The sequence below is a fragment of the Ixodes scapularis genome, unplaced genomic scaffold (genome assembly GCF_016920785.2).
Source record: "Ixodes scapularis isolate PalLabHiFi unplaced genomic scaffold, ASM1692078v2 PGA_scaffold5__190_contigs__length_132052651, whole genome shotgun sequence".
Classification (NCBI taxonomy): domain Eukaryota; kingdom Metazoa; phylum Arthropoda; class Arachnida; order Ixodida; family Ixodidae; genus Ixodes; species Ixodes scapularis.
The window spans coordinates 128,416,366-128,488,139 of NW_024609880.1; the positions used below are offsets into that span (position 1 = coordinate 128,416,366).

The window sequence follows — 71,774 nt, forward strand, 5'->3', positions numbered from 1 at the left end:
GTTTGCTATGACCGGCTGGCGCACAGTGAATGCGATCACGCGCTCTTTTTCTGCTTGGTTCCGCCGCTTTTACCGCTCATTCACACTGGAAGCGGATCCGCGTTCGCAAAGTGGTTGCGAACGCGGTTGTATAAAGATCCAGTACAGTTGCACGCGCACTTGATGTCATCGAGTGCGCGTGCAATTGTACTGGATCTTTATACAACCGCGTTCGCAACCGCTTTGCGAACGCGGATCCGCTTTTAGTGTGAATGAGCGGTAAGACCGACACTCGGAGCGGCTCTGTTTACCAACACGGCCGGAAGGCCGAACACGCGCGGCAACTATGTGGGCAAAAGCGACCCGGCTCTCCCTGTTTTCGCCATTCCGTTGTCTGGCGTGCGCTCGTTGTTGATGTTGTAGGGACGCTTCTAGCTTTATTTGTGAGTCGTATTTCCTGGCAACGTATGTCGCTTGCTATGCCCGACTCTTCGAGCTCGCTACCCGAGCCTGAACGGCGGCGGTATTAAAACAAACTGTGCGTGGACGGCGTTGCCTACGGGAATCCGTACGCCGTGAACAAGGCCTGCTGGATTTCTGACGTGAACTTGCTGCCACCGAAGTCGACGGCTCACGTCGTCGTTTATTTAGTTTTTTCGCCAAGCCAGTTCACGGCCGACACGGAGCAGGCGTACAAGTCTCTCGAGGCGTACGATTACTTCGAGTCGGCTTCCGCACTGCCGGCGGAATTAGCAGAATGTGGGTCTGCGGAAGTGTTTGTATTCATTAATTGATTAAATACACACAGCGTCTTCGAGTCAAGGTATGATATTTTCCCTGCCCTCATGACCACAAGGCATGACAAGCAGTAACGCTTTGTCCGTTCTGCAGTCTTGGCGGTAACAGGTTACAAGTAACGGCGTTACTATTGTTATTACTAAAAAGTAACCTACTCGTTACTTTTTTAACACAGGAACGGGTAACGTGCTTACGTTACTATTTCAAGTAACCTAGTTACGTTACTCGTTACTACAATTACACTTCAATTTTTCCATCTTCGGGCGTCAAGCCATGCTTTCTTTGCGTTTTTTCTCGTATTAAGGTGAAACCGTAAAAAGAGATAAAGTTTCAGTTCAGTTCTGCATGAACATGATGTTTCTTGATATATGAGCTTTTGGATACCTGTATTGTCAAAACCGCAAAACGTGTTAAACCATAATTTAAAAAGAAACTCAGAAGTAACGTGCGTTATTTTTTATCGGTAGCGGTAACGCGTTACGGACGAGTAAAAGAAACAAATAACACGGAGCGCTCGTCCGTTAGTTTTAGCGGTTTTACCCTCACAAACATGGATCACCAACTAAATCAAGTGCATATCCTTCTGTAGCGAGCCTCCAACGAGCGCTTGGCCGGTGCTTTCTGCGCGAACACCGTGGGAACAAAATCCGGGTGGTCTCGATCAGACGACGGTTTCCCTGCACATAAGCAAGCCTCAGGAAGGAGATTGAAATGGAAGCCGCACTTGCCTCCAAGAAAGTGCTTGCCGCACAAACGGTCGTTCGCGCGAGGCGACCATAAGTTTCGATCCACGGATATTATCCACCTTCTATGCCTTCCGGAGTCTGCCGGGAACTTGTAGAAGCTCACTCCGCTACTTTTCTTCTACATTTCGGTGAGATTAACGGCAACACAGCTTCGCGGCATGCTGAAATGCTATGACGCCCATGCGAAAACGTGCGCCGTTTTTCCCACACCCCCCGGCTCCGGCGCGTTCGCAGCGCCGCCGCAGCACCATGACGTCAAGCCCGCGTGTCGGTCTATAACGAATCCGACGAGCGCAGTGGCGAGGTACCTTCGACGCTGCTCGACTGGCTCCATCGGAAGCACCGGTAAGAAATTATCGTGGCTTGTAAACAGCCCCCACGTGATGTCATCGCACCCGGGTGGCTGAACTGGCGTAAACTAAAAGGACGACACAGCGTCGACCAATCAGCGGACAGCGACGTGGCAACATTGAAACATTTAAAGCGTGAAATAGAAGCGTTCAATCTCGGCGTCTCGGTGACAGTTTGCTCTCACCTCAGAACAGCGTCTGAGCTGAGACTGGCTGAAAGAAAACAGTGTAAAGGCTGGAGCGCGCGAGCTAGCGTCTTGAGACGCTTATTGAGTCCCGCTCAGCTCGTGCGCTGGCTTTAGCGGAGCTTTCTTTGCCCCAGTCTCAGCTGAGACGTTGTTTCTAGCAAGTCGGCCCTAGTTTGGAGCACACGTTTGTTCATTCTGCCGTTGAATATAGACGTGACTTAAACCTCACATGCGCCATGTTTTCAGTCACCAAGAGTTACACATTTTTACTCTAGCGACGCTAAAACGGCTTAAATTAGTCCTGTCACATATTTAAAGGACACGACCTCCGCTAGGGGCTGTTTCGAGGCCGGTGGCTGTAGGTGGCTGAACCCAAGATGTTCGCCTATACAAACCAATGTATGGCCAAACTCTCCCAATAAACGTATCTGTCACTGGCGCCCATGCCAGATTGTTTACGTTTGAAGCCGCGTACATCGATGGCATTTCTTACCTCGAAGGGCCCACTGCGATGTAGCCAACATTTCACCGCACAAACAATAATATGATGTTTTTAGAGCGCAGCTCTTAGGGGCCCGTTCCCGGCTTGAGCGGCGTCGGCGTCGGCGTCGCCGTCGGCGTAACCGCAACCCTCGTAACCCTCGTGAGGGTTACGAAGGTTACGAGGGTTAATCTCACGAGGGTTACCCTCACGAGGATTACTTACCCTCGTAACCCTCACGAGGGTTACGAGGGTTAGTTACCCTCAAAAGGGTTACCTTCACGAGGGTTACCCTCACGAGGGTTACTAACCCTCGTGAGGGTTATGAGGGTTAGTAACCCTCAAAAGGGTTACCTTCACGAGGGTTACCCTCACGAGGATCACGAGGGTTATGAGAGTTACCCTCACGAGGGTCACGAGAGTTACCCTCACGAGGGTTACTAGGGTTACCCTCACGAGGGTTACTAGGGTTACCCTCACGAGGGTCACGATGCTTACCCAGGTCACGTGACCCCCCGTTGACGTCATAGGCACTGATGACGTCATCAGTGACGTCACTGATGACGTCACCGGCATCCGCATCGTCATCGTCATCATCACTGATGACGTCATCGGCATCGTCACGTGGCCCCAGGTCACGTGACCCCCCTGACGTCACGTGACGCCCCAAGGTCACGTGACTCCCACAAGGTCACGTGTCCCCCAAGGTCACGTGACCCCCGGCCCCCCGAGGTCACTTGACCCACCCCCCCCCAGTACCCTTCCCCCCTCCTCAAGAGCTGCGCTCTAATTCGGCGTTACAGGGAGTTGTAAACGGCTTTCATTTTTTTTTTTTTTTGTTTTAAATTCATTATTGCACTCTTACCGACGCCATCTTTAAATGTTTTCTCGCAGGTGCCCTACGCTCCCAGAACCATCAGAACCAGACCCAAACTGCGAATACCATAGCCCAAATATCGGCGACTACCCCCAGTGCTGCTTAAGTGAAGGGATCTGCAATTTTCCAAAGTCCGCTGAGAGTGGGAATGACACTATGTCTACAAATGACTTTGAATAAACTCTTTAGTAGAGGTTCGCTTGGATTACGTGTCAAACGGAATGACTACGCGATGGTTCTTTTCCCTAGAGCCACTGTGAATGGCAGCTTCAGCCAGAGATGCCAAATATACGCGGGCACTGTAGGTTTACAGCGGAGCAGTTAAGGGATAGTTTCCCAAGCTCCATGTCCGTGGACAAATCTCTCTCGACACAACCCTCTTGACAGCTACCACCCTCTATGAGCGACGGCAGCACATAGTACAGCTCCGCTGCTGTGACTGGAGTTTTAAGCCAGATCCGGATGTGCAATGGCAAGGTTATGTGGAAGGCTATTGGAGAGGAGATCCAACCGTAGTGGTCCTGGTGGCCTTGTTGAAACTAGACACATAAAGAAAACAAACGCAGTTCACTTTTTTTCGTTTTTTTTTTTTTTAGATACAGGATACTGCAAGCCAATATTGTGGCCCAAAAGGAAGTGGATTTAATGTTTATACAAAAAAAAAAATACAAAAATACTACTATACATGAATGTTTACATCCATAGCTGAGTGATTTCAGATAAGATTGACCAAAGGGTTGCTGGTCCTCATTTTTATGTGAATTCATGTTTTTATATTCCATTGTATAGTGTCTAGTATAAACTAACCCACATTTAGTTTTGATCAGAAAAAATTTGGCGACAGGAAAAGTCGTAAGGCATGAAGAGGTGCACAGTTGCCTGAACGCGCACTGATGGAGGGGGCGCGCTTTGAATGCCCGTTCATACTCTTGCAACCGAGTACGACCGAGAGAGACGAGACCTGTTGAAATCTCTTAAAAGTTCTTAGGACGAGAGGACACACTGGCACGCTGGCGCCATCTATGCGGTGACCCTGGAACTGCATTTCACAAGAGCGAAGGTTTTGAGGGATTTCCGAGGTCAAATGTGCGTAATATCTATAAGAAAGGCTCGTTTATAACGTCGACAAACGCTTTTTCGAGCAAAGAAAGAAAGGATAATGCGCGAGAAAAATAGAATATATGCCGGACCGCTAAGTTTACACTGATACCCAATAGATGGCGCCAGTGTGTCCTTTCGTTGTAAGATATATTAAGAGGTTTTAAGGCACCCGGTTCTAAGAGGTCGTAAGTGTGTGAACAAAACCTTAAAGTGAATAACTAAAAGGGTAAAATTATGAAAACTTTAATACTTTTTAGAAACAAACTATGGGTACAACTTGCTTGTAATATACAGTAATATTGTTTATTTACATTATATTTCTTTTTCTAAAAATTGCCAAACATGCCTGCTCGAACTACAAATGGCAAAATTTGGAGGCCTGTATCTCATGAAATAATTTAGTCACCATCATTTACTTTTCAGACAGTATTTTTCTTATATATAGCTATTATTTAATATATGTACTAGATAGATCAGTGATACAGTAGTCGTGTATGTTTAGGAAAACATGGGGAAAAATCAAAGAACGAAAAATATCGATGCGAAAAAAAAAAAAACACCACCACCTTCGATTTTTTTTTTTTCATTTGGGTACCCTGTCATACTTTATTTCGGCATTCATTTCTATTAAACATGTTGTATTATTTGATTGAGAAAGAAGACATAACTCCCCAAAGTACGGACCTTTTTCAAAGCCTACACTTAGCGGTGCCCTATACGAGAAGTGACTCTGAGTTCCAGTTTCCTAAAACTAACACACATCTTTCATATATTTTTATTCAGATGAGGCCATTGATAACTAGAGCAATCGGTCACACAGTAAAAGTGAGGAGAAACTATATACAGCATGTTACGTACAGCGTACAAAGAGGTATCATATTAGAGATTAGTGATTCGAGAAAAGAAGATGCAGTGTAAAGTTTTACTTTCCGGTATATTTTACATTTAAAATAAAAGAAATAACTTTACTTCCACTCACAAAAATAAAAATAGAATACTAAAATTGCTTAGGCTCGCTATGTACTTCCAGGTACAAACGATCTCAGGTGAGGGGTGCCACCGGGCCTGACTGTAGCAGCTTCGATACTGTGTACGAAAGGATCGTGGCAAGCATAGGTATTTTATCCCGCGCGAGGATAACGTTTCGTGATTTTCGTATGGTGACCAGTTAAAGATTATAAGGGATCACCAAGTAAAACAGTGATAAATAAGATATTCCGACATTCAAAATGAGCAGTCCTTAGGGAATCAAATTCGGCACTTTACGCTAAGGTTTTCCTCGCTGAACCCATTTAAAAAATTTCTTCAAAACAGATCCGACTGTCCGTGCGACATATATGACACAGGTCTCTTCTGTTGATGACTTGCACAGCCGCCACGAATGCCAAGACTGAATGCCAGCAAAGGCACACACCGTCAGCCACTATTCTTTTTTTTTTTTTTACGATACCGATTATTTTTTGTTTCGCCAAAATACACAAAAAGGCATAGCGCCTGTCCTGTTTACTTCTTGTCCTTGTTTCTGTTGCGCTATTTTATATGTTTTACTAAGATGAACCAACTAGCCCAACAACGTGCCTTACTAAACAAAAAGGCAAGCCTTCACGTTTCTCGGATAGAAGGCTCATTATTGTCCTGGCCGTCTGAATCGCGTTTAGTGAACATTCTCTCAGGTTGTTCAGCGTGGCTTGGTGCTTCACGAGTCCACCAAGCATGCATTTTCCCATGTCAAAATGCAGAAAACAACCACCGGGCTTGTGGGCAATCGTTCAGTGCAAACTGGTGAAGCTGAGCATAGTTGTAACCCGAGACTGGGGATACGGACAAGGGACAAAACACAGAACGACAGGGACGAAGTCTCATTGCTTCATTGGTGAAGCTGGTAGCAATTCTTAAAATGACTGGCGGCCCCGTCACTTACATACGTCACGTGCGAGTATACCGCAACGTTGTCTTCAACCAACTCTCACTTTTTCTAGAGCCCAGCACGTGTGATCGGCGTCGTCACACAGGTCCTCACTGATGATAGCAAAGATGTTCGTAGATTTTCTTGCCGTCACTACACATGTAAATATCGTAATTTTTTTTTTTTCAGTGGTATGTTTGAATTTTGTCCGGAAATGCGATGGTCCAGTTTTCAGCAAAGTCAAAATGAAAGACAATGCTCCTGCGTTGCGTGCACTGCTTTTCATCGTAGATCGCTTTACCTTGGGTTTGTCGGATATGGTTGTGAAATATGTAACTTTCAAGCGTTACGTGAACGACTTTTAGGAAAGTCTAAAAATCTAGTGGTTTTTTTTTTTTTTTTGACAGTCGCCGGACTCTTATCTTGTAAGCATAATCTCTTCATCCTTTGGGATATGAAATTCCTCGAGTGTAAGAAACTGGCCTTTTGGGCAGTGATCACAGCCTCCTTAAAGACAGACCTGCTAGGGGGTCGCACAGAAATGCTGAGTTCATTTCACCAGTGTTAAAACTTGAGCTTGTAACGTTCTCTAGAGCGGCAATACAAAGGTAATAATTGGCGCAGCGCACAGAAACGCACACTTCCTGGTGTAGAATACATTTGACCCATCTAGGGCGCAAGGAATAAAATTTCGTTAGTCCAACACCGGAATCAGGATAAGTAACGAAATACGTTACTTATTACTTTCAAGTAAAAGTTACCGGGTACCAACCTACGTTGGTTACGGTAACTTTTTTAATTATGAACTAACACGTTTTACTGTTTTGATGTTGCAGGTAGCTATAAGCGCCATATTCAAGCAACATTATGTCTATGCACACACTGAACATAATTAATTCATTATTTTTACGGTTTCATATAAATATTTACCCGAAAAAAACCCAAGAAAAACGAAAAACCTCAATAATTCACATGGCTTGGCGCCTAAAGTAGAAAACAAATTCAAGTGTAACATTTTTTTTTTAAAGTTTCGGAAAGAAAAAGTAACGAGTAACGTAACTCTGTTACTCGAAATAAGTAACGTCAGTACGTTACCCGTTACTGTCGAAAAAGTAACGAGTACGTTAAACGTTACCCCCAACAGTAACACGTTACCTGTAACGCCGTTACTTGTAACGCGTAACCGCCAACACTAGAAGTTTGTGAACACGAAAGGCCTCTCGGATTGAGCGTGCCAGGAAGCGCATTGGAACGAGCGTTTTCTCCCCGTCGAGTATGACAGGGATCACGTCCGTCTGGTTGGGACCTTGGCGCGAACATTGTGTCTTTCGTGAAGAATTCTTTAGCGCACTAGACACGTTCTCAGGGCTCACCTTGCACCTCGTGTAAGGATCCGGCTCATACCACACGCCACGGCCTACGCGTCCACACTCGCGCGGAAAGCGCCCAGCAGTTGAAAAGATTGACAACGGGTGTGGCAAGAAGGGACACTTTACGTCAATCCGCTTCTCAGCGACAAGGAACCCCTCAGGTACACAAAGCCATGTTGCACTCGAGGAGGTCTACTTGAGATAAGTAACGCACCAGCCTCGAGCTGAATCACGTAGATACCGATCACAAGCATCTCATACCACCTTTGTTGTCAAAGTGAGCTGAGTACACGTTTACAATGTTTGCGAATGAGACTGCTTAAGTTTGACATCACAATCCCCTACATCCTCGAAAACGAGCTTCACACAGCGGATGTACATTCACGGAAGCCGCAAGAAGAAACGAACAGCAGCAGGCCAAGAAGCCTCGACACGCACATAAAAGAGCATCGGTTGCCCAAAAATAGAACTTCCATCTGCCTCAGCCAACAGGCTGCAACGGATCAAAGGCGTAATAAAAATATCAAAATATTGAAAGAGTCAAGAACTACTTTAAGACACATTGGCCCACAGATTTCTCATCGCTTCTGGCAGTACAGCAACATGCCGAAGTTTCCCATGACTTCTCCTCAAGAAAATATCGAAAAGTAATCTTACCAAGGCAGAGAGAGGTGCTGGAAAGCCTGCACCTAGGCAACCAGGGCTTAGGCAGATGCAAAACTTGAGTCCGCCTGTCTGTTTGGTAGCCAGAAATCGACCAGCACATTGAAGACTATGGATCAAGACGTCCAGCGTGCAAAGAACACCAAAGGCCATGCACAGAGGCCCCACTACGCACGTCACTCCCGAACCATTCATGGAAGTGGTTGGAATGGACCTCTTGAACAAAGCCAACAAGAACTCCCTCATAGTATTGAACTATTTATCAAGGATCGTCTAACTTCCGAAACTTTAGAGGACAACCCAAAACATCGCGCGAACATCCAGTTAAATATTTGCTAGCTTCGAAGCACTTGCTCCCATCCGGTTAGAAATGGGTCTTGATTGGCTTCTGCACAAATCAAGTCGTTTGAGGAGGAGTGGGGCCGCCCAATGTAACAAGTATCTCTTACCACTAAAAGATTAATGATGCCGGAGAAAAACCTGTACAGAGCGCGAAGCGGCTCCTCAAGAGACAGCCTAACATCCACAAAACACTGTTAGCTTACCGCGACAGCCCTGCAACTGCAGGTACTCCTCAGCGGAACTCCTCAGGGGACAAAGGACACGATCCAACGTACCAACCGTTTCCAGAATGTTTCAATCAAGGTGGAACAGCCGGCTTTGCTGGAAAAGAAGCCTGGCATTCAAGGGCAAGCAGTGTGCACACTATGACAGTCGCCATAAGGTCAAGGAATGTGACCCCCTAGTTCCACACACTCCAGTGCGAATTTTCTCCGGTCTCTCCACAAGTGGGACACAAATGGGACACAAGTGAGACAACGTTATGTGCATTAACTCGAGCCTAACCCGACAGAAAACGTGTGTGCTCCATACAGCATGAGATAAACAATACAATATGAAAGAAAGTGCAACACATACACTTAGTCTATACACGATATGCGCTAAACTGAGGTACAACAATATGCAGTCTCAGTAAAATTGAAGCTGAGATAATAGTTCAGCCAACATATTACCCAGACCGTTCTTTCATTAACAGCACGCAACTTCATACAGAGAAAACTCATGTCTGAAAATAGTAATGGTGTTGCAGCGTCCACAAGCAATGAACGCCCCTCACTTTGGCTTTCATGGAACTTCATGTCGATGGTTTTGCAATTCCGACTAGTAGAAAGCTGCCTTCAACCAAGTGCTGTCCCGCTCTTACCGTCATACTTCTGGTCTGTTGAGCATCAATGAGCTCAAGGACAAGGTAGTGAAAAGAACTACTTTAGCTTGAGCACAGGAACCTCCCAGAAATGTGCTTCTCGCGATTATATCGAAATATATTTTCAGTTGTATTTTCGGTATCGTTTACGTTCAAGGGTCGAGGTATTTCGCTGCAATTTTCAACAAATCATGACCCTCTAGACAAAAATTCAAGCTAACGTTTCTCGATATTTTTTTTTCTTGTGAGAGATGGAGGATGCAGTGAAGGAGATGTTAATGCTTCGTTATTGTGCACACTAAGGTTCCTTTTGGACGTTTAGTGTTTGGTCATACGTGACAGCCTGTTCTGTTCTCCAAAGGTAAGAAATGTTTCCCACTACTTCAAGGTCGACTATCATCGTAGATTCCAAACTTTTAAGGCTCTGCCGACAAAGGCAATCTAAAGTCCCTTGACAAAGTTCGCGCTTTCAAGTACCGCCACTGTTGTGGAAAAGCGCAAGACACGCACCAGGAGCAGTGCTCCAATGCCATTCGCTTCCAGGGTCCGCTCCTTTTAGTGCTGCACAGCCATCCCCTTCCAAGCGCCGATCGAGACGCGGGCCTCAAGGAGTGGCGCATTTGATGCTACTTGCCAGGCAAACGCAAACACATCGAGGGACCTTAGTCGATACAGATAGGATAGCACCGGTTTATTCCACCGTGACATAGTAAGATCAGTTTTAGAAGAGGTGTTCTTAACGGTCAAGAGCATAGTGAACTATGAAGGTTATTTATAAGACACTGAACTGATTTAGAGATTCATGTGATTTTGCCTAAAACTTACAAAGGTAAAGAAAAAAAGAAACCTACGCTTCACTTTTGGTAGAAAGGTATTTTCTACCTATTGAAGGACTGCTTGGTTCTCTTACCAATCCGCAAAACGCAGTGTTAAATTTACGAAAGACATTTTTCGGGCACCAAAACGCAAGCGTCAAATTCAATTTGCATCTTTCAGTAAGCACTTGTTTGTTGATTGAGAAAATATCCAGTAAATGTTTTTTCCCTCATATCCAATAGCCACCACACCAGGTATTTGGAGAATGAGCAGTATCAACTAATGATTCATAAAAAAAACATGTATTTCGGAATACGTATTTTAGCCATCTTTGCAATGCATTTAACTAATTTTTTTTTTAATTTCCAAATACAAAGTAGGGTGTTTTCGTTCAGCCCTGCACCATCTTAGAAAGCCATGCTTGGAGTGTATACAAGCGTTTGTCCACACAAAAAATAGAATCAACAAAACTCCCGGTTGCAGAGTCTTGTCAGGCTTTTCGCTAGGAGCCTGCTGAAGTGGAGCTACACGTGCAACACGTGCTGATGTCTGCAGCCTTATAACTGTTTGAAAGCAAAAATCTATTTTGCTTTAAAACAATTCTATCTTGGGGTGAAAAAGTGAAAGTCGTTTACAACTCCCTGGAACGCCGAATTAGAGCGCAGCTCTTGAAGAGGAAGGAAGGGTACTGACCGGGGGGGGGGTCACGTGACCTTGAGGGTCACGTGACGATGACAATGCCGATAACGTCATCAGTGACGTCACTGATGACGTCATTAGTGACGATGACGATGCTGATACCGATGACGTCATTAGTGATGTCACTGATGACGTCACCAGTGATGATGACGATGACGACGCGGATGTCGGTGACGTCATCAGGACGTCACTGATGACATCATCAGTGATAATGACGATGCTGATACCGGTGACGGCATCAGTGACGCCACTGATGACGTCATCAGTTATGATGACGATGCGGATGCCGGTGACGTCAATAGTGACGTCACTGATGACGTCATCAGTGATGATGACGATGACGATGCGGATGCCGGTGACGTCACCAGTGACGATGACGTCATCGGGGGTCACGGGACCCTCGGGAGAAGTCACGTGGCCTCAGGGGAGTCACGTGACTTCGGGGGGTACGTGACCTCGGGGGGGGGGGAGTCACGTGCCCCGCCCCCCCCCCCCCCCCGAGGTCACGTGACCCCGGGGGGGGGGGGCTCGCGCGGTGCATTATGGGACATTTCCCATAATGCACCGCGCGGTTACGTCGACGCCGACGCCGCTTAAGCCGGAAACGGGCGCCTAAGAGCTGCGCTCTACAAATGAAAGCCGTTTACAACTCCCAGTAACGCCGAATTAGAGCGCAGCTCTTGAGGAGGAGGACGAGGGAAGGGCACTGAAGGTAAGGTATGCCCTTCCTCCCTCCTCCTCCCCTCGTGATCCTGCCTGCTACTATTCCCCTCCTCCCTCGTCCTCCTCCTCCTCCTCCTCCACCCCCTCCTCTTCTTCACTTCCTCCTCCTCCCCTGATCCTTCAACCTTGTCCCCTCGTCTCCTCCTCCTCCCTCCACGTGACCGTGGGGGGAGGAGTCACGTGACCTCGGGGGGGAGGGGGGTCACGTGACTTGGGGAGTCGCGTGACCTGGGGGACCTGGGGGTCACGTGACCGCGCAGTTACGGCGACGCCGCTCAAGCCGGAAACGGGCCCTTAAGAGCTGCGCTCTAAAACAGCGCTAAACGCAAGGAACTGAATTTCTCTTCTCTGTCTCCGTGCGTTTCGCTCTGTTTTTCACCATGAACGCTTCCCAACCAGCCCAACTGCCCATTCTTTTAAGTGCTATCTTATTTTGATTATTCACTTCTAATTGTTACGTCTTAGCTGCCATCCGCCGTTCGGCCAGGCGCGACGCGAGTATGACACGCTCCGGTGGTAGCCAGTATGGGACAACGCCCCCTTTATTGCTTCGAACACAGATATATAGGGAACGCCACGACTAGTGAAGTCAACTGGGAAACTGCTATCGGCTTGATAACAGCGAATAGACAGGATGTAAACAATGACAACGCAACATTTCTTTTTCTCTTAATATTGCAAACGATCGATCGGTTTCCGTGTCCGCGTTGAGCGTCGTAAGGCTGGTTGGTCTTGACCGTCGGGGGCTGGCACGTCTTGCTCGCTCGGTGGCCCCTGGCTGTCCGGCTGTCCTAGTGTCACTGGCGGCCCGACGTTGTCCGAACCGTTTTTAGGGCCACCCAGACTTTCAGTCGGACCTTGTCTGCCGCGGACCTGGTCCATGTGTCGACGGACTGTTCCCTCCGGAGTCTCGATGACCAGCATCCTTGACCCGAGCTTGTTCTGGACGGTCCCCGGTGACCATCTTTCACCTTGGCCGAAGTTGCGGACCCACACCGGTGCTCCAAGGTCCCAGGAGTCTCCTTGAACCTGCACATCGTCGGACAATAACGCAGGCCGGAACGGTACACTCATGTCCAGGCGCGAACGAATGCGGTACCCGAGAAGTATTTCCCCTGGGGACTTGCCACACGCTAGAGGCGTCCGACGATAATTTATCAGAAGCTGCGCCAGCCTTTTTCCCAAATCTCCCCCAGTTAACTTAGCGAGGCCGAACTTGATCGTCCTGACTGCCCGTTCAGCCAACCCGTTAGACTGAGGATGATAGGGCGCACAGCGGAGGTGACACACATTGTTTCTTTTCACAAAGTTTTCAAAATGCTGACTAATGAACTGAGGTCCATTATCAGAAACGATTGTTCTGGGCAGACCGAACCTGCTGAACAGTTCTCGGAGTTGATTCACAGTCGCCTCTGCCGTTGTTGATCGCATGATGCAAGCTTCAATCCATTTGGAATGGGAATCGACGACTATCAGCAACATCCTTCCCTCAACTGGTCCTGCAAAATCGATGTGCACTCACGACCATCTTTCTTTTGTTTCTGGCCAATGCACCGGTGAGCACGCAGACGGCATTGGGGCGGCTAGTACGCACTCGTTACAATTTCCGCTCAGTTGTTCCACCTCCCGGTCCAGTCCCGGCCACCAAAACAACGACCGCGCATTTCTCTTCATGGCTGATACCCCCTGGTGAGATTCGTGCAGCAGCTTCAGGATGTCCGGGCGGGCCCGTGTCGGAATCACGAGGCGCCGGCCCCAGTAAAGTAACCCACGGCACGTAGACAGCTCGAGCTTCCGGGAAAAATAAGGCTGTACCTCTGTCTGGTTCTTCAGAAGGCTAGCAGGCCAGCCGTTCTGCACGTACTTGATGACCTGCAACAACGTATCGTCTGTTTTCATCAAGTCTTCTAGCCGCTGCGCGGACATAAATGCTTCGTCTACGCGGTGCAACGTCAGCACAAATTCCGGGAGGTCCTCTTCCACTGGTGGTCCTTGCCGTGGAAGTGGCAATCCACTCAGCGCGTCAGCGTTTCCGTTTTGTTTGCCGGGTCGAAATTCTATTTTGTACCGAAAATCGCTGAGTAGCAGAGCCCACCTTTGAATCCGTCCAGACGCCAGTAGCGGGACAGGCCGGTCTTCTCGAAGCAGACCCACAAGTGGTTGATGGTCCGTGACTAATACGAATTCGCGTCCCAGTAAATAATCACGGAACTTGATTACGCCAAAGATCAACGCAAGTGCCTCCTTTTCTAGTTGCGAATAGTTCTTTTCGGCGGAGGTCAATGTTCTTGACCGAAAAGCTATCGGTGTATCGACACCCCGGATCTTGTGCGATAGGACGGCGCCCATTCCTGTTGGGGACGCGTCACATTCCAGTCGCAGTGGCTTCTCAGGGTCAAAAAATGTCAGGACCGGTGATGTCAGCAGCGCGGCCTTGGCCTGTTTGGCGGCCCTATCTTGCCTTGGTCCCCAATTCCACCTTTGATCCTTGCCGAGCAGCTCGTATAACGGTGCTAGCAGCGTCGACATATTGGGCAAGAATCGGTGATAATACGTCAAAAGCCCAAGGAAGGAGCGAAGTTCGCTTACATTTGACGGCGTCGGTGCATCTCGGATGGCCTCCAAGTTTTTCTCGATTGGATGTAGTCCTTCCTTGTCGATCTGGTGGCCCAGGTAAGTGATGTCCGGCTTCCTAAATTGGCATTTTGATCGCCGAAGCTTGACACCCATGTCCCGGAAGCGTTGCAACACCCTGCTCAGGTTGTCGGTTCCCGGTTGTTCCGCTACCAGGACGTCGTCCAGGTACACTTGCACGCCCTCCAGATCTGCGAGCATGCTCTCCATCTTCCTCTGAAAAATCGCCGGCGCGGAAGCAACTTCAAACGGAAGGCGATTGAAGCTGTAAAGGCCACGATGGGTGTTGATGACTGTTAATTCCTTCGACTCTTCATCCAATGCCACCTGGCTGTAAGCATCCCTAAGGTCTAAGGTGCTAAATAAAGAACCGCCCCGCAACGACGCAAAACATATCAGCTATGTTAGGTAGCGGATACTGCTCTGTGTTGCACGCCATGTTCGCTGTCAACTTAAAATCGCCGCACAGGCGTATTGAGCCGTTCTTTTTCTGCACCGGTACAATCGGTGCTGCCCACTCCGAATGGCTGACAGGTGAGATAACTCCGGCCTCTACCAACCGATCCAGCTCCTCTGACACTTTGTCGCGAAGCGCGTATGGAACAGGTCGTGCCTTCATAAACTTCGGCACCGCTCCCTCCCTCAAATGAAACCGTACCGGTGGCCCCTTGATGGTTCCCAGGCCTGGCTCGAACAGGTCCTGAAACTGCAACAGCAGGTCCTCCAGCTCTCTCGTTGAGCCTGCAACCACGCTTGACACCAGAGGGTCCAACGTGGGAAAAAGGCTGGCGCAGCTTCTGATAAATTATCGTCGGACGCCTTTAGCGTGTGGCAAGTCCCCAGGGGAAATGCTTCTCGGGTACCGCATTCGTTCGCGCCTGGGCATGAGTGTACCGTTCCGGCCTGCGTTATTGTCCGACGATGTGCAGGTTCAAGGAGACTCCTGGGACCTTGGAGCACCGGTGTGGGTCCGCAACTTCGGCCAAGGTGAAAGATGGTCACCGGGACCGTCCAGTAAGTTCAGTTTGCCGATTACGTCTCGACCACACAGGCTTGGTCCGGGGCAGTTCACAACCACGAGCGAAGCCGGCACCGTGACGTCATGGACGGTCGCCCTCATGTGTAGCTCCCCGAGGATGGGCAGCTGTCCCAACTAGCATCGGAGACTCAGCTTGGTTGCCGACAGCGCCGGCCAATGGCCCTTGTGCTCATTGTACACTTCACGGGGAATAACACAAACAGGAGAGCCCGTGTCGACTTCCATGGTCAGTCGTACTCCCCCCCAGGAGATCTGCCTTCGGACCGGCGGTTCGAAACTTGCCCGTGTTCGAGGTTGTACCGTGTACACTGATGCCAAGTCCAGGTCCTCTCCCTCTGACGCCGTCGCAGCTCCAATCGTCGAGATTGGTCGTCCTGGAGTTGCAACGTCATTATGCGCCCCACATTTCTTCGCGAAATGGCCTTGTCTGCCGCATCGGAAACATCTGGCGAATCTGTGCCGACACGCGTCCCGTGCATGTGAACTGCTTCCGCATCGCTCGCATTCTTCTTTTCTTGTATTGTACCTCCTTCCCAGGTCTGGCTGTTTTCGGGACTTTCCGGCTATTCTGTGTAGCTCCGCTTCATTTTTCACCTCCTGGCTTTCCATGTTCTTTACCTGCTTTGTGGCTACCTCTGCCGCGGTAGCTAAATCTTCTGCCTCTGCCAAAGTCAGGTCTCGCCTTGCCAGTAGTTGACGTTGGACTGTCTGGTTTCGCACTCCGCAAACAATGCGATCCCGCAGCATGCGGTCCAAGCTGTCTCCGAAATTGCAATTTTCCGCAATTTTCCTCAGTTCCACGATGAAGTCTTGCACCGACTCGCCTTCCCGCTGTGGCCGATTGAAGAACTTGTAGCTTTCAGCTATTTCGTTAGGCTTGGGCGCGTAGTGTCGACCCAGGATGCCGACAACTTCCTTGTACGTCAGTTCGTTGACCCTTCGAGGCGCGCATATTCCGCACAGTATTCCAATCGGCCTGGAGCCGAGCGCGGCTACCAACAGTGCGCGCTTCCTCTTATCTTCGGTAATAGCATTTCCTTCAAAGTAGGCTTCAACTCGAACAACATAAGTTTCCCACTTATCTTCTGCGTCGTGGAAGAAGGGAACTTGAAACGCCGTGGCCGCAGTTGCCATTCTTGGGCTGTCCTTGCTTGTCGTGCCCGTTGAGTGAGTTCAGCTCGTCGCCACTGTTACGTCTTAGCTGCCATCCGCCGTTCGGCCAGGCGCGACGCGAGTATGACACGCTCCGGTGGTAGCCAGTATTGGACAACGCCCCCTTTATTGCTTCGAACACAGATATATAGGGAACGCCACGACTAGTGACGTCAACAGGGAAACTGCTATCGGCTTGATAACAGCGAATAGACAGGATGTAAACAATGACAACGCAACACTAATGACTTATACAGAAGAGATGAACGCGTAAGCTGCGTGCGCCTAATCTTTTTGAGGAGATCGTGTTTTTTGGCCCATGTAAATAAATTGGGCACGGCGCTTCTGCCGTGAGAGCATCAGCTGACATGCCAACTGCAATTCTTGTCCAGGTGCTGGTGCTTCTGTTTAGCATCGCGCGGCCGACGACTCCGGAACCATCGCAGACAGAATTACTTCTGTCAACAAGCAACGTACCCCTGCCGTTCCGCATCGGCGATCTTGGCCACGTGCTGGAAGATTCAGCAACGACTGGGACCAATCACCGACAAAGAGCGTCTTCGGTGCTGCATAAAAGCTGGATTCTGTCTCCAACAGACTTTAGTGGGCACGGCGCTTCTGCCGTGAGAGCATCAGCTGACATGCCAACTGCAATTCTTGTCCAGGTGCTGGTGCTTCTGTTTAGCATCGCGCGGCCGACGACTCCGGAACCATCGCAGACAGAATTACTTCTGTCAACAAGCAACGTCACCCTGCCGTTCCGCACCGGCGATCTTGGCCACGTGCTGGAAGATTCAGCAACGACTGGGACCAATCACCGACAAAGAGCGTCTTCGGTGCTGCATAAAAGTTGGATGCTGTCTCCAACAGACTTTAGTGGGCACAGCGCTTCTGCCGTGAGAGCATCAGCTGACAGGCCAACTGCAATTCTTGTCCAGGTCAGTAACGATAAGGGCTATCGTAGCAATTGTGTAGGATTGATTGTCCTGCCGTGCCCACGAGTGTTTTTGCAATGCGTATGTGAATGCTTCGCTGTTAGTAGACTGCTTTTGGGACTTTCTGGTGATATCGAATTAAACCCGGGCCCCGATAAGGAGACTATGGGAATGCTACCGGATATATTGAAAAAACAGACTGAAATAGCCAATGACATTAAGGAGCTTAAAAGTGACAACCTTAATGTAAACAAGACACTCAAGAGCATTGAAGATAGGCTGAGCGGGGTTCTAAGTACAGTCACCGAAAATGGAAACAAAATTCGTGAATTGGAAAGCGAAGTACAGTTGTTGAAGAACACTATTGTACACCAACACGGAAGGCTTGTTGAATTTGAAGATAGATCCCGCCGGAACAACCTTATAGTTTTCGGCATTCACGAGGAACCTGGAGAAACAAGGAGGAGTCTGGAACAAAAGGTGCTTGATGACGTCTTTAACAGGCAACTGGGTGTGTCCTTAACATCAGTCGAAAGAATTCACAGAATAGGGCGGATCACCCAAGGCAAAAATAGACCTGTAGTTCTAAGGGTATTCAACTATAATGAAAAAGTGTCTGTGTTTAAAAACTGTAAGAAACTAAAAGGAACTGCAGTGTCAATCTCCGATGACTTTTCAAAAGAAACGTTGCAGACGAGGAAGAAACTGTGGGAGTCAGCACACGACGAAAAACTGGGAGGAGTAAGGGTTAAACTTGTTAATGACAGACTTTACGTTGATGACGTGGCATACGTTTGGGATTCTGAAAAAGAACGGAGGGTAAAGTTAAACACATCACACACGGCCAGTTCCACGTCTGCATCGGAAAAAGAATGACATCAGGAGATTTCAAGATTGATAATAGTCACGCTAAATGCGCAAAGTGTTATGAATAAAACTGACCAACTGGAAGCTGTTTTAATCGATCATGACCCGCATCTTGTAGTGATAACGGAAGCATGGTTGCGTCACGACGTATCAGATTTCCAAGTATTCCCTCCCGGTTACGATATTTTGCGGCGCGACAGAGACACTAGACGTGGGGGTGTTGCCTTGCTTATAAAGCGTTCCTTGAGGTATCAGGCTGTAAAGCATATCCCAGACCATGAGAGTGTATGGTGCAAGATATTCTTAAAACATTGTAACATTCTGGTCGGCGGAGTATATAGACCGCCATCCTCGGCCATCAGTTTTATTGAAAAAATTGATGATTTTTTTAAACTCAATGTTAATGAACGCACTAAATTAATAGTTCTTGGAGATTTTAATTTCCCCCTCATTAATTGGAACGACAAAATTGTCGAAGAGTCAGGTGGGAAACAAGATGATTACATGCTAGAAATATTGTTAAAACCCGGCCTCGATCAAATAGTCCGGGAACCCACAAGAACGTGTGGGCCACGAAATTCCATTTTAGATCTCTGCTTTCTTTCGACGTGCTTTCGTGAGTACGAGGTGTCTGTTGTAGACGGGATTTCAGATCATAAGCTGGTGCGTGTGACGGTAACACAAAATAGCCCCCCTCAAAAACAGAAAAAGAATACAGCACTCGTTTACAACTTTGAAAAAGCTGAGGACACAACTGTCTTAGATTATTTGGATTATTCTCTCGATTCTTTTCGCCAGGACGCTAACGTTGAAAGCCTCTGGAATCACTTTAAGGAAGCAGTAAACTACTGTCTAAAAGCGTATGTTCCTCGGAGAATAAAAAAGATTAATAAGACAAATCCTTGGGTCACACGTGAGATCATCCACTTAAAGCGCAGATTAAAACGTAAGAGACTGTGTAAGCACCGGAACTTATTAGCAATTAGTTCTTTAAGCCGTGATGTGAAAAAGAAACTCAAAGATTCCAAAACTAGCTACTTTGCTAATACGATGAATACGATTTTAAAAACGTCGCCTCATAAGTTTTGGCAGCATCTGTCCCCTAAGCAGAAAGTTATAAAAGAAGTTTATGTAGACGGTGCTATATGCGATAATCCGCTTACCGTAGCAAACGAATTCAATAGCTACTTTCACTCGGTTTTTTCAGCGGGCACATCTGTAAATGACCTGACTGACAATGAACCCAGTCTGCAAACACAGCCTATTCAAATTACTTACGAGGGAGTGAGGGCCTTACTACTAAATATTGACAAAAAAAAAATCACCGGGACCAGATAAAATCCTAAATGAATTCCTGAGGCGTTACTGCGAACCGGTTTCACGTTTTTTGACCATTATCTTTCAACAGTCGCTAAATACATGTTGCTTACCAAAGGATTGGTTAATTGCCAAAGTTGTACCCATTCACAAATCTATCTTGAAGTTAAAAACTACCGGCCAATATCGTTGACATCAACAAGCTGCAAAATGCTCGAACACATCATTTCTAAACATCTCGTTGATTTTCTAGAAGACAGAAACCTTTTTTATGATAAACAACACGGTTTTCGCAGGAAGCTATCGACTATCACCCAGTTGTTTGAATCAACTCATCAGTTTGGAAAAGTGCTGAATGTACGTGGCCAAGTAGATGTTGTATCTATTGACTTATCTAAAGCATTTGACAGAGTCACGCATTCAAAGTTACTTGAAAAGTTATTGCTTCTTGGTGTTGATAAGAACTTGGTTCTCTGGATTAAATCATACTTATCTGATAGGACACAGTACGTTGAAATTGACGGTCATGCGTCATCTGTTTTACCGGTCACGTCTGGCGTACCCCAAGGCTCTGTTTTGGGGCCAGTTTTGTTTTTGGTTTATGTTAACGATATCGCTCAAGATATCGACCCAGCTGTAGAAGTGCGTTTGTTTGCTGATGATTGTTTGGTTTACATCCCCGTAGTAACTGTAGATGATCAAGAATTATTGAATGACTCCTTGACGACTATATTTCACTGGTGTGAAAAATGGGATATGCGAATTAATTTTGATAAAACTACTGTCTTAAGCATAACCCAAAAGAAGTCTCCGTTGATGTTTTTGTATGAAATAAATGGTGTAGTCTTGCAACGTTCTAACACTATTAAGTATCTTGGTATTACTATCTCGGGTGATCTCAGCTGGAATACGCACGTTAAAAATGTATGTAATTCAGCATATAGGACACTTTGTTTTATGAGGCGATCTCTAAGAGGGACGAACTCCGATATCCGTACCAACGTTTATAAAACTCTAGTGCGCCCGACATTGGAATATGCATCGATAATATGGGACCCCTACGCACAAACTCAAATAGATAAAGTGGAGCGCATTCAAAGGCTAGCAGCCAGGTTTATCTTTTCTAAATACGATAGACATGAGTCTGTTTCGGCATTGTTGAGGGAAGCCCAATTATCGTCCTTAGCGTCAAGACGAAGAATTGCGCGGCTGAAGTTTTTTTATTTGTTGTATTTTAAATATCTTCGTATTGACACGCAAACTTATATCAGATCTCCTGGAAGACGGTCTCGACGACTAAACAATGAATGGTCAGTTGACCCATTTATGCCCAATATTGACATTTTTAAATATTCGTTTCTTGTGAAAACAATAGAAGAATGGAACCGATTACCCCCAGTGTTTTTTCGGACGTCACGTCTGTTGAAGAATTTGAAGAAAAGTTGATGAACTGGTTTGCTGACGAGTAGTTGCACCTGTGAGAATGATTGTTCTATGTATAATTTCTTGTGTCACCTGTATTTTGTTTGATATATTACTGTATCCACTCCTGCTATAACCCGCAAGGGTTGGCAGTATTTCAAATAAATAAATAAATAAATAAATTACGCAAAGCGGGAAGCTGAAACGCTTTGGGAGTGTGACGCTAGCAGTTGGAATAGAACGCGAAAATCTGAAAGCATAACTTCAACAGGATCAAAGGATAAGAAAATAAAGAAATTCCTCTATGAACGACGTCTATGTCAAAAAAGAGCTTACGTTGTGGACACCTTCCGGATTTATTTCAATCAAAAACAAACTCTCAGCAAAAAATTAAACGAGTTTTTTTTCTTGCTCCCAAGTGTGTTTCACTTATAAGGATTTCGCATACGTCCACAGCGTTAGTTCTTGTTTTGACGATATTAGACTTAGGTGGACGTCGGCTTATCCCCTGCACGATGGCGGAACCACCGACATTGCGGAACGTGGGGGTTTGAGACTTTCGGTGATAATCAGAAACGCTGCGAGCACAACTTGTACCTTTGGCTCGTGCTCCCGCTGCACGAGTCCTGTTGCAGCCGAAGTGCGATCGAACACACCCTTTCCGAAATTCAGTGCCATCTGGTAGATCGTATAGCAGTTTAGGTTTTGCCATACTAATGGCGGTAATAAGCTTGTATTTCATTGGGCACCATCACTTTCGCAAGTCAACGCAACGCGAGGAATTGCTCAATGTGAGTTCTTTCTCGACTACTTTCAGTTCGATCACGACCAAGAACCTGCAGTGAGAACAAAGCTCCAACCCATACAGATGCCTCGATAAATTTCTCTACACTAAAGGGGTTTAAAGCCGGTTGTGTGCCGCCCACAAATTGACTGAATCTAAGTTAGAAATGAACGCTTACGTAGCTCTTGAGTTCCATAAACTCTCAGCACCCACCATTCCTACGTCGCGTCGTACTAACCCCCGAATGTGCAGGCCTCGCATCATGCGCTTAGTGACATCTTCAACGTCTTTCTTTATCAGTCACTACAAGGCCGCCATTGGTACAGCACCGATGCCGTTCCACAAATGATGATAGTGATCAAAGTTGCCAGACTGAATTTCGGAAAGGGTCTAAGAGGTCAAACTTTCGAAAGCGTGTGTAGGGCTTCCCATCAGCACTCTTCGTGCTTGAGCGTCCTCGAGTGCTTTGATCACGGCCGAATGTTCCAATTGTATAAAAATTCAAAAGCGCAAACACCAAGGAAAAGAAGAGGGGAGAGGGGAGAATCAAAATTAACTAGCCCAACAGTTAATTTTGATTCGAATGTTCCAATGTTTCGAAAGCTTTATAGAGGTCGACCGGTCAGCCCGGGTACTCTGTTGGTACCGCGGCACTTCTTGCCCACCATGTTGGACACCATGAGCAAACGAAATGCCGAAATATGCAGAGCATCGTCATGGCCAGGTATGATTCTGATGAATTTAGTTTTTTTAGCCGCCAATCACGCACAGACGCAGTCATCGCAGGTGTTCGCTTACCTCAAAGAGCTCCCGGTTGTTTTATCACATGGGCATGACGTCACAAAACATTTAGTTTCGAGTGTCGTCGTTCTGACGGTCTCACGCAATGAACAGTGCGAGATTTATTTGTGGTTCAGTCCTTAAACTCGTCATGGCTCACTTTTCTTTTTTTTTAACATGTCGTCTTTGATGAATGGTTGAATCAAGCGTGCGGCGACCCTAGCCTAAATATAATTTTAATTCCGTGTACTTTCAACAACGCTAACTCGCGCTACAGGCCCCGGCTGCGCAAACAAATATTCGCGTGCGTGGACGTGCCAGACGCATTGACTGAAGTTCCACTGGAATTTCAGCGTCGTCGCAAGAATATTCCTCCGAACGAACGAACTTCTCGAACTGAAATCGTGCGATTTGCCGTGATATAAATCTGTCGACCGGCAACAGGTCCATTTTTGCAAAATATAATCGGCGCGCTCTGATCAGAGCAGGTAGTTTTCGTTTGGAGCGTCCGGAAGGCTGACTCTCTACTCTTCGACCACCATGTCTGGAAACTTGGGACTCCTGTTTGCTTTGCTCTTTTCCTTGACCGCCGTGTTGCTTTTTATCGATGAAACGTCAGCCGACGCAAGAGCGGAACGCGTCACTGTGCGTCGGGGTGAGACCTTGCTCTCCCGGGAGCCTTTGAGTGTAGTCTGTACTAGAGTGCACTCGGAACACCAAGCACTAATCTTCCTTCAATTGCCTGAGAATCTAGATGGTTGGGGTGCGATGCCGCTCGCCTTTCTCATTGGCTGAAGGAATTGAAGGAAGACCATGCGACGGAGTGCACGTTCGTCTGCTTTTGCTCAAGGGTTGCAGTGACGTCAGAACGCTGAGCTTTGATTGGCTCTGACTGGAAGGATAGTGGGTATAGACCCCAAGGCAGCTAGCATTCAGGTCTACCCACTACACACTACGAAATGCCTGCGGGTCTATATACCCCCAAAACTCTTAACGAGCCAATCTCAGCGATTTACAAAATCAGCTCAGCAAATGAAGAGGCCTAAACAGAAGTTCCATCTGTTTAGACCTCAAAATTAAGTCTGCGCTGTGGCATTACGCAATGCAAGCATGACGCTTTGCATTGTGTAATGTCAAAGCGCAGACTTCATGTTTAGATATAAGCGGATGTTCCGCCTCATCATTCGCTGAGCTGATTTCGTAGATTGCAGAGATTGGCTCTTCGAGTGTTTTGCGGATAAGTACAAGCGCAGGCATTTCTTAGAGTGCGTTTGTCATGTTACTTCCTACTTCAATTCATTACGCGCGTAACTTGCTTAATTTTTCAAGTAATGAATTCAGATGTCATTGCTACAGACGGGGGACTGCGAGAGTTCTCTTAAAGACACCAAATGACAAATGCACAAAGTTACCGTTCAATATAAGTGTTTTCCTTTTTTATTTTAGATTGCAGTAACCATTCCTCTGGTGTTTTCACACGACTTAGCGTGTTCTCTACGGAGCGGAATAAACGTCTTAAGGTTTTGAGGACACGTGGTAACGTGTTTGGCAATCCCTATGTCGGCGGAAAGGCGCGAAGAGTCTGTGGCCGACTCGCAGAATATCCGCAGTGTCCTGAGTGCGGTGGTTATTCTGCAGATGGACCTGAACTATTTCCCCCCTTTCAGGGAAGATACGAGGGTGGCCTTTCTTTCCTTTCCTTTTTAGACATTTTGTTTGTTTTGTTTTGTTTTATGAATTGCTTCCTCCTTCTCACGGTCTTTTCTGCCTGCAGCTGTATTGTATTTATTTATTTAGTTATTTATTTATACCCAAGGTAGAAGGTACATTATAAAGGGGAGTGAACAATTAAGAAAATAATATGGCAATTAAATCAACTAAGGGTGCAGTTAGTAAGAATTTGTTTAAAACTTGATATATATGTAATTGATGCTATTGAAGCCGGAAGGTGATTATAGTCTTTTGATGAGCGAGGTAGAAATGATACGCTGAAAGTGTATCAAACTGGGTGTACCAAGGGGTGGCCAGGCTCTCGTAAATCTACCACAAAATTCGGCGTTGTTTCGAGAGCACCCCGCCACACGCCCACTTTCTATTGGTCAGGCAAATGTTGCCTGACCAGTAGGAAATGTTGCCTGACCACCGATTCAGTGGACGCCGCCATAAAAATATGGTGAAAAAAAAAAAAACGCGTTGCCACGCCAATGCCATGGCAACGCGGATGTTTGCTCCCTATTTTTATGGCGGCGTCCACTGAGTTCCCTAACCATGATGAAAATTACCCGAGACTGTGGTAAAAGATGGGAAACAGTAGAAAAATAAAGAGAGACTGAGAGGACATTTTGTGGCCAGGCCTACTTCCGTTACACTCGGCTCCATGTATGGAGCATCGGACGCCGCTAGAACAAGTCAGTTGGGAAACTGACAAAGAGCTTGCTCTGAAAAAACGGCACCGATCTGCACTCGAAGTCAGTCAGTCAGTCAGTCAGTCAGTCAGCAACTTTATTGAACCTTAATAAATGGGCTTATGCCCAAAATGAGGGTTCGTTAGGGAGGGGAATAGGGGAGGGATCTTCTTTCCGACAATCGGGTCTTTAACCGATGCTCTATTTCTAGTGTCCTTAGAATCACTGCCAACTGTGTTTCGTAGTCCTCTGAGGCCAGGAGCACACACCAGGGAAGATCTTCGTCTTGATCGTCCAGTCTGCTTTGGAGCGTGGCTGGTACCGGGTTGCTCGGGCACATCCAATACGTGTGCGCCCAGCCACCGTCAACACTACCACATTCCTCGCACTTGTCGCTGAAGAGATCCGGCCAGATTCTGCTCAGCATGCGGGGAGTTAGGGTGTTATGTAGCTGAAGTCTTCTCCACGTCGATTCTTGGGTTCGCGAGAGTCGCTTATGAGGGGCACCCATGAACTTGCGCTGCATTCGGATACTTCTTAGAATATCGTTGTACGCTCGAGGGCCTCTGTCGTATGGCGCGGCCCCGTAGCAGTGGTCTCCGTCCGTTGTGGCTCGGCAGCTCGTCGCCCGGATTTGTTGTGCACGGGTTACGAGTGCGTGGGCCTCTTCGTTTCCCGAGTGTCCAGAGTGTCCGGGCACCCAGGTTAACGAGAATCTGGATCCTGTCTGCGGTGTCTTCTTCTGAAGGATCATGCGGGCTGCCTTGCCAACCTTTCCATCACCAAAGTTCGAGATGGCCGTTCTCGAGTCTGAGGTGATTGTGGCTTGTTTGGTTCTGGATGCCGCCATGGTTAAGGCCAAGGCGACGGCTACTTCTTCTGCCTCGTCAATATTCTCCACACAGACAGAGGCCGTAGTCTTGTCGTTGGTGCTGCAGACTGCTATCACGTACTTGTTCCATGTTCCTGGGCACGGGCCTGCGTCTGCGTGGTAAACATGTTCCCGGTCGCCGTGGAGCTTGTCCAGTGCTTTGGCTCTGGCTTCTCTCCTGTCCTTATTTCTCTCGGTGTCCATGTTTTTCGGTAGGGGCGGAACTCGTACCGAATCTTTCCATTCGTGGGATATTGCATTTCTGCTTGTGAGGACGTGTTGTTCACATTCCTTGATTCTCTGGAGAGTCCTGCGTCCCGTTTCCGTTCTAGAGAGCCGTAGCACTTGCGACTGCTTCTGTGCAGATCTCATTTCCTCGAAGCTGTTGTATATTCCTAGTTGTTCCATCGCTTCTGTAGACGTGGATACTGGTATGCTCAGTGCTATCTTGAAAGCTTTCCTCACAATTAAGTTGAGTTGCTTGATCGAAGCCTTGGTCAGATCCATGTACGGCGCCGCGTACATTATCCTGCTGAGGACGAAGGCTTGGACTAGTCGGCATGTTCCATTCTCCTTCAATCCGTAGCTCTTTCGTGATACTCTTCTCACGAGTCTCGCTACGTTGTCGGCGTTTCTCTTGATGTCAGCGATGAGACTGCTCTGCTCCCTCTTGATGGTTACCATCATGCCGAGAATTCGAACTTTTTCGGCTCTCGGTACGTCGATTTTTTGCAGCTTGAGGTAGAATTCCATCTCTTCTCTTAGAGCTCTCTGCGACGGTGGTCTGACTAGGAGCGCCGATTTTTCAGTTGCAAGCTCCAGACCCATCTTTGCAGCTTCTTCTTTGACAATTTCTACGCCGGCTTTCATCACTTTCCCCATGTATGGTGAGTGGTGCGCTGTCCAAATCGTGATGTCGTCAGCGTAGATTGCGTGCTGCAGCCCCGCGACTTGCTCAAGTTTCCGCGACATTGGCAGCATGGCAATGTTGAAGAGGAGCGGAGATATTACTGCTCCTTGAGGAGTTCCGCTGCCAACATTTACTGGGAAGGTTTCGGACGTGTCTCCTTCTAGCTGAATGTGTGCCGTCCTATCTGATAGGAACGAGCGAACATAGTTGTACGTTCGCTTCCCTAGTCCTAGCTCCGAGATTTGCCTGAGTATAGCCGCGTGTGATATGCGATCAAAGGCTTTCTTCAGATCGAGTGCAGCTAGGGCGGTCCATTTCTTATTGTCTTCTTCCTCTCTGAGTTGTATAAACACGTCCTGCGTCGACAGGTGTCTTCGAAATCCGAACATCTGGTGCGTAAACAGGTTGTTCTCCTCCATGTACTCTTGAACACGTACTTGAATAATGCGTTCAAGTAGCTTGCCCACGCAAGATGTGAGGGAAATCGGGCGCAAGTTCTCCAACATGAGTGGCTTGCCCGGTTTCGGTATAAAGCAGACCGTGGCGTGTCGGAAACTGCTTGGAAGGTTTCCGCTAGTCCATAGCTCGTTAAAGTATTCCGTGATTCGCTCCACAGAATTGCCGTCAAGGTTTCGTAGCATGCGGTTCGTAATCTTGTCTTAGCCTGGTGCGGAAGTTGTTTTGACTCCAGCCATGGCCTTTCTGACTTCGCTTTCGGTGATGGGCGCGTCCAGCTTGTCGTTTATGGCCCCTTCGTATTCCGTTGGAATCTCGGTAGTAGATGGCGGAGATTCTAAGTATTGCGTCCTGAGTTTGTTATAGATTTCGTCATCCTTGAGGTCTCTGACGAGTTTCGCTAGGAGTTTGCGCTTCTCGAGTTTGGTATCTTCCGGCGCCAAAATGCGCCTGAATAGGGTCCATGGACTCTTGGTGTGAAGCCATCCCTGCAGTTCGTCACATATTTGCTGACACTGTTGTTGATTTAATTTCTGAACGTGTTCTTCAATCTGCTTACTGAGCTTGGCCGCTTTTTTCCTCAATTTACGGTACCGCTTTCCGGTGTTCCTCCATCGTCTGTATATGGAGCGGTAAGCTTCTAGCATATGCTGGAGTTTACTATCCATAGTCCGGGCTTGGGTAGGATTTTCTACTTCGGTCGTAACAGACTCGTGATCTTCGACTAGCTGTGCGCACCATTCTTCGATCGTGTGCAACGGCCTGTCTTTCCGCTTCTGCCTGAACTTGTCCCAGTCCGTGCATTCCTGCGTTGGGAATTTTGCGCTCTTGTATCCGGGCAGGGGGACCCTCGTCTCGATGACGTAGTGATCGCTGCCGAGATTTTCACGCGTGTTCAGCCACGTGTAGTCATCGATGTTGATACCAAATGTGAGGTCCGGGTTCGTGTCTTTCTGAGCACTGTTTGCGATCCTGGTGTAGTCCGCAACTTCGTTGAGGAGAAAAGCTTCGTGCAACTCGGCTTGGTTGGCGATTTCCCTCCCCTTGGGTGTGTCTCTGCCGTAGCCCCATATGGTGTTGTGCGCATTGAAATCGCCCAGCACCAGTGTCGGATTTTCACCCGCTACGCGGCTCGTCTCCGCAAAGACCTTGGCGCATGCGCTCGTGGTGTCTTTGGGGTTCGAGTAAACGTTACAGATGAATAAGCTTTTGTGCTTCTTTTTCTTCGGTATAATTTCCGTGACTATTGCTTTCACCGATTCATCCAGGTCAACTTCGTGTTGCTTGACTGGGAGATGTCGTCTGACGAAAGTATGAATCGTTTTTCCGGTTGGCTGAACTTCTGCATCGAATCTTGCGTACCCTGGCAGGTTACATTTGTCTCCCGCTATAATGTCCGGAGGAGTTTCCGTATCCATGATCAACATCTTGAGCGAGTTGATCCGGGCGCAAAGTCCTCCGCTATTCCACTGCCACACGACGATGTTATTACTGTTGTCCATTGGCGCGCTGTTCGAGCCGCTCGAGCCGTTCGAATACGTTCTGGAATGCCTTGTCGTGGTTGTCCATTCTCTGTTTCATTTCGTTGAGCATAGCCTCAAGCCTAGCTAGTCCCGCCAGGATGGCGTTCTGGTTGGGCTCTTCTTTTCTTCTAACCTTCCCGGGCCTGCTGGTCTTGGTTTCGTCACTTGTCCGTACAGAATTGACGGTGCTCTCTGAGTCTGTGCGCTTACGCGGACGTACACTGGGCAGAGACGGAGGCGGTGCCATTTCCACTTCTTGTACTGTCGTCTGTTCATTAGGCGGTTCCGTAACCAGTGGGTTTGAGCCGTGCCTCTCCTTCTGTAGCTCCCGTAGGAGTTGCTGGTTGAGTCTTCTGAGCTCTTCCTGTTTTCGCAGGCTCTCCTCGTGCTTGCGTACGAGGTCTTCGTATTTCTTTTCGAGCTCCTTAATTCTAGGATTGGAGTCTTGCTTCTTCTTGCTTGCGCCTTTCTTCTTGCGGAGGGTTTGAGCGTAGCTCAGCTCCTCTTCCGAGCCTTCTCCCGCTGTAGTGACGTTACTCAGTTCTGGAAAATTCTTCTTTCCCATGTCTATTTTCACCGTCTCCCGATCTTGTTCTGGAGTGCTCTTTTTCGGAGACCTCGGCTCGGGCAAAGGCTTGTATCTGTCCTTACATTCCTTTCCTCCGGTGTAGTGGCTGCCGCCGCAGATGACGCATCTGGGTTTGCACGTATACTCCGTGCGCATGCCTGGAATTTTCCTGGGGAAGTCGTGCTCCTCGCCGCAGTTGGGACAAATTTGGCTGAGTCCGTACGGGCAGGAGTCTGCTCGGTGTCCCATCTCTCGGCACGATGTGCACGGTTGCTTTTTCTCTTGGTATAGGTGGTACCTATTGGCACAGCAGTAGAATACTATAAATCCAGGAAGTTCCGTGGTGTCGAGGGTGACGAGGTGGTCCGCCCCATCTTCTTCGCGTCGGATATAGGTATCTTGGGGTTCTCCAGTTTGAGTTGCTCGTAGATCTCCTGGTCCGTGAACGGGATAGAAATTGGGAAGCATTTGGGGACCACTATTCTTACAGACTCCTTTCGGTTGGCCGTGTACGCTTGGGTTTCTACTTCTGCTCCCTGGTACTTGAGTGTGGTGATACCCAGGTACTTCTGCGCCCTTTGCTTGTCGTTTGTCCTGATGGTGATCGTGTTGTTCATGTTGTTCTTCGTCACGAGGTCCGTACCGATCATGTCTCGAGGCGATACTCCGGTCGCGGTGGCGATCGCGGTCGTGATTTCACCGATGACGATAGTCTTGAGGTCCAGTCCTTTCGTACGAATGATGATTCCGTATGCTCTGTCCTCGTCATTTATGGTGGTCCGGAACTTCCTCGACAATTTGACTCGAAGCTTCTTTCCACCCACAGTCCTCCATTGCGACTTCTCTCTCGCCGCGTCTGTTTCCGGTGAGCTGGCTTGCTTCTCCTTTTCTTCACCGCGCTTGATGTAGTTCATGAGTGTGGCTAAGTTCCGCTGCTCCCTCGTTGCGACCGCCATGGCGCCTCGTGAGGGACGGAGCGTTAGGCCTAGCGCTAGGCCTAGCCGCCTGACTTGAAATTTCGTCCGAAATAGGCCTTTCTTGCGGAAGTTTCGTGTAAAACGACGATTCCGTGGCTTCGCTATGTCGTCCGCTAATCGAAAAGAGTTACGACTCACCCCCAAGGGCCCAGGTTCCGCGGCGAAACGCCGAAAATCCAGGAGCGCAAGGGAGACGCGTCCGCACTGCTCGACGTCTCGAGAAAGTTCTCTCTGCACTCGAAGCAAAACTAACTGCGATCGCAACGCCACCATTCCTCCCGCAGCGGCCGCTCGGATAACTGCACGACCGCGTGTGTTTGTTTGGGGCTATCGATTTTTGACAGCGTGTGACTGTTCTGCTTTGGCTTTAATCGGCTATTTTGGCGCCGAAACATATACGGTAGAAGAGGTGTTTCAGGGGTGCAAACCCCCGTCTCCCAGGCGGACGCGCCGCGAATTGCCACCGAAGCTAGGACGCACCCAGGTCGGGACGTGCTACCTGAAGTCACCGGTGAGGCATGACTGTATAAAAACAATTTTAATTGTGCCGCAAAACCCTATAAGCTAAAAGTGTATGCAAACATCACGCTCTTGTCATTTTGTACTAATCTCCATTAAAGGTTTCTACAAAAAGAGCTTTTTCCCGTTTGTTTTGACGCAAAAACGTGCTTTGCAGAAGTCATTTTAAAGAGTGTAGGGTCCTTAGGGGTCTGCAAAGAAGCCATACAATGTTTATATCGGTGTCCGCGTCTCGGACCACTGATGGGGATGGGGGGACAGTGGTTCGAATTGAACGGCACTAAGTGACTCATCAATTTTACATTACAAAGAAAGCCATGGTATAGAAGCTCTTTGCACTGTCGAAGCTATATACATGATGCAGCGCTTTTTGACTGAAGCATTATTCGTCCACACCTCATCAGTGTTAAGCATGTCCGAGTTCAGCGTGGAACGTGATTGAACCTGGCGGACCCTGGCTTCGGCTTTTAGTCCATCGCTATGGTACGGAAGTTAGCTGTTCTGTAGATATTTGTGTATATAGTCTAATATATAAAAAAAAAAAGAATTCATATACACGTACAATATTTGAATGTTGCATAGTATCAGTATTACCGTGTTTCGATTTCTTTGTCCAGAAACGACCGATGGTCAAAAATGTAGCATAAATTGAATGAATTTATTACACATACAACAAATGCGCTTTTTTCAATTTTTTTTCTTAGTTAATCCAGAATTAAAAAGGGGAACTTGTGTTATGAGCTTTTTATTCCTGGGGCCAATGGACCTTTTTTTCAATCGCCAGCGCCTTCCGTTAGCGCTCTATGGAATTATATAACTGCGAGGGTGTCGCGTCCTTTAGCCGAGCCCCCTAGTCGAGTTTTTGGATGCTAGGTAGCGCACGCTCGCCCGAACTGCAGCACCATTCTTAATCCATTCATGCATCCAGGCGAGCTAACGGTCTTCGAACGTTGTTGGGACCAGCTGCGTTGTAGTAGTAGTTGCTGTTGTTCTTTATTGGCGAAGACAAATAAAATGTACCAACTAGGCTCAACTAATTCCCGTAGCAAAAAAAACAAAAACAAAAAACACTGGAATGCGTGAGTGATACCTCGCTATTTTGGTACGCGGCCCACTCAATGGCCCATTAAAAAGAAGAAAGGTGGCCCATCCAAAAAAGGGCCGTGGACAGACGTGCTGCGTGCCGGTGTGCGACCATAACATCCTGAAAGATTGTCACCTGTCATGGCACGTGTTTCCGAAGGACGAGAAGCGCTGCACAGAGCGCTGCAAATCGTTTTCTGCCGTACGCAGGATTCCAACGCGAACGTAGACAACGTGGCTCTCGCAGGCGGCGCGACGGTCGCAGCCAAGTAGCAGCAGACGACGGAGCAGCGACCCTGACTGTTCCCATAATGCCTCACGCGCGCCGCTTGAGGGCGCGTGCTACTTTCCAGAAATGTCCATTGGCAGCCATGGCAATCGCACGAAAGCAGTCAAAATGGGTTAATTAGTTGAATAAATAACTTAAGAATTTAAACTAGGTTATTTTTATATTTCTTTCTAGGGGCCTAGTAAATTTCTAGATTTGACACTCCACCACGGTAACGTCTAACTGCGTTGTAAAATTTTGATTGAAAAAAAAAACGTTGTAGCGGGCGCTGCAAGCGAGAGAAATCTTACTTCTGTGCACGGCTTCAAACGCAAACTAAGCGGACACAAAGCACCAAGCTGGCTTCTCTTGCAGAGCCGACAGAGGGCGGATGTGGACATCACTGGCGCTCATGCCAGACTGTTTACGTACACGGATGGCGTTTCTCGCCTCGTAGTGCCCACTGCGATGTAGCCAACATTTCACCGCACAAACAATAATATTTTTTTTTGTTTTAAATTCATTATCGCACTCTTACCGACATGATGTTCAAACGTTTTCTCGCAGGTGCGCTCCGCTCCCAAAACCAACGAACCTAGGCTGCAAATACCATCGCCTTAATATCGGCGACTTCCCCAAATGCTGCTTGGCGGATGCGGTCTGCCGTTTTCCAAAGTCCGCTGAGAGTGGGAATGACACTATGTCTACAAATGACTATGAATAAACTCTTTAGTAGAGCTTCGCTTGGTTTACGTGTCAAATGGAAAGACTACGCGAGGTTTTTTTTTCCTAAAAAGCGACTGTGAATGGCAGAGATGCCATATATACGAGGGCACCGTAGTTTCTTCAATAGTCAGATCCGGATTAGCAATGCCAAGGTAGCAACTCTTCTCATTGGCCAACAGATTGATTGAAAGTTTGGATCTTGGTTTTTAATCCTTTGTGATATGACGTAATTGCCTTTTCAGCGGCATATTTTTACCTTTAAAGAACAAACCATGTGATGGGAGTTATTATTCTTTACAAAATGTTTACAAGACGGGCACTTTTGTTTGGATTCATACCATAACAAACAAAGGCTTCGCCATTCTTTTAATGGCCGCCGAAGTCTCTGCTCCCACCTGTCTCGCCTACCTCGACTGGCCGTTTCGCAAAGTGATGAGTGTTTCGTGTTGAACCAGGTGCTTGAGTGAGGCTTCCTAAAGTGAAGTAGTGTGTGTTTATCAGCTGTCGCGTGTGTTAGTAATAGGAAGAGACGCTGAGGTTTGGCTTTCATAGCGCGGTTTGTAACTTTCGTTTTCCTCTTTGTCTTCTCAGCGCGCTTTTATTTATTTATTTATTTATTTTTTGCTTGCGCGTGCAAACGCCGTTTTTTTTAGAGATGTCAGCTCCTTTAATGCGGCACCGTTGCTCTGTAAACTGCTGCCAGATGTGTGATCGCGACAGCGAGTCTTCCGGCATGCAGCCATGTCGCCCCGAAAGATGGCAAGCTGAATGCTATTTGGCTGGAGGCAATCGGGCGTTCGCGTAGCGACAAACGTGTCCAGGTATGTACTCGTCATTTCGCTCCGGAGGTCCTCGAGATCCGCCGCGGGTGCACCGACCGTCCGCGACTGAGACACAGCTGTTACGTAAAAAACCTGGCACAGCCAGGTTATTACGTAACAGCTGTCTTCAGAAGCCTTTGGACGTTCGATTTCTGTGGGGAGGCACTCACTTGATCGAATGACGTTTTAGCGAACGCCCACGTTTCATCGAACGACACTTTAGCGAATAGTCGGACGCCGCGAAGCGGCGTTTTCGGGTGGGCCAAATGAGTTAATATTTTTGTAATGAGTTGCCGCAGAGTGTCGCCGCGAAGCGGCGTAAAGCGCAGTGCGACGGATGGGTTAACGCGCGCCCCCGTTATTCGCTAAAACGACCATTCGCTCAAATGTCGCCGTTCGCTAAAATGTCATTCGCTCTTGTGATATGGACCCATTTCTGTGATAGCCGACAAATTTGTTTTCTTGGCTTCCCAACCATCTTACGTAAATTTGTTTGAATTTAATCTGTAGTGTAGCGGTCCCTTCCTATCTGTAAGGTGCCAATCCCCCACGACGAGTGATATTCTCTCTAGAGCCTGCGACGTCCAACATTTTTTTTTTTTTCATTGAGTTACGGTGCCAAACAAAATTTCCACCTTTTTTTCCTATGCCAACTTTGGTTGGTGTAACAAGTTTCTTGTCAAGTTACGGTGGTGGCCTAGTACCTGTGTGCCCAAAAGGAGCACCTCGCACAGCCGCGGTATTACAAAACAGCTAACCCCCCAAAAAAAGCGAAATTCCTATTGAGTGAAGCACGCGATTCTATTTTAGTTGATAACTAAATATTTAAACCAGGTGTCTCCAATTAAACTCGCCACACTCTTTTCGTGAGCTATGTTCTGACTGACCTAGTCAATATAATCGTCCAAGCAGTCTTAGTTTCCAAAGGACAAGCAAGAAACAAGAATTAGCTGATGGCTGTCATTGAGTGAAGCCGCCGATTTCATTTTTGTCATTAAAACAAGTTTCACACCGGCTCCATGTGGTTTAGCTCCATCGCCCTCACCCGGTAGACGATCTGGAGCACGACTGGGTTTAGGATGCCAACGAAAAAGTCGGCGTGATCCGTGATGCAGCAGCCACCAACCTTGGAGGCGACCTCCGGAACCTCCAGGGAGCAGGCGAACTCGCGGGCCGTCGGCATTAGCTGGTAGCGGCCGCAGCGGCTCCTGGTTGCATGTAATCTCCGTATCCTAAGAGCCAATAGCGACAACACTAACTTTTTTCCTTCAGTCTTGACAAACCGAGGCAGTTGGGTAACACCCGAGCCATTCAGTGGCCAATTCGTCGAAGCATGCGGCGTCCCGCACGAGAAGGTAGCAGTGACGCAGTCCTTTGTCCCGCCTAGAGCCACTCGATATGGCAGCGTAGCTGCCAGAGTAGCGCCACGCTTTTCCCTGTGCCGCCTCTCACCGCGATTGGTCACACGCGGTACCATAGCAACGAGCTGAGCTGGCTCGGTTTCCGTAGCAACCGAGAGACGACTCGTCACGTGACCTCTCAAGAGCCGTGATGTCATCGGTAAGATGGCAGCGCCCAGAGCTGGTGGATGCGAGTTTGTTTGTTCGGTGCGCGGAGTCGTGATGTGCCGCAGCTTGCCGACGATTTAGGGCTTCTTTGTGCTTTCTGACGTAGGTGTAACGTGAAGATCTGAAATATTGATACTTTATACCCTTTCTGTGCAAGATCGCTCTGGATATTAGCACCTGTGCGACAGCATCAGTAATATCGCCTCAGCGGCGATTTTGGTTTCCGGATGTGTTTGAGGATCGATAAGACATTTAGCAGGCAATTTTCGCATTCTCTTAGCTTTATTTGAACGTTGGAGTGTCTGAGAATCGATGCGAAATCTATGGGTCGCATGTTGAGCCTAGGGGAATTTGTTTTTGCCCAGGGTAACCGCATGATCACAAACTTTTAGCGAGGAAGCTCCTGCGATGTTCACGTTTTGTACTAGTCAATCAGGGAACCTGGGTTCCATCACCACCCCTGCCCGTTTCGATCTGGATGAGCATCGTACCAGCCTGCGGTTGTGTATTATTACTGCGTGGTGCACGTTAAAGACCTATAGACCCCAGGCTAACGGTTATACTGCATTGGCTAAATTTCTCATCTACAGCGAGTGACTCGTCCCAACTTTGAAATGGCTGACCAGCTACACGCTGGATAAACATTCACACAACTCCCAAGCATACTAATTAACGATTTTACGATATACGCAGCGCAAGTTCGTCTGCTTCTTTTAGTAGGGGTTGAGGTGACGTCAGAACGCCGAGCTCTGATTGGTTCTGAATAAAGAATAGTGGGTAAGCCTCAAGGCAGCTTGCTTTTAGTTCTACCCGCTCTCCTTCAATCGGAGTCACTCAGATCTCGGCGTTCTGACGTCACCACAACCCCTGCAAAAAGAAGCAGACGAACTTGCGCTCCACATAGCTTTTCGGATAAAATTTTCGCATTTTTCTAGCTTCCTTTGAAAGTCTTAATTTCTGAGAATCACAACGAAAGGTATACGGCGCGTGTAGGGCCTAGGGGAAATTGTTTCAGCCCTGGGTCACCGAATAATCACAGCATCTTTTAGCGAGGAAGCTTCTGCGATCTTTAACCTTTTTTACTAATCGCCAATTTTACGAATTGGCAGTTCTGAAGATTTGATATAACTTGCTTTCGTTGCAATAGCTTGCATTTGATCGCAGTGTTTTTGGTTTGTTTTTCAAGTGAAAAACTGGCGTTTGCTCAAGTGACGCATATGAAATGTCCTGCTATATAACAATCCATCAACACATGCTATTAAACTTAGATGCTCAGAGGTGTGTTCGTCTTTGTAATTAACATGTTACAGACGTGTTTATTTCTTACGAGTGTAATATTTATTTTCTGTAGCTGGGGCCGTTTTGTGCTCCTTAATGTCAGTGTGCTTAGTTCCAAATATCCTCTTTACAATGCCTACAAAGGCCAAAATGACGTCAGCCGACCCCAACTCACGCATTGGACACGAAAACTGCGTCGCTCGGATGTATGCGCTCGAGAGCAATCAATTCGTCTATAGATATTTGTATTCGCTTTCCTAGCCAATGAGTGTCCTGACAAAACGTATCATCACTTGCGAATGCCAAGCTCTACGGTGTGCTTAAAAAGCACGGTGAAAGCTTGGGGTCATCGTACCGGTGCCCTATCATGTCACAACTGCGTGATTTCACAGTTCTCTTTTGTGTTGAGGATTACAGGTAAGGAAGAAGAAGTTTAAAAATAATTTCGTGGCCCCTTTAACACGGATATGTGTGCTACACCAGATAGAAATATTGACTTTTTGAATGCCGGTAAACTTCCGAACGACCATTTGGCCTGTTGCCAAGAACACCTCATATCCGGCGTCCGTCTCTTTTGATGGCGTCAACGATTCCCTAGAGACCACCATGCCGTCCTTGGTTGAACCCCGTCGACGTCGCTCCTCAGCAGTCGGTGAGAAAATCTCATCTTGAAGGGATGATCGGGTCTTGAAGAAGTATGATGCTAAACATATACTCGCTCACTATGGGGCAGTCGAGCAGCAGTCATGTCCCGAGCCAATCGTCCTGTTGTGGCCGGCGTAATCGGATTTTGTTCCATCGGAGCGAAGTCCGAAAGTACTAGGACGGTACGTTCGTCCCACGAAGCGGCCGCCATCCCGGCGGCGCCGAAAACCACTCGCCTTGTCCGTGCACGTACGATACTATAGCAGCTCTTGTCGCCCGACAGTCCCCGGGTTGCAAATCGTCTCACTTTTCAGAAAAAACAGGCACCATTCCTCCAGAGGTTCGTGCCGTACCGCGATGCCAAGCGTCTTATACCACTTTTCAATGAACGAATGGAGATATTAACTAGACTACAAAGGTTGCCGCCCGGCGTCGCTAGAAGCTCGGTTACCATGGCAACCTCCCAGGCCCAAAATGGAGATCCCTATTAGCGCTTCTGACGTCGTGCATCTAGATAATTTTGCTTCGTGTCGCTACTCTGGCAGCTACGCTGCCATATAGAGTGGCTCTAGTCCCGCCTAACGAAGGACAGCGGGAGTTCCAATACCAGCGGGTGTCGTCCAGCCGCGCCCAAGGCTCGGGAGGTTCAGACGGTGCGCTGTCTTCGTGCCTGGCAACCGTCCTCAATGTGTCCACGTGGTATCTTCGATAAGACGCACCGGAAGTCGAGACGCTGCGTAGTACGTACGTCGTTCAACTCCGCAGCAAAGTCAATCCAACAGCAAATCCAAAGTTGAGGGGCGGGACGTACTTCTACTCCGCTCAGGTCGAAAGAGCGAGAATTCCAAATATGGAGAGGTTGGGACTCCGGCTAAATTACGTCCTCTAACGTAAATATTACTAAAAAAAGAAAAAAACATTTTAAGCGGAACATTTGTTTTGTCACATGCTTGTCCCAATTAGGCTTTAAAAAAAACACACACTTTTTTTTCTTTGCAGTTACCCTTTAAAGACCCCAGGCTAGCGGTTGTACCGCACTGGCAAAATTTCTCATCTAAAGCTGAGACACCAGACACCCACTGAGGCAGACTAACTCCCGGCTGTATAAACACACACAAAACAATTTTCTTGGGGAACCTGGACGTCTGCGCGAAACTTTTGCTGCGCAGGGGACCCGAAACACTTGTTCGCTCGGGAGAAGTGTGTTTGGGCTTCTCGCCGCAGCGGGGCGCCAGTCACGTGGCTCTCCTCTCATCCGTTGTCTGCCGCTCCCCTTTTTCCATATCGGCGGCCGTTTCTCGTGGCGATCTGCCAGGCTTTGTCAGTATATAGTGGCTATGATCATTGATAAGAGCTCATGCCGGGAAACACTTTTTCACGCGCTTCTGCGCGAAAAATAAAGTAAAAACAAAACAAGTTTTATTTATCTGGCCGGCAACGATCTCCAGAAGAGAGTCATAAAGCTCTCATTTATTAGTGAACCAACTTGGGGCAGTAACCTTCACAACACCAACCGGCGCAAAAAAAAAAAAAAACGAACCGACACTTACATTTAAATGAAGTGCTCCGCTAGAAACTGAAATTATTTTTATTTATAATATTAATATTATTATCTAGATATATGCGAGTAAAGTGAAAACATATAGAACTTTTTTTAAAGTTTTGTCTCATTAACAAAAGAAATAAAGAATCCGATGCATTAAAAAAAAAAAAACTTCTTACAAAAGCTACATGACGGTGACTAGTGCCACTAAACAAGCTACACTTCAGAAAAACGACACTTGTTCATATCGTGGCTTAAAATCATGGGTGCCAGTTATCTGAAGCTTTATCTGAAATCACAGGGAACGGTTTTCCGTCCTCCACAAATCTTTAAACAGTTCGCGACAAAGCAAAGCAATGTTACATGAGCTTCCTAACCCCGAATATAATGCTGAGGAAGTCGCACATTTGAATCATGACTATTGGCAATTGCGTCTGCACTGCACAAGCACCAAAATGGCGACGCCCACAACAATGTTAGAGAACAGAGTGCCGATACTCTCAGCGCAGCTAATTTGGTGGCTCAAGTGACGCGCGGTATTTCCGTAGTAGGGTATTTCCGTTCAGCCCTGCACGATCTTAGGTTGCTCACGAACCACGCTTGTAGCGTTTGCAAGCGTTTGTCCACAAGCGCTAACCTAGCACACAAAAATAGAATCAACAAAACTCCCGTTTGCAAAGTCTTATCAGGCTTTTCGCTAGGAGCCTGCCGAAGTCCAGTTACACGTGCAACGCGTGCTAATGTTTGCAGCCTTATAACTGTATGAAAGCAAAAATTGATCCTGCTTTAAAACAGTTCGATCTTATTTTGATTATTCAGTCTAATTACTTATATACGCGTAAGGTGCCTAATGTTATTGAGAAGCTCGTGTTTTTTGGCTCGTGTAAATAAATTACGCAAAACAGAAAGCTAAAACTCTTTGAAAATGTGCTTTGAAAATGTGACGCCAACAGTTGGAAATGAACGCAAACGTTTGAGAGCATGACGTAAACAGGATAAAAAGATAAAAAAAAAACATAGAAGAAATTGCTCTATGAACGACGTCCACCTGAGCCTAACACTGTCAAAAAAGAACTTACGTTGTGGACACCCTAAGGAAACCTGTCAACAAAAAAATAAACTAGTATTTTTCGTGCTCCCAAGTGTATTTCACTTGTATAGATTTCACATACGCCCACAACGTTAGTTCTTGTTTTGACGATATTAGACTTAGGTGGACGTCTGCTGAAACTTTTGAAACTTAGGGTGATAATCAGAAATGCTGCGAGCGCAAGCTTCTACCTTTGGCCCGAGCTCCCGCTGCACGAGTACTGTTGCAGCTGAAGTACAATCGAACACAAAGAGCTGACGTTCGTATCCCTAATTGTGCAGGGATTCCACACCTTGCAACTGAGGTCAGACTTTCCAAAGGGTCTATTGAGCTTTCCATAAGCACTCTTCGTAGCTTGAGCGTCACATGCGACTCCTGTTTTATGTTTCGCACTTCCGTACCCTGAAGGAATATTTTTTCCAGACGTCCACTTCGGCTGCCAAGTAAGATGTCATGACCAACCCTTAGGAGAAGCACAAAGATTACTCCCAGTGGAAGAGGGAGAAGGGACACAAAATGGCTGTTATTTATTATGCCCCCTATAAAGCGACAAATAGAAATAATCGACACCGATAAGCCTCAAGCAAATGAGGCAATATATCCCCGCCCCTGCCCGTTTCGATCTGGATTAGCATCGTATTGACGTGTGGTCGTGTATCACTACTGCGTGGTGCACGTTAAAGACCCCAGGCTAGTGTACTGCCTGGGGTTAAGTCCTGTACTGCCTGGGGTTAGGGCTTGTACTGCACTGGCTATATTGCTAATCTGCAGCTGAGAGATAAGTCGCATGTTGAGGCAGACTAATTTCAGATTGTTTAAACTTACACACAGAGACAAATGGAGCACGCACGCAAAGGTATCTTTGACAGGCTTGCTGTCTCTCAGTGCTTCCGAAGTAATCACGAGCGATTTCAAGCCTGCCAAAGATACATTCACGTGCGTGCTTGAGGCTTGAGGTGTTGGTTGTCTCTATTGGCCACTCTCGTTGGACTTGGGCATGAGCGTAGCGGTCCCGCAACCGCCCAGAGCGGCAGTGCAACCGGGAGCTCGCGCTGTTACTTTGAAGCATGCTCTTCAGCGCGCACCAGGAGCAGGGGTGCTATGTTGCGCTTTTTGCACTCCCAGGAGACTTGGAAGAGGGAAGTGACGTCAACGACACAGCAAACGCAGATTGGATGTTGACAGAAGGAAACGAAATCAACATCCAATCTTCGTTTGCTGTGTCGTTGACGTCACTTCCCTCTCCCTAGTCTCCTGGGAGTGCAAAAAGCGCAACATAGCACCCCAGGACACCCTGGCTGCGGTAGCCAGAGGTCACGCTCTTCTAAAGGCCCATAAACACAGTTGCGTTTTAGAGCGTTTAGGTGTGTTTGACAGCGTGGCGGCTGCGAAAAGCCAAGGAATCCCGGCTTCGTATGTCGCGTGCCAAACTACACCTTGAATGGAATTCCAACGTTTATACGAAGCATAGATGTGCCGGTGACTCGCTCTCGTTTCTCGGCGCAGTGCAGTCAAACGCACTAAAACGCAACTGTGTGCATGGACATTTAAAACCCTATTAGGCATGTCACTTATTCTTACCCTTCGCAAACATCGATATTTTCCCTGTGTCATCAAGGAACACGATCGCTTTCACTGAAGCAACGTATAAAACCAAATTTTCGTTTCTAGGTATACGTATGTATTCATTTGTGCTCGTAAAGAGCAGGCGCCACAGAGCGGAATTTAGCCCGTACAATGAATGCCTCCGTGGCCCGTCTAAGGGTTGATAATGATAGTAGTGCGACATATTGTTGGGCAGTGATAGTCCACAGCGAGGCATCACGAAGGATTGGCCTAAGTTGATCGCAGGTGTGTGGCAGCTTCGCGACAAAGTTGCAGAACTTCTGGCTAGTCGCTAATGGGCATATTAGTTATTCTTTTTTGCAACGTTTCAAAAGTACCGACCACTGGAGCCATGAATTGTAATTCTGTTGTGTGCATGTTTAAACAGAGGGAGTTATTCAGCCCTGAACGCGTCTGGTGCCTTCGTTAGAGAAGAAAGCCAGTGCGGTATACCGTTGGCAGTCTTAACGTCTTTAACGTTCATCACGCAGTAGTGATGCGCGACTGCACTCCGGTACGATGCTCATCCAGATAGAAACGGGAAGGTGCGGAGTTCCTTCACAATCTTGCGTATGACGAGGTTGGACAATGTCGGCGAGAGGATGACGCTTTGGGGAACTAATCAAACAGGGGGATACGTGCGAGGTTGTTTGGCACCGGAGCTAATTTCGAAGGTACCGTTTTAAGGAAACCTTTGACGGCGTTGACGATGCGGGTTCCCGCCCCGCATTCCTCGAGTGCTTTGATCACTGCCGAATGGTTCAATGTGTCGAAAGCTTTATAGAGGTCGACTGTCACTAGGAACCCCGGTACTTTGTTGGTACCGCGGCGCTACTTGTTTACCATGTTGGCAACCATGAGCAAACGAATGCCGAAATATGCAGAGCATCGCCATGGCCAGGTATGATTCTGATGAATTTAGTTTTCTAAGCTGCCAATCACGCACAGACGCAATCATCGCAGGTGTTCGCTCACCTCAAAGAGCTCCCGGTTGTTTTATCACAAGGGCATGACGTCATAAAACATTTAGTTTCGAGTATCGTCGTTCTGACGGTCTCACGCAATTAAAAGTGGAAGATTTATTTGTGGTTCAGTCGTTAAACACGTCATGGCTTACTTTTTTTGTTTAACATATTGTCTTTGATGAATGGTCGAATCAAGCGTGCGACGGCCCAAGCCTACACTTAATTTTAATTCCGCGTACTTTCTACGAAGTTACCTCGCGCTACAGGCCCCGGCTCGGCAAAAGCTATTCGCGTGTGCGGACGTGCCAAACGCACTGACTGAAGTTCCACTGGCATTTCAGCGTCGTCGCAATCACATTTCTCCGAACGAACAAACTTCTCGAACTGAACTCGTGCGACCTGCCGTGACGTAAATCTGTCAACCGCGGCAGGAGGTCCATTTCTGCAAAATATAATCGGCGCGCTCTGAACAGAGCACATAGTTTTCGTTTGGAGCGTCCGGAAGGCTGACTCTCTACTCTTCGACCACCATGTCTGGAAACCTGGGACATCTGTTGGCTTTGCTCTTTTCCTTGGCCGCGGTGTTGCTTTTTATCGATGAAACGTCAGCCGACGTAAGACTGGAACGCGTCACAGTGCGTCGGGGTGAGACCTTGCTCTCTCAGGAGCCTTTGAGTGTAGTCTGTACTAGAGTGCACTCGGAACACCAACCAGTAATCTTTCTTCAATCGCCCGAGAATCTGGATGCTTGGGGTGCGATGCCGCTCGCCTTTCTCATTGGCTAAAGAGATTGGAGGAAGACCACGCCGAGTCCACGTTCATCTGCTTTTGCGCAAGGGTTGCAGTGACGTCAGAACGCTGAGCTCTGATTGGTTCTGACTGGAAGGATAGTGGGTAGACCTCAAGGCAGCTAGCATTCAGGTCTACCCACTACGCTCTAAGAAATGTCTGCGCGTCTACATACCCGCCAAAAACACTCAACGAGCCAATCACTGCGATCTACGAAATAAGTCCAGGGAAGGATGAGGCGGAACATCTGTTTAGACCTCAAAATTAAGTCTGCGCTGTGGCATTACGCAATGCAAGCATGACGCTTCGCATTGCGTAATGCCACAGAGCAGACTTCATTTTTAAGTCTAAACGGATGTTCCGCCTCATCATTCGCTGGACTGGTCTCCTAGACAACAGAGATTGGCTCTTTGAGTGTTTTGGGAGTAAGTAGACGCGCTGGCATTTCTATCCTTTAATCAGAACCAATGAGAGCTCGACGTTCCGATGTCATTGCAACCCAAGAAGCAGACGAACTAGCGCTCGGCATTGATTGGTGTTCCGAGTTCACCTCAGAAAAGTGTGTATTCAGGATTGCAGTGCGGAGACGCTGGTAAGATTAAAGCCCCTTTATACGGAAAAGTAGCGACATCCTTTGAGGAATGACGTCTGCTATCTTGGGCCAAACCAGACGGCGCTACCGTCGAGGCGCGGGTGTAAAAAATCAAAACATAAAGATAAAAGGAGTGCGCGTTAGACAAGGAGAAAGAAGGAATGCCTACGTTGTCGGAGTGCAGTGCATGCTATGAGCTCATGTCGCTAATGAAATATCGCTGACTGTGCAACGTCACGGCTTTCATCGTCTTTCTTTGAGCACATCCGTCGAGGCTGGTAGACCGAGACAGTGCACTTTTAGCCTGTGTGTATGTATTCGTGTGTCTTTCAGCCTTTGACTGCGCTCTGACTCAAGTATAGACCTTTTCCACAAGGGCGCCGCCATCTTGAATTGTCGTCACTTCCAGTATGGGCGAAAACATTGTTTTGCCATCGCCACGCCAATAGAAGACATTGAGGATATAAACCTAACCGTCACACATTCTCGTTTTGGCTCCCCTCTATTTTTTTTTGCTAGTTACATTTTGAAACGTTTTATTATTTTGTCGTCGCCCATACTGGAAGTGACGACAATTCAAGATGGCGGCGCCCCGTCTGCTATGTTGGGCCAAACCAGGCGGTGTTACAGTCGACGCGCGGGTGTAAGAAAGCAAAACATAAAGATAAAATGCGTTCGCGTCGGAGGAGGAGGGAGAAGATGTCACTATCTTTTTTTTTTTTTATTCGGGGCATTAGGTAAGATGGGTGTTGTCCCAAACCTAAAAGACGAAGCCTGTGAATGACGTCAGCGTTAGTGCATCTTCGAACCACCCCAAGCGGCAAACATGCTGAAGCTCGACGAGCGCCTCAAAATCGGCAGACGCGTGCAGCTTTGCGTCGCCGCTTGGTGGCGTCGCGCTCGCGCACTGCGTCGATCCACTAGTGATGATGACATTCGTGTGTGTGTTTGTGTGTGATTGGGGGTGGGGGGGGGGGGGGGGGGGTCTAACGCAGACTGCTTTTAATGCGGAATCGCTAGAACTTAAACGTGTCTAGTGGCGATCAGTCGAGGTTTATTTTCGATGGAGTCTCGTCCTTCGCTAATCCGGTCTGGTTAATCACAATCATTGTGGATCACACGACGAGTAGCACGATTCCTGGTTATTCCCTGTGTTTGCTAATCCCAGATGTCGGCGGAAAGAGGTGCAAAGTCGGGCGGGCTACCTCCGCCCAAATTGCGTCGAGGCAAACAGTTATAAAAAAGATGCATGTCCAAAATAAGCCCTTTAAAAAAAATGTATTTGTTCATTTCAGTGTCCTCTAAAAAACAAAACAAGAAGTTGGTATTCAGTGTTTCTTTAAAGGTGCCTTTAGGAGGTTTCTGAGATCGCCTAAATATGGCGATAACTCACTCTGCGGGCTCTAAGCTCCCTAGAAATCCATAAATCATAAAGATGTGCGGCTGAATTTCTTATTAAGAAAGCAATCAAAGATCGAACCCACCGAGGTTATCTCCGTCGATGGGAGGAGCGTTGATCCGGCAGCCAGCACGACATGTGACCAATGAAAACGCCACATTGCGTTGAGATTGCAAACGCTGTTAGTACAAAATGCTCTTGTAGATGACTAAGGCAAACAAAAGTTGTCGAAAAATGTAAATTTAACATAATACTGCAATAATCGTCTCAAAAACAACGCAATGTACTATTTTTTTTCTTCTTTTTTGTCCTTTTCGGGAGTGACGTGTCCGGTCGTCAGTTCTCGAGCGCGCGCTCGCTGGGTTGTCCGGGTACAGTATGCTGGAAGACTCGAGACCGGAGCAGCTCGCGTGAGGCGTGTTCACGGTGTAAGATACACTCTTTAGGTGAGGACACGGCAGGGCTGAATGCGCGGCGCGAGCAATCAGATAGCGTTCGTTCGACGGGCATCCGAAAGGCTGCATCATTCCGCGGCCACCGTGCCCGCGGCTGACAGTGTCACCGGCGGCCAAACGGCGAAACTGTGTGAGAGCGAAAAAAATTATCTCGTTGCCATGACAGCCCGGTACAGCGTGGTCTTCCTGCCCGTGCGACAATTTTGCTGGAGCTCTGCGCGTGTGGAGCATGAGGCTGCACGAGCCGTCTTTGCCGTGCCCACGGGTCGACGAGTCATCTGCCGGCGCCGCTCGAAACCATAGTGAGAAAGAGAGTGAAAAGCGAATTTTATCTGCACTGCGCGAGGAGCGCGCTGTCCTCACCTGAAGAGTATTATCTTACACCGTGCGTGTGATGTAGATCGCGATAAGTGTCGACACAGGCGCATCGGCAGTAGGGTCAGTATGGTTACAGTCTTCTAGAAAGTTGTAGTGGCAAGAGCGGCGGCCGCCCCGTAAAGATTTTGCATAGAGTAATATACATAAGGTAAAGAGCGGACACTGCCATAGGCCCCAGCGGCCCAGATAGACCAGTGACAGGTAGCGCTCCTAGCGGGCGGTATTAAGTATAATCTGATTCCGTTTCCGGTCAAATTAGTTTCGGTTTCGGTTTGGGCGTTTTTGCTCCGGTTCTCCGGTACCCTTATCTCTCTCTTTCCTCCCCGCCTCGCTCGGCTCTCGGGAGCTTCTTGAATCTCAAGGCGCTGTTCTTTTTTTTTTTTTTTTTTTAATATCGACGCACTTTTGCTTTATTTTTTACGATATAGGCCGTGCAAAATGTGTCAAACTATATTTCAACTTACTTCACAAAGCAGAAGTATATATATTTATTGTTCTTTTTCTATTGTACAACATTGAAGTTACACAATTGCCGCATTGACTGCTGGCTGGTGGAGCATTTTGGGGTCAACAACAGTGAGTGGTTCGAACACATTTTATTGGAGCATATTCGTATATACAGGGTGTCACAAATGAAAATTTACACGGTCTTTTTTACCGCAAAAATAAACTAGGCATCGCCGAACGCTCATTTTCCGCCCAAAGGTAGAGCTAGAGGTCACAACCAGATGCCAAAGTTTCAGCCCGATCCGATTACTGAATCAAAAGTTATAACTGATTTTCTGAAAATTTCAATGGGAAAATGGAGCCCATTTTTGCTCGTTTTCGGTTTCTGGTGCCATAGAGCCCCATGTGTTTGAAAACTCCGTCGGCCACAATTTTCCCATTGAAATTTTCAGAAAATCATTTATAACTTTTGATTAAGTTATCGGATCGGGTTGAAACTTTGGCATCTGGTTGTGACCTCCAGCTCTACCTTTGGGCGGAGAATGAGCGTTCGGCGATGCCTAGTTTATTTTTGCGGTAAAAAAGACCGTGTAAATTTTCTTTTGTGACACCCTGTACATTATTTACTTCAGAAGCTCTGTATGTTTTATCCGAAAGAGATCGATACCCACAAAAATAAATGAATATAAAGGACTTCAGCATTTCATACACTTCGTAATAGATTCTTAGCGGAAACAAGTTAACAAAACCTTTCCATGGAGAACATGCTGTATGATACATTCACTTTCACGCTGACTCGGGTGCGGGAAGTAAGTACAAAAATAAATAAAACATCGGAATCATTACCAGTCATAAGAGTATAATAACAGTGCGAAGCATACGCCGGATAGTACAAATTCCCGATTTCCGGCAAATATAAAAAACACCAATTTGCATAGCCTCAAACTCACTGCGGGCGAGCCATTACCAAACAATGAAAGCTCTATTCGAAATCTGAAAAGATTGAACGTCCCTAAACATTCCCCGAAATCGTTCAGAAAAGAAATATGGCTTCAGAAAAAAGCGGCTAAAAAACTATGGACAGTGGATACAAAAGTGCATACATTTTCTTTCAAATATTTTTAGCCTCTATACACTATTTTCTATCGAAATTTTGTAGAAAGTGGACAAATATTTTTGTTAGCTCGGAGCCGTGATACACATTCGCTGGAAAAAGGGGAAACAAAAATTTGGAGAGCAAGCTGCACCGCCCACTTAATAAGCACTTTTTGTTTTTGGTTTGGCAACCGCCTCTGTTAATACACTGCTAACAGTTAAACCTGTCTCGTTCTTACTAGCCACTGAAGAGTGCAACCGAACTTTGTCCAAAATCCGGTTAAGAAATCAAACACGTCAACACAAGCGTATTCTGCAAAACAATTTTAAAAACCCTTTGTGGTACTCCTCTGGGCAAAGGCTAAAACCACCCAGACCTCAAAGTGTGCTATACAAGGCGGAACACACTCCTCGAACATGTGTCACACTCTCTATTATAGAAAAAAAAGTGATTTTCTAGTTGCTGAATGAAATAAAAGGCAGCCTGTGATGGTACTACTAAGTTCCCGAAGAATTTTCTATGCACTTGGTATGCTTTAGGAACAAGACAGTACTGGTGAGGCCTGGTCAAGTTATTAGACTCATCCGATAGCAGCTGTGAACAGCCACAGCTGTAAGTTGTCTGTTCAAGCAAAAGCTTGATCAAATAGCCCCAAGCGTAATAAAAAAGTGGACGAGTCATCATTTATGTTAGACCTGGTGTCTGATGCCAGCTCAGAAATATCCTCTAGTGGCAGGAAGTTATCAATTGGAAGACGTTCTACAATGTCTGAAATTAAACTTTCATGGTGCGAAGATATTTGCAACTCCTTTAGGAGGTGAGCCTTGTCATCCTCTACGTTTTCATTGTCCGACAGTTTGAACACTTTCTTTATGCAGTTGTGTTTTAGTCCTGAGGTGAACTGATGCACATTTTGAGTTTGTCTTGCAGCCCAGCATTTGTCGTATATAGCTCCAAAAACGTTCTCAAGTGTGTCTTGCTGCAGGCGTCGTGTGAGTAAGGACTTAAGGTCATGGCTGCTTGAAGGCTCATCCCCGAACATGAGGACACTTTTTATAGTAACTTGCCACCCAATGATGGCTTATGGCTGCCTCCTACTTTGGAACTGCCATGCTGAAATCCGTCCGAGTTACTGGTGGAGAAAATCAAGTATTTCAGATTCTCCCTTCAGAATGGCATGACGCAACTTCTGCCCTGTCTTCTTGAATTTTTCTAGCTATTTAGACATTCAAAACGTATGCACATCCTATCACAGAAATAGGCTGTAGCCATGGCTGTCCCAGGAAGTTCCTTGGCATGAACAAGGGATATGATTGCAAGAAAGAGTGAGGCACTCAGTACGTGTGGGGAACAATTTTCTTCTATGTTAGAAAAAGGTTCTTGAAAAAATGTGTCTCTCAGTAAGTTTCGGAGCCAACTGCAAGCTCATCTCATGGATAGAACAATAAAGTTCAACAATAGAAGACCACTCAATGACCTCATTTCCAATGCAAAGTTTGTGGGCTTGGAGACTGCTCTTGGTTGTTCTGGGATGGTGCGGAACATCAAAGACAAAGTAAACGGGCTCGTTGTCAAGTTCAAAAAATGGCTTATCACCACACACACCAAGCTTACGTTTGAAGCCCCTAACCACAGAGCACAGCCTTTACTGTGAAGCCAACAGTCTTAAGCTCCGAATGAGAGAAATGAGGAGACTGCGTTAAAGAGAAGACGTTGTTGGAGTGTGCACAACAGTGTATGCAAGGGGCTAAACGCATCTCCTGGAAATTTCAGACAGCATAACAACCAATGCTCTATCTACAGTGTTAAAGGTTCGTTAAACGCCGTCATCAGTAAACCCATGGACGACGTCGTGTGCAGGGTCGAAAGTTAAATTCTTTTTTTTAAAACAATCTCATCGAAAATCAACATGCACACACGTTCAAGTGCAGCCAGACAGCCCGGCCGAAGCAACAGCGCGAGAAGCTCGAACCGATCGGAGCATGCGAGCACGCGGGCGGTCATGCGTCACCTTGATTGATGCAAAGTCGACCGAACATGATGCAGCAGAAAGCACAGATGGACGGCACGCACGGTACAGACGAACGACGCAGGGACGAGTAGAGGCCATGCAGAATGATGCAGAGGCGACGGCGTGCAGGCAGGTAGGCCATGGCAGGCGCCATTCATCACGTGGTTTTTGTGACGTATTTGATTTAAACTATTTAGTCGTTTTAAGTACTTTAAACAATTTTAAAGCATTGCCATTTAAAAAATAAATACTTTTCACAGAAAGAGTTTAAATTAATTTTAACCAAATTGCAGAAAAGCGCCACGAAGCGGAGGGTATGAAACGCACTATCTGGGCCGCGAATCGGCTCCTGTGTCCTCTCCTTACGTTTACTATATTACTCTATGGATTTTGCGCGTAGACGACATCGTGGCGCTGCTGTTCTGAGCCCTAGGAACGCGCCTCCGTCAGGCTCGTCGGCGGCGCTGCTCGGCGTGCGCTGCTGTGGTTTGAGTGGAGCTTTTCGCGACGCAGAGCAATTGCTCATGTGAAAAATGTAGGTCTGCCTTTGAACGAATGCCTCTAGAGTGTGTGCTATTCTTCACTTCAAATTTTCGCGTGTTTTGAGGGAGATTATTGGATTTGCGCTGCGCCCTATAGGAGCCCGCCCCGTCAGCCCCGTCGTCCGCGTTGTTCGGCGCGTACTACTGAAGTTTGACTGGAGCTTTTCGCGACGCAGAGCAATTGCTCATGTGAAAAATTGTGGTTTTTCCTATGGACGAATGCTTCTCGCGTGCTATCCATTACTTTCAATATTAGCGTGTTTTTGATGGCGATTATTTGATCAATACCGACTCCCCCCGCCCCTTTTCCAGTAGCAAGAGATCATTCAGCAACGCTATCACTTGGGCTGGCGAAAGAAACCACGCGATACTGATATAACAAGAAAAAGTAGACTAATAAATCTCAAGAAATCTCGCACTCTTTCATTGGTGAGCGGAACAATAAACTGGTGTATTATTTTTTTGTCATCGCGTTGCTGACGCGAGGACCAGCGTTTGTGTAAGTGCAAGTCTACCTTCAACTAAAGACAATTTGCCATATGTTCGCAAGTTGCAGTGGCAACTTGGCCGTTCCCAAACGCGCTCATTGTTTATGATCTATCAAAAGTGGTAATACACTTCATCGACTTACACAGCAAGCACTTGATATATACCCAGCAACATACTACGCAAAAAGACTCCAAAATGCTCAAACTTTATTGAGGCATAGAATCCTAACGTTTTCTCCATTGACGATGTGCACAGTAACCCGAAGGATAAGGCGCAGTTCAAAATGTCTCTCGCACACCGCTGATTTCTCGGCGAGGCGTTTATATTCTCGTTTCAAATTTTGTTCCCACTGTAATCTGCGCGACGTCTCCTTTGTCGCACGAAACAGCGATGGCTTACGATCGCTGGTGCTCCGGCTGCGTTTGTTTTCCGGTTAGCCCGACTCGCATCCCGGCGCGAAGCAGTGTGTGTCCGTCTTTTGCCTTGCATTCGTGACCGAGACGGCACTACACCACAAAGAAACGTGCTACGGTGCTACGTTTGGGAGAAGCGTACCGCCTCAGCCTCGCCTCCTTCTTCGCTCGTCGCACATGTGCCACCAATTCTCCTAGGGCCCGGAACTCCAGCGCCACGTTTTCCCTCGCGGCCATCTACGTCGACCGTCTTAACACGGCCCATTGCAATTGAAAAGACAGTGAGTGTGCAGGCGAGCTGGTGATAGCTAATTATGTCCTATAACACCTTAGACTCTAATGGAAGAAATTAAAAAAAAAAAAAATTAGTAGTAGGAACAGACAAAGAAAGGGACGTTTGAGTTTCAGAGCTGAGTTTGAAACGTTCCTTTCTGTATCTGTTCCTTCTACTATACTCCGTTTCGCATTATGTTGTACCTCAGCGAAGGCTAGGAGCGCGAGCTCGTAGCGTTGGCAGCAGCCCTTAGTGCACGAGAGCTTGTGCCGCCGAGACGTGCCCTAGAGCAAGGAGCTCGCGCTTGTAGCCTTCCCTGCGGTACATCATAAGGTGAAACGGAGTATAAAAAGTTTCCAATTTCTTTTACCACAGTCTCAGGTGTCATATGACATGATTGGCCCATTGTAAGCGGCCGCCGCTCTTGCCACTACAACCCCTAGAACATTGTAACATGGTGTTGGTTGTGTGCGTGCACCGCGTGCACACGCACGTGCGGCGGCACGTGCGGACCTCAGCGACTTTCTGCTGCCCTGTTGACTGCAGCGCCGCGATTGATGTCTACACGCGCAGCCTCACAAGTTCCCATTGTCGAGTCGCGCCGGTGCCAACACTAAACCGTATTCTAGTACCCTGCAGTCCGGACTGCATGGGCAACGAGCAGCGCGCATTCGAGATATCGCGTTGCGGTTCCACCGGTTGGAGGAGCGAGGAATCTTCGCCTCTTATTGGCTGACAGTGGTCCTGGTGTCGGAACATTCTCTTCCCATCGCTGAAGGTGACCTCCAAATGCTGCGATCTTTGATCGCTTTTTAGACGGGAAGATAAGCCTCTTATTTTCATGATTTAAGGATTTCTAGGATGCCTAGAGCCAGCAGAGTTAGTTCTCGCCGTACTTGGGCGATCTTAGAAATTTGTTCAGGAATTAATTGCTGTGTCACATGTTATGATAAAGCACAACATTTTTTGAAACCTGAATTTGTCTCAAACTGACTATTAGGAAAATGCATCCCTAAGGAAGGTCGTCCACTGAGAAACGGGGAGAGCTACACAGTGGAAGAGTATTGCGAGAAATATACGTGTGCAGCGAAAGAAGGCTTTCTCATCATCGAAATGTAAGTTGCGGGACCTGCCCGTGCCGTTAACCTTAGACCAATAGAAGAAAGGTGCATTGCCTGCTCGCACCAGACGAATCAGCCATTTAAAAAGTGCACGAGCCTCATAGAGAAAAGGTTAATAATTTTCGATGTTCTCTTCAAACGACCACTCAGTTTAAATACGTCGAAAGCTCCAGAGCTCAGGCAACCACGGCAGATGAATGGATGGATGGATGGATGCTATTTGCTGTACCTTATAACGGGCAGTAGCTTGCGAAGCCTAGTGTAGAAATTGAAAACGAAAACCAGAAAATTCCAATATTCTGTCATGGTTAATTGCCAGAATAGGTGGCGCAAGCTACCGCCCCACATAACGGGTCCAGCCACTATCCACACATCTATCGATCTTACCCGCGGACTCGGCAGCGTTCGACGTGGGCATGTGTTGAACCAGCGCCATCCCGAGGGCCAGCCGACGCTGAGGTTTCCGTCCAATCTGCCCTTCGCAAGGTCCTCCGGCGAGATGTTACCTCGGAGGTGTCGACGCCACGCGGCCCGACACCACTCCGTTTCACACCGAGCGCTGTCACTGATTCGATCCGATGAAGCCCATCAGGCACGCGGCAGAAAGTGCCTCGTCACTGCGCTCGTCCTTTTTGTGCGTTTGCTATGACCGGCTGGCGCACAGTGAATGCGATCACGCGCTCTTTTTCTGCTTGGTTCCGCCGCTTATAGACCGACACGCGGAGCGGCTCTGTTTACCAACACGGCCGGAAAGCCGAACACGCGCGGCAACTATGTGGGCAAAAGCGACCCGGCTCTCCCTGTTTTCGCCATTCCGTTGTCTGGCGTGCGCTCGTTGTTGATGTTGTAGGTACGCTTCTAGCTTTATTTGTGAGTCGTATTTCCTGGCAACGTATGTCGTATGCTATGCCCGACTCTTCGAGCTCGCTACCCGAGCCTGAACGGCGGCGGTATTAAAACAAACTGTGCGTGGACGGCGTTGCCTACGGGAATCCGGACGCCGTGAACAAGGCCTGCTGGATTTCTGACGTAAAGTTGCTGCCACCGAAGTCGACGGCTCACGTCGTCGTTTATTTAGTTTTTTCGCCAAGCCAGTTCACGGCCGACACGGAGCAGGCGTACAAGTCTCTCGAGGCGTACGATTACTTCGAGGCGGTTTCCGCACTGCCGGCGGGATCAGCAGAATGTGGGTCTGCGGAGGTGTATTTATTAATTAAATAAATACACACAGCGTCTTTAAATCAAGGTATGCTATTTGTCCTACTCTGATGACCAGAAGGCATGACAAGCAGTAACGCTTTGTCCGTTCTGCAGTCTTGGCGGTAACACGTTACAAGTAACGGCGTTACCAGGAACGCGTTACTCTTTTCAGTAACGTAATAACCTACTCGTTACTTTTTTAACACAGGAACGGGTAACGTACTTACGTTACTATTTCAAGTAACCTAGTTACGTCACTCGTTACTACAATTACACTTCAATTTTTCCATCTTCGGGCGTGAAGCCATGTTTTTCTTTGCGTTTTTTCTCGTGAATATTTAGGTGAAACCGTAAAAAGAGATAAAGTAATTATATTCAGTTTCTGCATGAACATGATGTTTCTTGATATATGAGCTTTTGGATACCTGTATTGTCAAAACCGTAAAACGTGTTAAATCATAATTTAAAAAGAAACTCAGAAGTAACGTGCGTTATTTTTTATCCGTAGCGGTAACGCGTTACGGACGAGTAAAAGAAACAAACAACACGGAGCGCTCGTCCGTTATTTTTTGCGGTTTTACCTTCACAAACATGGATCACCAACTAAATCAAGTGCATATCCTTCTGTAGCGAGCCTCCAACGAGCGCTTGGCCGGTGCTTTGTGCGCGAACACCGTGGGAACAAAATCCGGGTGGTCTCGATCAGACGACGGTTTCCCTGCACATAAGCAAGCCTCAGGAAGGAGATTGAAATGGAAGCCGCACTTGCCTCCAAGAAAGTGCTTGCCGCACAAACGGTCGTTCGTGCGAGGCGACCATAAGTTTCGATCCACGGATGTTATCCACCTTCTATGCCTTCCAGAGTCTGCCGGGAACTTGTAGAAGCTCACTCCGCTACTTTTCTTCTACATTTCGGTGAGATTAACGGCAACACAGCTTCGCGGCATGCTGAAATGCTATGACGCCCATGCGAAAACGTGCGCCCTTTTCCCCACACCCCCCGGCTCCGGCGCGTTCGCAGCGCCGCCGCAGCACCATGACGTCAAGCCCGCGTGTCGGTCTATAACGAATCCGACGAGCGCAGTGGCGAGGCACCTTCGACGCTGCTCGACTGGCTCCATCGGAAGCACCGGTAAGAAATTATCGAGGCTTGTAAACAGCCCCCACGTGATGTCATCGCACCCGGGTGGCTGAACTGGCGTAAACTAAAAGGACGACACAGCGTCGACCAATCAGCGGACAGCGACGTGGCAACATTGAAACATTTAAAGCGTGAAATTGAAGCGTTCAATCTCGGCGTCTCGGTGACAGTTTGTTCTCACCTCAGAACTGCAACTGAGCTGAGACTGGCTGAAAGAAAACAGTGTAAAGGCTGGAGCGCGCGAGCTAGCGTCTTGAGACGCTTATTGAGTCCCGCTCAGCTCGTGCGCTGGCTTTAGCGGAGCTTTCTTTGCCCCAGTCTCAGCTGAGACGTTGTTTCTAGCAAGGCGGGCCTAGTTTGGAGCACACGTTTGTTCATTCTGCCGTTGAATATAGACGTGACTTAAACCTCACATGCGCCATGTTTTCAGTCACCGAGAGTTACACATTTTTACTCTAGCGACGCTAAAACGGCTTAAATTAGTCCTGTCACATATTTAGAGGACACGACCTCCGCTAGGTGCTGTTTCGAGGCCGGTGGCTGTAGGTGGCTGAACCCAAGATGTTCGCCTATACAAACCAATGTATGGCCAAACTCTCCCAATAAACGTATCTGTCACTGGCGCCCATGCCAGATTGTTTACGTTTGAAGCCGCGTACATCGATGGCATTTCTTACCTCGTAGGGCCCACTGCGATGTAGCCAACATTTCACCGCACAAACAATAATATGATGTTTTTAGAGCGCAGCTCTTAGGGGCCCGTTCCCGGCTTGAGCGGCGTCGGCGTCGGCATCGGCGTCGGCGTCGGCGCCGGCGTCGCCGTCGGCGTAACCGCAACCCTCGTAACCCTCGTGAGGGTTACGAGGGCTACGAGGGTTAATCTCACGAGGGTTACCCTCACGAGGATTACTTACCCTCGTAACCCTCACGAGGGTTACGAGGGTTAGTTACCCTCAAAAGGGTTACCTTCACGAGGGTTACCCTCACGAGGGTTACTAACCCTCGTGAGGGTTACGAGGGTAAGTAACCCTCGTGAGGGTTACTTACCCTCGTAACCCTTGCGAGGGTTACGAGGGTTAGTAACCCACAAAAGGGTTACCTTCACGAGGGTTACCCTCACGAGGGTCACGAGGGTTATGAGAGTTACCCTCACGAGGGTCACGAGAGTTACCCTCACGAGGGTCACGAGAGTTACCCTCACGAGGGTCACTAGGGTTACCCTCACGAGGGTTACTAGGGTTACCCTCACGAGGGTCACGATGCTTACCCAGGTCACGTGACCCCCCGTTGACGTCATAGCCACTGATGACGTCATCAGTGACGTCACTGATGACGTCACCGGCATCCGCATCGTCATCGTCATCATCACTGATGACGTCATCGGCATCGTCACGTGGCCCCAGGTCACGTGACCCCCACTGACGTCACGTGACGCCCCAAGGTCACGTGACTCCCACAAGGTCACGTGTCCCCCAAGGTCACGTGACCCCCCGCCCCCCGAGGTCACTTGACCCACCCCCCCAGTACCCTTCCCTCCTCCTCCTCCTCAAGAGCTGCGCTCTAATTCGGCGTTACAGGGAGTTGTAAACGGCTTTCATTTTTTTTGTTTTGTTTTAAATTCATTATTGCACTCTTACCGACGCCATCTTTAAATGTTTTCTCGCAGGTGCCCTACGCTCCCAGAACCATCAGAACCAGACCCAAACTGCGAATACCATAGCCCAAATATCGGCGACTACCCCCAGTGCTGCTTAAGTGAAGGGATCTGCAATTTTCCAAAGTCCGCTGAGAGTGGGAATGACACTATGTCTCTAAATGACTTTGAATAAACTCTTTAGTAGAGGTTCGCTTGGATTACGTGTCAAACGGAATGACTACGCGATGGTTCTTTTCCCTAGAGCCACTGTGAATGGCAGCTTCAGCCAGAGATGCCAAACATACGCGGGCACTGTAGGTTTACAGCGGAGCAGTTAAGGGATAGTTTCCCAAGCTCCATGTCCGTGGACAAATCTCTCTCGACACAACCCTCTTGACAGCTACCACCCTCTATGAGCGACGGCAGCACATAGTACAGCTCCGCTGCTGTGACTGGAGTTTTAAGCCAGATCCGGATGTGCAATGGCAAGGTTATGTGGAAGGCTATTGGAGAGGAGATCCAACCGTAGTGGTCCTGGTGGCCTTGTTGAAACTAGACACATAGAGAAAACAAACGCAGTTCACTTTTTTTCGTTTTTTTTTTAGATACAGGATACTGCAAGCCAATATTGTGGCCCAAAAGGAAGTGGATTTAATGTTTATACAAAAAAAAAATACTACTATACATGAATGTTTAAATCCATAGCTGAGTGATTTCAGATAAGATTGACCAAAGGGTTGCTGGTCCTCATTTTTATGTGAATTCATGTTTTTTATATTCCATTGTATAGTGTCTAGTATAAACTAACCCACATTTAGTTTTGATCAGAAAAAAATTGGCGACAGGAAAAGTCGTAAGGCATGAAGAGGTGCACAGTTGCCTGAACGCGCACTGATGGAGGGGGCGCGCTTTGAATGCCCGTTCACACTCTTGCAACCGAGTACGACCGAGAGAGACGAGACCTGTTGAAATCTCTTAAAAGTTCTTAGGACGAGAGGACACACTGGCACGCTGGCGCCATCTATGCGGTGACCCTGGAACTGCATTTCACAAGAGAGAAGGTTTTGAGGGATTTCCGAGGTCAAATGTGCGTAATACCTATAAGAAAGGCTAGTTTATAACGTCGACAAACGCTTTTTCGAGCAAAGAAAGAAAGGATAATGCGCGAGAAAAATAGAATATATGCCGGACCGCTAAGTTTACACTGATACCCAATAGATGGCGCCAGTGTGTCCTTTCGTTGTAAGATATATTAAGAGGTTTTAAGGCACCCGGTTCTAAGAGGTCGTAAGTGTGTGAACAAAACCTTAAAGTGAATAACTAAAACGGTAAAATTATGAGAACTTTAATACTTTTTAGAAACAAACTATGGGTACAACTTGCTTGTAATATACAGTAATATTGTTTATTTACATTATATTTCTTTTTCTAAAAATTGCCAAACATGCCTGCTCGAACTACAAATGGCAAAATTTGGAGGCCTGTATCTCATGAAATAATTTAGTCACCATCATTTACTTTTCAGACAGTATTTTTCTTATATATAGCTATTATTTAATATATGTACTAGATAGATCAGTGATACAGTAGTCGTGTATGTTTAGGAAAACATGGGGAAAAATCAAAAAACGCAAAATTTCGATGCGAAAAAAAAAAAACACCACCACCTTCGATTTTTTTTTTTTAATTTGGGTACCCTGTCATACTTTATTTCGGCATTCATTTCTATTAAACATGTTGTATTATTTGATTGAGAAAGAGGACGTAACTCCCCAAAGTACGCACCTTTTTCAAAGCCTACACGTAGCGGTGTCCTAAACGAGAAGTGACTCTGAGTTCCAGTTTCATAAAACTAACACACATCTTTCATATATTTTTATTCAGATGAAGTCGTTGAAAACTAGAGCAATCGGTCACACAGTAGAAGTGAGGAGAAACTTTATACAGCATGTTACATACAACGTACAAAGAGGTATCATTTTAGAGATTAGTGATTCGAGAAGAGAAGATGTTAACGTAGCAGCTTGGCCGAGTTGGTTGCACATGATTACACACACCACAGCGCACTATAGCAAACAACACTCACACCTTACACACGAAAAATAAAGCAAAATTCAAACAAACCGCGCTGACGGATTACTTTTTTTTATATGACTTTGTCTTCTTCAACCTCTAGCACCACCGAATTTCCCAAATCACGCGCACCGATCTCCTAGATGCCTAAAAATGTTTTCTCTTTTTCTGTCAGGTGTAAAGATGGTGTACTAATACAGTTGTTAAAGTTCCTGGCGATATGTTCTCCTTCGATAATTTCTCGAGTTATTTGGTTACTGTTCCTACCTAAAATTGTACAGGATGGCAGGTGAACGTCGCACCCACAATCCCGGCAGTGTATGCCTAGATGCCCTGAGTTGGCTCTGGAGCTGTTGGTGTTGTGTTGTGTTCCCGGAGCCTATCATTAAGGCATCGTCCGGTCTGACCTATGTAGACTTTCCCGCACGAAAGGGGGAATGAGTACACCACTTCATCGGCACACTCAACGAACCTGTTCTGATGATATTTGGTGCAGCATGCTGTTCGGTGGGAATCAGGCGAGTTGACTTGTTTACACAAGTTGCCAAGCTTATTGGGAGCAGTGAAGACGACATTGATGTTGAACTTGTTGGCGATTTTCTTGATGCCATCGGAGAACCTGTGGAAGTATGGAAGCACGACAGGTCTCGTAGATCTTTCTCTGGCTCTTGGTGTGATATATGATGTCGTATTTTTTTTTTCAAGATGCTCTCAGCAATCGATGTTAATAATGACGTGGGATATCCGGCGGATGTTAATCTGGAAATTTGGGCATCAAAGCTTATTGAAATGGAGTGCTCGCAAGATTTTCGGAGAGAGTTACTTAGACATAATTTGACGATTCCTCTTTTTACTAGCTTAGGATGTGCCGAATTGTACAGAAGAATTGGTTTTTTACTCCTTGGCTCATATTTCCAGCATATATGAGTGTGTTGTAAATTGAGCCTGAGATCGAGGAATCGGATTGATCTTTCTTCCGGAAGCTCATGAGTAATTTCCAGTGGTTTTAGGCAGTTTTTAAAAGTTGACCGGCAACAGTGGTTGGAACATTACTGTTCTCGGCGTCAAGAATGATCAAATAATCATCGACGTACCGAAATACTTTAGCAACTCTGGTGGAGTCGAGCCAATTGTTCAAGAGTCTGTCTTGGTGTGTGTAAAGAGAAGATGCGGTGTGAAGTTTTACTTTTCGGTATATTTTATGCTTAAAATAAAAGAAATAACTTTACTTTCACACACAAAAATAAAGATAGCACACTGATATTGTTTAGGTCGGCTTTGTATTTCCGGTTACAAACAATCTCAGGTGAGGGGTGCCACCACGCCTGACTGTAGCAGCTTCGATACTCTGGGTGTAGGAATGGATCGTGGCAAGCTTAGGTATTTTATCCCGCGCGAGGATAACGTTTCGTGATTTTCGCATAGTGATCAGATAAAGATTATAAGGAATCACCAAGCAAAACAGTAGGTTCAATACCTCGCGAAAAAAAAGTGTGATAAATAAGATGTCTCTGCATTCAAAATGATCAGTCTTTAGGGAATCAAATTCGGCACTTTACGCTAAACCTTTCCTCGCTGTACCCGTCTATAAAGTTTCGTCTAAACGGATCCGACTGTCCGTGCGACATACTGTAAACGACGGAATTTTCGAGGGCTCAAATCTTCCCGAATCGGGCCAAGGTTGAAAAATTAAAATTATACACGGGTACTAATTTTCGCGAATCCAGACTGATCATTTTGTGGGCAATCGTGTGCTTGTGGGCAATCGTTCAGTGCAAACTGGTGAAGCTGGTAGCGATTCTTAAAATGACTGGTGGCCCCGTCACTTACATACGTCACGTGCGAGTATAAGTGCAACGTTATCTTTAACCAACTCTTTCACTTTTTCTAGAGCCAAGCACGAGTGATCGGCGTCCTCACACAGGTCCTCACTGATGATAGCAAAGATGTTCGTAGATTTTCCTATCGTCACTACGCATGTAAATATAGTAACTTTTTTTTTTTTCCAGTGGTATGCTCTAACCGTTCGGAAGTACGATGGTCCAGTTTTCAGCAAAGTCAAAATGAAAGACAATATGCTCCCGCGTTGCATGCACTGCTTTTCATCGTAAATCGCTTTACCTTGCGTTCGTCGGATATGGTTGTAAAATATCGAACTTTCAACCGTTACTTGAACGACTAGAACTTCTCAGGACCCTTCTTTTCACAAGGTTGCCGGGTTTTCATGTTGTAAGCACAATCTCTTCATGCTCTGGGATATGAAGTTCCTCGACTGTAAAAGACTGGCCTTTTGGGCAGTGATCACAATCTCCTTAAAGATGCAGACCTGTCTGAAATGCTGAGTTCATTTCATCAGTGTTGAATGTTGAGCCGGTAACGTTCTCTAGAGCGGCAATACAAAGGTAATAATTGGCGTAGCGCAGACATGCACACTTCCTGGTGTAGATTACATTTGACCCATCTGCCGCAAGGAATAAAATTTCGTTAGTCCAACGACGGAATCAGGATGCTTGTCTTTGTAGACACGAAAGGCCTCTCGGATTGAGCGTGTCAAGAAGCGCTTTGGCACGAAAGCTTTCTCCCCGTCGAGCATGACAGAGACCACATCCTTCTGGGTGGGGCCTTGGTGCGTACATCGTAGCTCGTCTTTTGTGAAGTACTCTAGGCAGAAAACACGTTCTCAGGGCTCGCCTTGTACCTCGTGTAAGGATCCAGCTCATATCACACGCCATGCTTTTCCTTACCTAGGGCGTAAACACTGTCGCCATGCTAACCTTTCCTAGGTTAACATGGCGATAGTGTTTACGCTCTATTGTATTTAGGCGGAGCTCGAGTATTTGAGGATTCTGTTGTCTGCCGGTGTGCCACTTTGTGCCTGATATTATCGCCCGTGACGCAAGCGAGTGGGATGGCGACGGGCACGACTGCTCAGTGAACAGGCATCGGCGGTCATATTTTGCTAATTGAAGCGAACCCCCTTATCGTCGACACCGAGCAAAGGAATACAAAAAAAAAAAAAAATTATATTGGCCGTTTTGCCAGAACTAGCGAGGAGTGTCGTCTGCTACTTCCGTTAACTATTGCGCCATAATCGTGAACTTCGCGAAGAAATGATCCCTGCTATAGTAAGTTACAGGTCGTGAAGGTAGCGGCAAATGCCCCTCAAAGGGATTCATATATCCCTCCGCCACCTCCACATCCAATAGCGTCCCATCGTTCCTATGATGTCGCGGCCAACGCGGGAGGAGGGTCTTGCCTTCCCGTAAATATTTGCCTTATCTTTCAACTTTGACTTAGCGTTGTGGAAGCCACAAGAAAGAGATAAGAGTTTTCCCCCTCCGATGGAAACAAATCCGACTTTCGGGGGTTAGGTTGCCCCTCCGATGGATACAAAAAGGTACTTTCAGGGGCTCGGTTCCCTCTCCGATGAATAGAAGGGTCGCTTTCTTAAAAAAGTGGGGTCGGAGACAAGTTGGATGTAGCCAATATCTATCCATTCAAGCGGAACAAGGGGCGTTTCCAGTGAACTATTCTTTCGACTGCGCAAGGATTTGAAAGGGGAGCATCACGCTTGTGGGAGGAGCTTCTCCTATTTACTGGACTTTAAAACACAGAACACTATCAGCAAAACAAAGTTCCCAGTGGCCGATGACGTTAGGATCTTTTCTCGGATCATCAGTCGGTAATATCACACCGCCAGTGTAGCTTCGCAGGCGCAACGTCGTCTCGTTCAGCTGCAGGGACGGGAAAAACTTTTGCTGTTGTTTTCCTGATGACACGGACACCGCCGCGCCGGTATCAAATTCCATCTCAAGCGGCGTTCCGTTGACCATGACGTGGACGTTTATCGGCTTCCGCGCCGAACACGTGACTCCGTTCAGTGTCACGTTCGTTTCTTCAGTAAGAACTTTCAAGCTCTTTCTGCGGCTCGACCGCCTTGTACTCTTAACAGCTTGACATATCCGCTGAATATGTCCTCTCTTTCCTCACCAGAAGCAGGTGCAGACGCCTGTGTGCAATCTTTACTCGTGTGTTTTGGCGAGCCACATCGAAAACAAAGCTAAGGGGGCGGCTTCCGATCTACGCCGCTCAGTCGTGTCAGTACTTGCGTCTGCCGTGGTTTTTTACTCGCCTTGAGTTTATGCCTGTTTGACACGTTCTCCTCGGTTCCTTGAACTTCCGCTGCGTTTTTTTTTTTCGCGGCTTTTATCGCTAAAGCTCTTTCGACAGCCTTTCCAAACGTTTTTTTTTTTTTTTTTGTCTTCTGTGAATAAAACGTTCTGTATATCTACTCTTCGCAGTCCGCAAACGAAGCGGTCGCGTAAAGCTTCGTCTAAAAATTCCTCGAAGTGACACAATCGCGAGAGTCTTCGCAGTCCCGAAACGAAGTCAGCAATGGATTCAGTGTCAGTCTGTCAACGTTTATAAAACTTTGCTCGCTCACCAATCACCGACGGCCTGGGTGCCCAAATGGTCACCAAGTATCCTCCAGCTCAGGAAAGCGTGCACTTTGTTCTCTTCAGGGACCTTGTTGAAGTGAAGAAAAGACGTCAAGCGTTCGTCGTACGAGATCCAGTCAATTGTGGAGTCATCAAATGGCTCCATGTGACCAAGTCGGCCAACAACTTGCGTAACTGGTGTCGCCATACCTTCTTGCAGTCTTAGCAGCGCGTCACTGGATGAGCTTCTTTCTTGAGCCGTGCGGAATCACCGCCGTCTTCTTGGTACTTCGTCGCCATTTGTAGTGTATGTAGGTGGGCGAGACATGGTAGCAGAAGTGTTTATTGCTACATCGCAGAACCGAGCGAGAAGGAACCGAAGGACGGGCGCGCAGGCCTTTTTTTGATGCGCCCGTATCACGCGACAACCAGCTTTTGTAGATAGCATCGCGAACCGGTCGTGCTTGCCGATATCTCTTTATACAACAATATTGCTGAGACATTTATGCCTTTACTTTAACATTTTAGGTGTCTAATAGTATTTTACCCATCGTTACTGTCATCATTTCCGAGTGACACTAATGTATCCCGTGTGGCACGGAAACACGAATGGCACTTTACCATTCGGTGAGCCGAAATGCTCTTGGTTGAAGTGCACTAAATTAGCCCGTCTGACAGGGGTATATATAAGCTGCCACTCAACACAGATGCAATCATAGCAAGTGTTCGCTCATCCCAAAGAGCTCCAGGTTGTTTTATCACGAGGGCATGACGTCAGCAAAACAAATAGTTTCGAATGTCGTCGTTCTGGCGGTCTCACGCATAAAAAAGTGCAAGATTTATCTGTGGTTTAGTCTTTAACTCATCATGGCTTACTTTTTTTTTTTTAACCTGTCATCTTTGATGACTGGTCGAATCAAACGTGCGATGTCCCAAGCCTACACTTATTTTTAATTCCGCGTATACTTTCAACGAAGTTACCTCGCGCTGCAGGCCCCGGCTGGGCAAACAAATATTCGGGTGTGTGGAAGTATCAGACGCACTGACGGAAGTTCCACTGGCATTCCAGCGTAGTCGCGATAACATTTCTCCGAACGAACAAACTTTTTGAACTAAAATCGTGCGAACTGCCGTGACGTAAATCTGTCAACCGCGGCAGGACGTCCATTTCTGCAAAATATAATCGGCGCGCTCTGATCAGAGCACGTAGTTTTAGTTTGGAGCGTCCGGAAGGCTGGCTCTCTATACTATTCGACCACCATGTCTGGAAACTTGGGACTCCTGTTGGCTTTGCTCTCTTCCTTGGCCGCCGTGTTGCCTTTTATCGATGAAGCGTCAGCCGACGCAAGAGTGGAACGCGTCACAGTGCGTCGGGGTGAGACCTTGCTCTCTCAGGAGCCTTTGAGTGTAGACTATATAAGAGTGCACTCGGAACACCAACCACTAATCTTCCTTCAATCGCCCGAGAATCTGGATGGTTGGGGTGCGATGCCGCTCGCTTTTATCATTTGCGTGACGTCAAACGCTGAGCTTTGATTGGCCCTGATTGGAAGGATAGTGGGTAGACCTCAAGGCAGCTAGGATTCAGGTCTATACACTATCTTTTAATCAGAGCCAATCAGAGCTCGGCCCTTTGGCATCATTACACAACCCCTGGGCAAGTAGCAGACGAACTAGCGCTCTGTGTTCATTAGTGTTCCGAGTTCACCTCAGAAAAGTGTGTATTCAGAATTGCAGTGCGGAGACGCTGCTAAGATGGGCTTTGTCCCGCCCTTAAAAGACAAGGCCTGATAATGACGTCACCGTTAGTTCATTCCCGACACACTCTAAGCGGCAAACATGCTAAAGATCGACGAGCACCGCAAAATCGACAGACGCGTGAACGTTTGCGTCGCCGCTTGATGACGTTACGCTCGCTGCAAGACGGATGAGTGGCGCAAGGCTGACGCGAACTCGGCAGCGCTGCGTCGATCTACTAGCGATGATGACATTTGGGTAGCGGGGCGACCGCAGAGTTCATTTTTGATGAAGTCTCTTCCTTCGGTTATCCGGTCTGTTTAATCACAATAATTGTGACTCACACAACGAGTAGCACGATTACTCGTTATTCCTTGTCGTTCGTGCATATTTGTCACGTTACTTCCTATTTCAATTCATTACGCGCGTAATTTGGTTAATTATTTAGGTAATGAATGTATATGCCATTGCTATAGACGGGGGACTTCGGGACTTCTCCCAAAGACACCAAGTGACAAGTGCCCACAAAAAGTACCATTCAGTATAAATACTTCACGTTTTCTTTTGCTTTTTCTTTTTTTCCTTTTAATTTTAGATTAAAGTAACAAGTCCTCTGGTGTTTTCACACGACTGAGCGTATTCTCCACGGAGCGGAATAAACGCCTTTAAGTTTCGAGGACACGTGGCCACGTGTTAGCTAATCCCCCCTGTCGGCGGAAAGACGGCAAAAGACTGTGGCCGGCATGTCAGTCTATAAGAGCGACACGCTGTTTACAAACAAGCCCACGTTTGCCTACATCAAGGTGTGGGCAATGCGCGTGCCCAGAAACAGAATTCGCGTGAAGGCAAGCATCTGCGCATGCGCAGTGCCGTCGACAACACCACCGCAGCTGTGTGACGTCAGGGCCGCGATCCTCTCTCTTTCAGGGAACCTGCGAAAATGGCCTTTCCTTCCCCCCCCCCCCCTTTTTTTTTTATTGAGCTTGCGCCTTCCCTCCCCTTTCCCTCCTCTCCCTCCCTCCCTCCCTCCCTCCCCCCCCCCCCCCCCGAACCAAAATCCTGGCTACGTGTCTGGTACAGACCTTGCAAGCGATATTTGCTGATTATAATAAAAAGTTCCGAGACTGTGGTAAAAGATGGGCAAGAAAAGAGACACCGGAAAAGGATCGTCTCGATAGCCGAGAGACTGAGAGGACATTTCGTGGTCAGGCCTACTTCCGTTACACTTGGCTCCATGTATGGAGAATCGGACGCTGCTTCCTGCCCACTATAACCCTTGTTTCGCAACGTTGTTTCGAACCAATGGGGAAAATGGCGAGGTTAGATAACTTTTGAAAGCAATAATGACTCTATCGAGATTATTTGTTTCTCATACATCAGAATAGTGCCGATAAAAATTATATTACGGAGAGAGAAACAATTTAGTACGCAAAAATCCACGCGTCAATAATCTCTCCAACCAATAAGAGCCCAGAAATTGAGCGTACTTAGCTACACTCCTAGGCGGGGCTTAGGGCGGGCTACCTCCGCCCAAATTTCGTCGAACGGCGTAAATATTGCGCAAAAAATGTTATTCTTCCGAGAAACATAGATTTAAAAAAGATGCATGTCCAGAATGAGCCGTTTAAAAGATATATGTGTTCATTTCAGTGTTTCTTTAAAAACAAAGCGAACAGTTGGTGTTCACTGTCTCTTTAAAGGTGACCTGAAGAGGTTTCCGAGATCGCCTAAATATGTCGATAATAATAAGCTCTGCGGGCTCTAAGCTCCCTAGAAAGTCATAAATCACAACGGTGTGCGGCCGAATTCCTTATTAAAAAAGCATTTAAAGATCGAACACACCGAGGTTATCTCCTGCGATGGGAGGAGTGTTTTTACGGCAGTCAGCACGACATGTAAAAAATGAAAATTTCGTTGAGATTCCCAACGCTGTTATTACAAAATGTATACGCCATTGTAGATGATAAAGGCAAATAAGTATAGTCGAAAAAATATTAATTTTTCCCGGAGGGGGAGCATAATACTGCAATAAACGTCCCCCCCCCCCCCTCCCCCAAGAAAAAAGGGCAAACAACCCCCCCAAAAAAACGCAAATGTTTTTTTTTTTTGTGCGGGAGTGATGTGTTCGGTCGTCAGTTCTCGAGCGCTCGCTCGCTGGATTGAATCTTAGTCCGGGTGCAGTGCACTGGAAGTCGGGGTAGGACCGGAGCGGCTCGCGTGATGCGTGTGATGTAGATCCCGATAGGTGTCGACGCCGGCGCATCGGCTGTAAAGCAGAGGTCGGCATTTTAGGTCGCCCTCTCTCACCCTCACCCTCACAGCCACACTCACCTAAGCCCCTCACTCACCCTCACCCTCACAGCTACACTCACCTTCAGCCCCTCACTCACCCTCACCCTCACAGTCACACTCACCTTCAGCCCTTCACTCACCCTCACTGAACCTCACGGCCCTCACGCACTCACCGCCCTCACGGCCCTCACGCCCCTCACGGCCCTCACGCCCCTCACTCACTCATGGCCCTCACGCCACTCACCGCCCTCACGGCCCTCACCGCCCTCACGGCCCTCACCGCCCTCACCGCCCTCACGCACTCATAGCCCTCACGGCCCTCACGCACTCATAGCCCTCACGCCACTCACCGCCCTCACCGCCCTCACGGCCCTCACCGCCCTCACGGCCCTCACCGCCCTCACGGCCCTCACGCCACTCACCGCCCTCACGCCACTCACCGCCCTCACGCGCCTCACCGCCCTTGCGGCCCTCACGCCCCTCACGCACTGATGGCCCTCACGCCACTCAGGCCAGCTTCAGATGGGGCAATTTCGCCCAGAAACTTTACATTGTAACACCAGCAACACGGGCCGCCCGCGATCACACGCAGCAACCAATTCCTGCAATTTGCCATCGTCATCATAAAATTTTATTTTTCTTGCACTATTTAGACACAATTACCCGTTATAAACGTGTTTTTATGCATTTAAATCTCGTTAAGAATACTAATGCGTCTTTCTGAAACAGTTTATTTCCAAAAAAACGATCGATTTCAAACCAGAACCAAGTCTTTCGGTGTCATCATCACCGGCACGAGGTATCACGTGAAAATTTTGCGTCCCTGTTTGGATGCAGCCGCTTCAAACGCATTCGAATCGCTCCGAGTTGCATGGCCCTCACGGCCCTCACCACCCTCTCGGCCCTCACCGCCCTCACGGCCCTCACGGCCCTCACGGCCCTCACGGCCCTCACCCCCCTCACGGCCCTCACGGCCCTCATGGCACTCACCGCCCTCACGGCCCTCACCGCCCTCACACCCCTCACGGCCCTCACCGCCCTCACAGCCCTCACGGCCCTCACTCACCCTCACACTCATGAATTTTCCTGGTTCAGAAACTCACTCACCCTCACTTCACCTGTGAAGATGAGGGTGAGTGAGGGCGAGTGAGGGCCCTCATGAGTGAGGTTTGCCGAGGTATGCTGTAAAGAGCCATGTGTACAGAGAGTTTGGTCAATGGCAGGCGCGGGCAGAGGCAGGGCGTGCATTAGACGCAGAAAGTGGGCTTGGCATGCTCTCTAGGCCAACCAGAAGCCGAGAAGAAGCCCCTCGCGGTGCTAGCAAGAAACAGTTTTGGTTGTTTTAATAAAGCCCAAATCACATAGGGCGTATTTGCGACGTATTTGCCGGCGTTTTGGTGGGCGTGATCCCGTCGGAACGAGCGCTTCCTCGGTCGGCGTAAATACGCGCGCATTCGGCGATCCGACAGAGACAGATCTCGGCGCATCGGCGTATTTCGGCGTGGCGTATCCGGAAGCGTTCGGCGCGGTTCCGGCCAATCAGCTCCCGAGTTGAGAGCCGGAAGTTGCTCGAGATTCGGCTTGCCTAGCCATGCGGCCGGCTGGCTGGCTTGACTCAGCCGCCGAAATGGGAACCCGCTTGTCGCGTTCGCCGGTTTATCGGCGAAATGCACGAAATCGCTATATCTCTTTGGAACGGGCGATGACAGAAGTAAATACCATGGATGTTGCGGGCGATGTGGAAAGAGTTGCAAAAGGAAGGGTTTTGAGCAGAGATCGCGGCCGTCCTCCTGCCGGAAGTTTTTGGCAACTTGACGCTTGCAATGAACATTTATGAAACAGGTGTAAGCAAATTAGGCTTTGGTCGCTTATCAACATTCAGTTATTTAGGTCTCCTCGCGGAACGCAATAAAATAGCAGTCTATTTACATTTTGCCTCCTTTCGTGAAAGGCGCGAGTCGGGCTACACTGCACCAAACGCCGAGGAGACGTCGACGAAAAGCGTTTCGTGTGGTTTGGCGACCTTCCCCTCTTCCCTTCTGTGAAAAAAACGCTTGCCAAATCCCTTGATTACGCCCGCTAAAACGCACGTAAATTCGTCGAGAATAGGGAGTTTTCGTAGACCGCACTGCCCCCTCCGCTAAGCGTTCCGGAACGAAGAAGTTGCTACTGCGCCTGCGCGCCGATAGCCTTGACTGTGGAGTTCCCGCTATCGTAGCGGGTTGCGGAGTGCCTTGCGGGACGGCGAAAACGATCTACGAAAACTCCCTAATACGCCCTATGTGGGTCGGCCTTAAGCACGTAAGAGTTAATTGTAGTAACCCTTTATGGTTGAAAATAGGGTGCACGGGATGTTTCGATCACGATCATGCAGAAAGATGTAAGAAACGAATGCGCAGCTCAACTCTGTTTTGCTCGGATAGAGTGTGATCGCTCGGACGGCAAATTCCAGGCCCTCGGCGCCTGGCGTACGCACTATGTCGATCGTTCCGCTAGTCGCACTCTTCCACCATAATTTTGGATGACCTTGATTGAAACATCACGTGCACCATATTTTCAGCCCGCGAGAGTTACTCCGACGCACTTATCAGGTTTGTTTCTCGCAGTCACCGCCAGGGTATCATTTCCGGCTTCTGTTTGACCACATTCGAATTTGTGACGCCCTGGAACGCGCCCAGCCCGCGTTCGGCCAATGGCGCTTCCTCATTTCTCTCCTATGTTTCCCAATGAATAGCCAAACTACGCTTTACACACGCGCCAAATTACAGCCGCCATTGCTGACCTTCTCTTGTCTTACCGAGATGCCGAGCAACTGAAACGGTAGTTGACGATCCTCTACAAAGGCCGATGCTTTAGAAAAGGACACAGTTGAATCTAGGATGGCAATAACTTGGTTTTCTATGGTAATTATGAAGTGAAATAAACGTAGTAAGAGGAAACCAAAACTGAAGGTCAGTTATGGCGGCGTCCATGCACAGCTGCTGCAAAGCGTCTATAGGGTCAGTATGGTAGCATGGTACTGGTGGTGCGCGTGCACCACGTGCACGCGCACGTGCGGCGACACGTGCGAACTTAGGCGAATTTCTGCTGCCTTGGCGACAGCAGTGCCGCGATTGTTGTCTACACGCCCAGCCTTAAAAGTTCCTATTGTCGAGTCGCGCCGGTCCCAACACTACCCCGTATTCTAGTACACAGTAGTCCGGGCTGTGTGAGCAACGAGCAGAGCGCATTCGACATATCGCTTCGCGGTTCCACCGGTCGGAGGCGCGAGGAATCTTCGATTGCTATTGGCTGACAGTGGTCCTGGTGTCGGAACATGCTCCTCCCATCGCCTCGTTTCGTTGCGATCTTTGATCGTTTTTTTAATGCGAAAATCGGCCACTTATCGTCATGATTTAAGGATTTCTAGGATGAATAGAGCCAGCAGAGTTAGTTCTCGCCATATCTTAGGCGATCTCAGAAATCTCCTCTGGGTTTGCTACATCACATGTTCTGATAACGCACCACATCTTTTCAAACCTGAATTTTTTTTTCAAACTGATTATCAGGAAAATGCATCCTCCCCGAAGGTCGTCCATTAAAAGACGGTGGGAGTTTCACAGACCAAGAGGATTGCGAGAAAATTATGTGCGCAGCGAAAGCACGCTATCTCATCATCGAATCGTAAGTTACGACATCCCTTGCCTCTAACCCTGGTCCAATGGAAGAACGGTGCATCGCCTGCTCAGACCAGGCGGATCAGCCATTTAAAAACTGCACTAGCGTCATATTAAGAGAAAAGGTTAAATAATTATTGATGTTAAATCTTAAGGTTCTTCTTCAAAAGATCACTTAGTTTAAATACGTAGAAAGCTCCAGAACTCAGGCAACCATGGCAGATTGATGGTTGGATGGATGGATGGATGGACGGATGAATGGATGAATGGATTTTAACTGCTGTACACTTTATAACGGGCGGTAGCTCGCGTCACCTAGCCTAGAAATTAAAAACCAAAACCAGAAAAATCCAATATTCTGCCATGGCTACCAGGCGATTAGCTACATCGGAAGCGTCGGTTGCGCTCGGGCTTAGTGCGAAAGCAAGTATGAACTTATCGGGGCTTGTAAACAGCCTCATCTATCTCCACGTAATGTCATCACACCCGGTTGGTTCCTACTCAGCAATTGGGGGTTTCACCGAAGTTGGAGCTTTTTAAACGGTTCAGTGAAATTGTGGGAACTTGGTGATTGTTTCCAAGTTAGCTTTTCTGAAGATATGTGTGGATAAAGTCAAATATAAAAAGAACTGATATACACGTACGATATTTTAACTTCGCGTAGTATCATTACCACCGTGTTTCTATTTCTTTGTCAAGAAACGACCGATGACCTAAGATGTGGCATAAATTGAATACATTGAGAGCACATATAACAAGTGCACAGGCAGAGCGTTTTTTGTGTTTTTTTTTATTTTCGTTAGTCCAGTATTTAAAAAAACGGAACCTGCGTTATGAGCTTTTTATACCTGGGGCGAATGCATCTTTCTGGAAACGCCAGCGCCTCGAGTGAGTGCTCTGGGGCTTTATGGGAACTGTGAGGGTGACGGGCCCTTTAGCTAC

General features: G+C 47.6%; 2 protein-coding genes and 1 pseudogene across 3 annotated transcripts; all 3 read right to left on the reverse strand.

Annotated features, from left to right (window-relative positions):
* Positions 1–12,363: 12,363 nt before the first annotated feature.
* Positions 12,364–15,256, reverse strand: LOC121838064 (collectin-12-like). 2 transcript variants are annotated; one of them, XR_006078412.1, is made up of 2 exons: positions 15,194–15,256; positions 12,364–12,930 (listed from the first exon to the last, which is right to left on the reverse strand). XR_006078412.1 is itself a non-coding variant. In XM_042294061.1 (2 exons), exons 1-2 carry the CDS (start codon positions 14,629–14,631, stop codon positions 12,571–12,573), a joined length of 501 nt encoding a protein of 166 aa, XP_042149995.1. In that variant the 5' UTR covers positions 14,632–14,641; the 3' UTR covers positions 12,364–12,570. The 2 variants fall into 2 exon arrangements, 1 of the variants encoding a protein (XP_042149995.1); XM_042294061.1 differs by lacking the exon at positions 15,194–15,256 and adding an exon at positions 14,491–14,641.
* A 432-nt stretch (positions 15,257–15,688) lies between these two features.
* Positions 15,689–16,789, reverse strand: LOC120837899. The gene has a single exon (XM_040207534.3). It carries the CDS (start codon positions 16,706–16,708, stop codon positions 15,689–15,691), a length of 1,020 nt encoding a protein of 339 aa, XP_040063468.1. The 5' UTR covers positions 16,709–16,789.
* An 8,589-nt stretch (positions 16,790–25,378) lies between these two features.
* LOC121838243 lies at positions 25,379–28,900 on the reverse strand (annotated as a pseudogene).
* Between the last annotated feature and the right edge of the window lie 42,874 nt (positions 28,901–71,774).

Bases quoted from the DNA above. Each gene is read 5' to 3' on its own strand.
- LOC120837899 (XM_040207534.3), bottom strand. From the start codon at position 16,708: ATGGCAACTGCGGCCACGGCGTTTCAAGTTCCCTTCTTCCACGACGCA.
- LOC121838064 (XM_042294061.1), bottom strand. From the start codon at position 14,631: ATGGGTGTCAAGCTTCGGCGATCAAAATGCCAATTTAGGAAGCCGGAC. The intron at 12,931-14,490 runs GTAAGCGAACTT...GACGATGTGCAG, and splicing joins ATGCACCGACGCCGTCAAAT to GTTCAAGGAGACTCCTGGGA.